The sequence below is a fragment of the Pistacia vera genome, unplaced genomic scaffold, assembly GCF_008641045.1.
Source record: "Pistacia vera cultivar Batoury unplaced genomic scaffold, PisVer_v2 Contig250, whole genome shotgun sequence".
NCBI classification, from domain to species: domain Eukaryota; kingdom Viridiplantae; phylum Streptophyta; class Magnoliopsida; order Sapindales; family Anacardiaceae; genus Pistacia; species Pistacia vera.
Window position 1 is genome coordinate 73,941 of NW_022196058.1, and position 72,089 is coordinate 146,029.

At 36.3% G+C, this 72,089-nt stretch overlaps 3 protein-coding genes and 1 non-coding gene across 5 annotated transcripts; 3 read left to right on the forward strand and 1 right to left on the reverse strand.

The window, feature by feature from the left end:
* Nucleotides 1-21,277: 21,277 nt before the first annotated feature.
* LOC116132368 (peroxisomal acyl-coenzyme A oxidase 1-like) lies at nucleotides 21,278-27,272 on the forward strand. Its single transcript, XM_031418010.1, has 14 exons — nucleotides 21,278-21,537; nucleotides 21,999-22,107; nucleotides 22,239-22,300; nucleotides 22,558-22,767; nucleotides 23,082-23,169; nucleotides 23,252-23,414; nucleotides 23,775-23,973; nucleotides 24,403-24,600; nucleotides 25,056-25,187; nucleotides 25,545-25,665; nucleotides 25,820-25,930; nucleotides 26,258-26,327; nucleotides 26,636-26,819; nucleotides 26,918-27,272. The coding sequence occupies exons 1-14, from the start codon at nucleotides 21,400-21,402 to the stop codon at nucleotides 27,125-27,127; spliced, it is 1,995 nt and encodes a 664-aa protein (XP_031273870.1). The 5' UTR covers nucleotides 21,278-21,399; the 3' UTR covers nucleotides 27,128-27,272.
* A 568-nt stretch (nucleotides 27,273-27,840) lies between these two features.
* On the forward strand, nucleotides 27,841-29,054 carry LOC116132304. 2 transcript variants are annotated; one of them, XM_031417959.1, is made up of 2 exons: nucleotides 27,841-28,694; nucleotides 28,776-29,054. In XM_031417959.1, exons 1-2 carry the CDS (start codon nucleotides 28,069-28,071, stop codon nucleotides 29,002-29,004), a joined length of 855 nt encoding a protein of 284 aa, XP_031273819.1. In that variant the 5' UTR covers nucleotides 27,841-28,068; the 3' UTR covers nucleotides 29,005-29,054. The 2 variants fall into 2 exon arrangements, with proteins under 2 accessions (XP_031273819.1, XP_031273820.1); XM_031417960.1 differs by having other exon boundaries at nucleotides 27,841-28,677.
* Nucleotides 29,055-31,607: 2,553 nt separating this feature from the next.
* LOC116132349 (ethylene-responsive transcription factor ERF039-like) lies at nucleotides 31,608-32,704 on the forward strand. Its single transcript, XM_031417993.1, has 2 exons — nucleotides 31,608-32,258; nucleotides 32,335-32,704. The coding sequence occupies exons 1-2, from the start codon at nucleotides 31,657-31,659 to the stop codon at nucleotides 32,375-32,377; spliced, it is 645 nt and encodes a 214-aa protein (XP_031273853.1). The 5' UTR covers nucleotides 31,608-31,656; the 3' UTR covers nucleotides 32,378-32,704.
* A 33,905-nt stretch (nucleotides 32,705-66,609) lies between these two features.
* On the reverse strand, nucleotides 66,610-66,716 carry LOC116132403. Its single transcript, XR_004128401.1, has one exon. It is a non-coding gene; the product is annotated as a small nucleolar RNA R71 (small nucleolar RNA).
* Nucleotides 66,717-72,089: the final 5,373 nt, after the last annotated feature.

A 72,089-nucleotide genomic window follows, 5' to 3' on the forward strand; every position in this document is an offset into this window, starting at 1 on the left:
AAGTGTTCATTCGCGGTCTCGTCAGGAAAATTCTTGGGGTACATGGTGACTCAGCGTGGGATAGAAGCCAATCTTGACCAAATCCAGATGGTCCTGAACATACCATCACCAACTTGCATCAAAGATGTCCAGCGCCGTGCCGGGCGTGTGGCTGCTTTAAGCCGTTTCATCTCCAGATCTGCTGACAAGTGCCACCTCTTCTTCGCCACACTTAGGAAATCTAAGAAGTTTGAGTGGACCCTATCCTACAAGGAGGCCCTACAGCAGCTAAAAAGGTACCTAACCTCTCCCCCACTTCTTTCCAAGCCCGTGGTTGGGGAAAAACTCTATACCTATCTAGTAGTCTCGGAGACAACCATCTCAGCAGTGTTAATTCAGGAAGACAATGCGAAGCAGCTACTAGTTTACTATATAAGTAAATCACTCCTTGATGCCGAGACATGATATAGCCAGTTGTAGAACTTGGCACTCGCCCTCATCCATGCATCCAGGAAGCTCAAACCATTTTTTCAATGCCACTCTATAGTCGTCCTTAGCTCATTCCCACTTAAAAAGATACTTCACAAGCCAAAGTTATCAGACCGACTTACCCAATGGACAGTAGAGCTTAGTGAGTTTGATATATCCTTCCAATCACGCACCGCCATCAAATCCCAAGTGTTGGCAGACTTCATTGCTGATTTCATTCCTAGCACTGCCGTCCAGGTGAAAAAAGAGCTATTGTGCATGAATAGCGGGTCATCTTCAAAGTGGACTCTTTTAGTGGATGACTCAAGCAATGTGAATGGAAGCGGGCTTGGCATTGTACTTTTTACACCAGAAAGGGATATCATCTAACGGGCCATACGGTGTGGGTTCAAGTGCACAAACAACAAAGCTGAATACGAAGCCCTGATCGTCGGACTCTCTCTGGCCAAGGAGATTGGAGTAAGAAAGCTGGAGGTAAAGTCTAATTCTCAACTCGTAGTCAACCAACTGCAAGACACTTACCATGCCCGAGACTCAAAGATGACAACTTACTTGAACTTAGTCAAAGAAATCCAGTCTGCCTTTAAAGAATTCTCTATCACCCAAGCCCATGAACAGAGAACACCCATGTTGATGCCCTTGCAAACCTTGGCTCAGCCCTTCAAGGCTCATCCCAATTGTCCATCCCACTATTGTTCCTCCAATGGCTAGCCAGCTAGAAAGAACATCCAACGAGCAAGTGGCCCAACCCAAAAGAACCTAAAGAAGTAATGGATGTCGAACCGATCGACTTCTGGATGACCCAAATAATCAGATACTTGTAACATGATGAGCTTCTAGCCGACAAGAATGAAGCACGCCGCCTGAGAGCAAAAGCTACAAGATTTACCATATACGAGGGCCAACTCCTTAGGAAGTCATTCTCTGGCCCCTACCTCAAATGCATAAGCCTAGAGGAAGCCAAATATGTTTTTTCCGAACTCCATGAAGGTGAATGCGGGAACCATGCAGGAGGACGCAGCATTGCCCTCCGGGTGATCACCACTGCTTATTATTGGCCAACTATACGCACTGACTCAGCATCCTAGGTGAAGAAAGCTGTCAAAGGTTCGCCTACGTCTCACACCTCCCACTTGAGTGACTCAACTCCACCCTCACATCTTGGCCATTCATGAAGTGGGGGATGGACATAGTTGGAAAACTCTTGACCACACCCGGGCAACGAGTCATCATGTTGGCGGTCACCGACTATTTTACTAAGTGGATCGAAGCCGAAGCACTCACCTAAGTCAGAGATCGAGAGGTAAAAGCCTCATTTGGAAACATGTCATCTGTAGATTCAAAATACTGAAGGAAATAGTCACCGATAATGGATCCCAATTCATCAGCTTAGGCTTTAGAAACTTCTGTGACATGTGGGGGATCAAGCTCAGCTTCTCTACCTCTCGCAACCCCTAATCGAACAACTAGGCTGAATCATCAAATAAAACAATCATACAAACTTTAAAGAAGCACCTCTAGAAAGCTAAGGGTGCATGGGTAGACAAACTACCAGGGGTCCTTTTGTCCTATCGAACAACAACCTGCTCGTCCACTGGCGAAACCCCTTTCTCCCTTACATATGGATTCAAGGCAGTCATCCGAGTTGAAGAATCGATCCCCTCAACCAAACTCCAATGGTCAGATGAACAAGCCAATAGCCAGAACCTTTGTCACAACTTGGACACAGTCGATGAACTATACGAGCGAGCAAACATCCGCAATGCCATTTACCAGCAGCAGGCTGCTCGACACTACAACCGTAATGTCAGAGTAAGAACTTTCAAAGAAGGCGACTAGGTCCTCCGCAAAGTCTTTCAAAACACTAAAGAGATCAACTCTGGCAAGCTTGGCCCTACTTGGGAGGGACCCTACAAGATTGCCAAGGAAGTAGGAAAGGGCGCCTACAAACTTTAAACCCCCGAAGGCAAGGACATCAGCAATAATTGGAATGCAATCCACTTCAAACGCTACTATTTTTAGTTAGATTTGTCTCAGCATCAATTCTTTATTCTTGTTTTTGTTTTAAAAAGGATGAATAGGCATGTCTACCTCCCTCACCTTCAGTTGGCCTCGTGGCATGAATTCAATAAAAAAACTATTTAGCTATATAGTGGCATTCACCTTCATTTTACAACTTCTCGACCACATCACCGACTAATTCACCTTCACTCAGCCTCACGGCCTGAACCAATAAATTATGATCAGCAACATTACACTGTCAGTCGGCTCAAATCGACATAGCAATTCATCGACTTATACCTTCAGTCGGCGTAGACCGACTTAACAATTCACGCAAACTTATACCTTCAGTCAGCTCAGACCGACTCATCGACTTACACATCCAATCGACCAAGACTGACTTAATAATTCATGCAAATTTACACCTTCGGTCGGCTCAGCCCGACCAAAAACAATTCAATGGCTTACAACTTGATGCGTGTTTCCTACAACATGCAATATGTAGCAAGTATACTAGTCGCACTAAGTAATAAAGTGATGAGTGAGTATCGTTCCCACGAGGATAGTGTTACTAAGTACCGATTTTTCTAGTTAAAGTCCTAATTGAAGCAACAATATATTGGATTGATGGACGATTAACAACTAAAAACAAATGCAAAACCCAACAACTTAATTAATTAAACAATGCAAAAAAATGCTAGGGTGTTGATTTCACCTAAATACGCTAACTCAAATCATAGAATCTTTCCCCAGTTCTAATTCCTCGATTGAAAATCGATTCCCTAAGTTAAAACATACATTCTCATGCTACATTTCCCTACTTACCCTATTAAGCTTCCGCACCCAACAAAAGAAGATTAATAGTTCAAAGGATTTTAAGCTTTGTGGAATTCTATCTAGATTTCATAGATCCTAAACCTATCTCTAGCGTTTGCTAATCTATGGTATTTATCCCAAGAGGCACAATCACAAATCACTTCTCAGTCTCATTGTGAACCACACACATTGAATGGTGATGCATCCAAAGACATTAAGCAAAGAGATAAACACTCAATCATGAAATTAAAACTCAAAGTAATTCAATCCATATAAATTTGAATCATTGTATCAAGATTACATCAACCCTAGCTAAACACTCAGTTCATACTCAAAAATGAAATAAAACAACAAAAACAAACTGAATCAAATTCATCATTGAAAAGCAAGCAAAAGATGGAGAATCTTCTCTAATTTGAAGCCCAATCTCAATAATCTTCTCCTTCCATGGCTGCCTCCCAAATCACGAACCAAGCCCCCTTTTCTCTTCCTTTTCGCTCTAATTTATACCTCTCTCACTTAAGACGAAGCCCTAGCAAGCCAAAACGCGTCGTTTTATTTTTGCATCTGCAGCAGGTTTCGCCGCGGCGAAGCTTTTTCTCGCGCGGCGAAGACTTACAGTCCCAATTTCGCATGATATAGTTAGAATCTGGAAAAGTGTCAAACATATGAATTATAGCCCTTTCAATTATCTTTCTGGTCGTTCAAGAATCACCACAATCCGAGGTATACAGCTCAAGTTATGGCAGAAATACTGAAGTACGTCCAACGACGTTTTTTCTTCATTCCCACGTCCACGTCTTCCGACTTCAAGCCAAGTTTTCACCTTTTTCCAGTCAGAATTAGGAAAAACCCAAAACATGAACGTTGTAGCTCTTCTTCTTAGCTTTCCAAAACTTCTAATTCAGGTTTTCCGAGTTTTCAGCTCAATTACACAATTTACCTCAAAACTGTCATTTATGCTAAAAATCATCGTTTAGGCCTCCAAAGACAAATTAATAGAATTAGATAGCAATTATGACCCAATTGTATGAAAAGTATCCTAAATCCTATCAAAATTCAATGCAAAATCATAGTGTAATACGCTTATCAACTACCCTCAAACTTAAGATTTGCTCGTCCTCGAGCAAAAAGGAATAAAAACTCAAAGGAAGAAAGCAACAACAACCAAAACACAAAACAACAAAACTAAAATGAACAAACAAAAATTAGGCTCAAACTCAACACAAGATTGCCTAGAATTATACAAGCTCTAAGGTTGTTGAAAAATATTAGTAGAAAAATGTTCAACACTCCAAGAAGTTTAATTGTATCGACTATCTTTCTCTATTGATCCCCCGAGTAGGTGATCCCCACTTCAGTTCACATTCCGACTTCCCGGATTATTTTATGCAGAAATGTACAGTTTATCAAATGTGGCAGACTCCAAGCCTAAGTATCAAACTACTCTCCACTAATGTGGACTAGACATCCTAAGGATCAAAGGTCTTTGCAACTTGTAACGTTAGGCAAGGTAGTGGGCTCCAAGGAAGATAGGATAACAAAGTAAGAGAACTCGGTTTTCCTTATGCAAACACTAAGAGCTACACAATCTCCACTTTCTTTCTCAACCACCAATCAAGTGTCAACCATTTTACAACCCTCAAACTTATGCATTTCTTTGTTGATTTTGAATTGAACTAAAGCAAATTTTTATTTTATTTTCTTTCTTTTTCTTCTCTTTCTTTCTTTCTTTTTTTTTTTTTTTTTTTTTAAATTAAATATTTACATAACATTTATTGCAACACCATTGAGGTCTATTGCCCCTTCTTCTGCCCTTTTTTGCAACCCCAAACTTAATTTTGGTCCATCACTTATCACACACCTCTCAAAGCTCTTTTGTGCTATACATTTGGTCCATAATTCTCCTAATGTGTATAAAGTGTTTAGGGTATAGGGATTGGACAATTTTTAGTTTGCAAGAATAAGGCAATGATATCTCATAAGGCTCATGGGTACTAGGGAAGTTCATTTATGGTCGGCTGGAAAGGCTCAAACGTTCCAAAAAAAAAGCCTAAATCATTTCCTCAACAATGTCTAATCCTAGAATTTCGCCTCAAGCACTTCTCTACTAGGTTCTAGAGTCCACCACCATTATCAACTTCACCTAACCACATAAAATGTTTCAAGCATGCCGAAAAAAATGAAAATGGTGGTTGAACCACTCAACAAACCTCAATCAAAATTCAGTCAATAACCTAAACTGAAGCAATGCTTAACATTTCCAAATACTAACCCAACAATTCAAGTTTCATCATAGACTTATGCAATTCATCATCGGCAAAACAATCAAACTAAATAAAATAACTAAAGTTTTTTTTTTTTTTTTTTTTTCCGTTTAAGTGGTACGTGGCGTTGTTATACAGAGGTTGCCAAGTACGTGCTAGTGTTTTAAGGCGGGTTCTGTTTCCAGCCGGTATACCCTTAAACCAAGATTTATGTCTATTTCCTCCCCCAAACTTAAAATACATTCCCCAATGTCACATCATGCAATCCAAGAATAGAAAACAAAAGTAAAGGTTACGAGATACTCCCCTGACTAATCCGTAAAGGCCGATTTTTGTGCAACATCCTGGCATCCATTCCTTGGCTTCCTCATCATCATCATCTGTCAAACAAATAAATTCTATGGTGCCAAATGTGTTAGATACCCTCACCGATTAATATGAAAGAATTACATCCTAATCTCAACCTTATTGAACTAAACCTAAAATCTAAACAAAAACAATAAACCAAAACCAGGAAATCAACATCAATTCCTACTTACAAAACATAAAGAAATAAAACAAAAACTAGAAAGAAAAGGCTTCAGGAAGATTTTCGCAAATGAAAGGTCACGCGACTATTAAAGAAAACAGACTTCGCCGCGGCGAAGTTCTTTATGATAAAACCCTAAATTCAAACCCAGTCGCCGCCGCGGCGACAACAAATTCTTCGCCTCGCGAAAAATTACAGGACTACAACATTCTTCAGGGCACTTCGCCCCGACGAAGAACAATCTCGCCCCGGCGAAGTCTAAGTTTTTCTTTCCTTTTCCTTAGCTTCAAACTTCACCTGAAACACCCAAAAACACACAAATTAAAACTAATTCAAAATCATAAGAAAACTAAAAACAATTCAAACAGCAATGATGAAACACATTGAAAAGACTTGGTTGCCTCCCAGAAGCGCTTGTTTATAGTCTGAAGCTCGACTTTCCCATGGTCCTTCGTCAACGGATCCTTGTGGGGTGCTTCACTTCCCATTGCCTCCTCTTGCTTTCCTTGGATTCTCGACATTCTCATAAGCTTTTCGGACTTCAAATTCGTATATGCGTACTTGAGATGAGATGGTGATTGGTTGAGTCCAATGTTTGGAGCCTCTTCCAACACAATTTTGACTTGTGCGCATTTATACCAAATTCCTCAATTGTTCCTTGTGAGGTAAGTGCTTGGTTGAAATTCCCCTAAGTATTTTGCACACCTTTCCGCTTTGAGATTTTCCTCTTCATTGGTCGTGTCTTCATGTCTTCCAACTCTCTTCCGGGTTGCTCCCCTTCTTTCGTAGGCGGCCTACTTCTTCCAAAACTGTCCCACTTCTCAAAATGATTGCTTTGCTTGTTCACGTGGGTTGGTCACGTGTTTGCTTGGTAGAGAACCCTGGGGTCTATCTCAGCTTCTCGGCCAATTGGCCCATCTGTACCTCAAGATTCCGAATGGACGCCCCTTGGTTTCTAAAGTTTGTCCTCGTCTCATTCATGAACCCTGTAGACTCTTGCATGAATTTACCGACAAATCCTCCAACTTCGACACTCTTGGATCACCCGTGGATTGGTCACCCCTGGTGGGTTATTTGGAACTTGCCTCTGTTCCATTGGTTACCCTGTTGGTTTTGATTTCCCCAAGCCAGATTTGGATGATGTCTCCACCCTGGGTTGTATGTGTTGGAGAACGATTGTTCGGCTGTCTTTGATTTCCTGCCAAGTAATTTGCTTGCTCCGTTGATGAAACACGTGCAAATGTGTTTCCGACTTGGCACTCGCTGCTCACATGGTTTCCTGCACAAAAATCACATGTTAGTTAGGTGCTTGTATAGAATTTTCCTCATAGTTCCCAACTGTTTTGGAGGCAGAGTTAGGCTGAGATGGCTGTGAGCATCTACTTCATGAAGCCCACGATTTCCTCGTTGTACTCTCTCATTCGTCTTTGATAGTTGTTGCTTGCCAACACCTCAAGTAACTCATAAGCTTCTTCAGGTGTCTTATTCTGCAAAGCCCCTCCTGAAGCTGCATCTACCATGGTTTGCACGTTACCCATCAAACCATTATAAATGTTTGGACTTGAAGCCAACCGGCAAACCATGATGTGGCATTTCCTCATCAATTCCTTGTATCTCTCCCAAGCCTCGTACACCGACTCGGCACATCTTGTAAAAATGATGGTATATCATTTCTCACTTCGCTGACTTCGCTGGAGAAGAATTTGGTCAAGAATTTTTGTGCCATCATTCCATGTTGTTATCGTGCCCGGTGGTAATGCCATTAACCACCCTTTTGCTTTCTCCCAATGAGAATGGGAATAAACGCACCTAATAGCATAATCCGACACTCCATTCGACTTGAAGGTGTCGCAAATTTCCAGGAAATTTGCAATGAGCTGATTCGATCCTCCTTCAAATCACCGTTGAATCTTACCGACTGCTGGATCATCTGGATGATTGCCGGCTGATCCCGAAGTTTGTAGCTTGTACTGTAGGTCTCGTAATACTTGACCCACTTCCGTTCACTGTGAACTGAAATTCCCTCAGTGTCCTATTTTCTGGTTCACCATTTCACTACATTTCTTCCGTTCCTGCAGTAGTGGTCTCTTTCTCTTCTCTCTCTGTTTAGTCGTACAGTCCTCTCAAGCTCAGGTCAACAGGAACCACTGGTTGACGTCTTGCTCTTCGCATAAACTGAATGAACACAATTGAAAGAAAAGTAAAATCACACTCAAACAAAATTAAACAAAAATTAAAACTTCAATCTAGTTAACTCAAGGAAAAACCTAATGTTAACTTAAAACATCCCCGGCAACGGCGCCAAAAACTTGATGCGTGTTTCCTACAACATGCAATATGTACAAGTATACTAGTCACACTAGTAATAAAGTGATGAGTGAGTATCGTTCCCACGAGGATAGTGTTACTAGTACCGATTTTTCTAGTTAAAGTCCTAATTGAAGCAACAATATATTGTTGATGGACGATTAACAACTAAATACAAATGCAAACCCAACAACTTAACTAATTAACAATCTAAACAATTGAGGGTGTTGAATTCACCTAAATACGCTAACCCAATCATAGAATCTATTACCCAAGTTCTAATTCCTCGATTGAAAATCGATTCCCTAAGTTGTAAAACATACATTCTCATGCTACATTTCCCTACTTACCCTATTAAGCTTCCGCACCCAACAAATAAGATTAATAGTTCAAAGGATTTTAAGCTTGTGGAATTCTATCTAGATTTCATAGATCGCTAAACCTATCTCTAGCGTTTGCTAATCTATGGTATTTACCCAAGAGGCACAATCACAAATCACTTCTCAGTCTCATTGTAACACCACCACCATTGAATGGTGATCAAGCATCCAAAAGACATTAAGCAAAGAGATAACCACTCAATCATGAAATTAAAACTCAAGATTCAATCCATATAAATTTGAATCATTGTATCAAGATTACATCAACCCTAGCTAAACACTCAGTTCAACTCAAAAATGAAATAAACAACAAAAAAATGAATCAAGATTCATCATTGAAAAGCAAGCAAAGATGGAAATCTTCTCTAATTTGAACCCAAATCTTCAAATCTTCTCCTTCCATGAGCTGCCTCCCAAATCACGAACCAAGCCCCCTTTTCTCTTCCTTTTCGCTCTAATTTATACCTCTCTCACTTAAGGACGAAGCCCTAGCAAGCCAAAACGCGTCGTTTTATTTTTGCATCTGACGCAGGTTTCGCCGCGGCAAGCTTTTTCCTCGCCGCGGCGAAGACTTACAGTCCCAATTTCCATGATATAGTTAGAATCTGAAAAGTGTAAACATATGAATTGTCCCTTTCATTCTTTCTGGTCGTTCAAGAATCAGCACAATCCGAGGTATACAGTTCAAGTTTTCTGGCAGCAATACTGAAGTACGTCCAACGACGTTTTTCTTCAGTTCCCAGCGTCCTTTTCACGACTTCAAGCCAAGTTTTCACCTTTTTCCAGTCAGAATTAGGAAAAACCCAAAACATGAACGTTGTAGATCTTCTTCTTAGCTTTCCAAAGCTTCTAAATTCAGGTTATTCCGAGTTTTCAAGCTCAAGTTACACAATTTACGCTCAAAACTGTCATTTATGCTAAAAATCATCGTTTAGGCCTACAAAGACAAATTAATAGAATTAGATAGCAATTATGGCCCAAATTGTATGAAAAGTATCCTAAATCCTATCAAAATTCAATGCAAAATCATAGTGTAAAATACGCTTATCACAACTCTATCGGCCCATACCAACATGGTCCTATGAATTCACCTTCAAGCGATACTAGCGACTCAGCCACTTGGCTTTGTCCATATCACAAACACAATCAGTCGATTCAAATTGGCTGCATCAGTTCGCACACTCGAACCAGACCATGCTGACTCGACTACAATGTTTCGCCTAGACAAGATACATCTACGAGGCGATTACCTAGGAAATAGGGTTCAACCCCCACACATCAACAAACAATCAATCCATCCATCCATCCACGAAGAAAGCAGTAAAATGGAAACACAAGCTGAATCATAAAAGCCCTAAATAGTTAAGTATCAGATACAAAAAGGCACATACACCATGAAAAGGCAACTCAGGCCCCAAAAATACACAAGGAAAAATAAACACAAACCTAAGAGGCATCATGCCCCACATATCAGTATGAGTCGTCTCACTCATCTCTGACTCAGTCACCTTGTCACCGGCCCTAACAGTCGTTCCTGCAGCCTGGTCACTGGCATCATTTGTAATCGACCATCCTGGCTGACTAACGAGGTCGAATACCTGATCATCGACCGGTTCCTCCGTATAATCCACTCGACCAGCAACCTCCTCCTCCTCTATCTCCCGCAAGAGCTGGATGTCCTTATCCAGGTTGCAGTGGGCAGTGTTCTCGGCCTTGTAATCCAACATTAGCTCTCCTCTAGTCTTGATGATGGCATCGTCAACAATGGTGAGGCACTGCTCCCTTACCGACTCAACCTTTGCGTTCTTCTTGGCTATCTCCTTCTTTAATCACTCCAATTCCACCTCAACCTCCCTCTCGCTATTGGCTTTCTCGCTTGGCCTTCTGGGCAGTCGCCTCTCTATGCCACAGATTGGCGTTGGACTTAAAGATGTCCTGTATTTTCTTCTCCTGCGACACGATGGACTTCCGGAGGTGTAGTGATAAGTGTTTGAAAATACACTTATACTTAGTGGTTTATAGGTATCATTTGTGGGAAATTAGGATTAATTCGCATGAATGAACTTAATGGTTTCATAAAGGCACTTTTCGGGATCACGGGTATTTTTGTTGTGTTTTCAGGAAATAAGGCTCAAAAATAATATTCAGATGAGAGATGATGTTGGCGAGAGAATTTTTGATGACTGGAAATAAACGGATCGAGAATCGGATTTGAATTGAAGAAGTTATGGAAGTTGAAGTAAAGAGAAGATTCTAGATTACGTTCCAGCTTGAGCATACCTTGGTATTTTGAGAATATCTTGAGCTATAGAACTCGTATTAAGACAATTCTTGGACTTTTGGAAATTTGATTCAAAGGGCTACATTTCATATGTTTACCACTTTGCCAAATTTCATCGTTATCGAGTTCAAAAATCACCATCTCTGAAGAATAGTGCAATGATGCGGGAAGAAGACCAGTAGCTACTGTGCCGCGATACAATTTTTCCAGTAGCTACTATGCTGCACCATAGTGCTGTGGCACAGTCACGACAGCTGGGAACTTTTCCTCCGTTTGTGACTAGGAAAATAGGGCTTTAAGAGTCCTAAACTAACTAGAATTAAGGAAAACAAAACCCTAACCCTTGTGGGATATAAATAGAAGTCTTTTAGCATTATTTAAGGGGAATTCTTTGAGAGATAAAAAAGAGAGAACAAAGATATTCAAGAACTGAAGAAAAAGGGAGATTAAAGAAGGCTTGGAGAAGAAGAATTGGAGGAGATCATCATCACTTCATTAATCCAACCAAGTTTCACTAAGTTTTTCTTCTTCTTTGTTATTATTATTTGTTATGAATAATACAATGATGTTCTCATATTTATTCATGAAGAACTAATTCTTTTGTGATTGAGGGTGATTTCAAAACCCTAGACATGTCTTGTGTTCAATAAAATCTGCATCTATTTATCTTTTGATCCCTCTTGGTTATGTGATTATTTCTCTGTGCATAGGGTTTAGATAGATTTTCTTAATTGTTTAAGTGCGCAATTAAATAGTTAGGATTAATTTATTAGTGCCAATTTAGGTTGTTTAGTACGGAATCACTTTATTAACCTAAATAACTAGTGGTAAAGTGTATGCCTGCATACATGGGGGGTAATCACTCAAGATAACTAAACCGACCATATGAGTTTAGCCTTGATTTAGTAGGTCTCTCGCAACTTAATGCTTTTATTACTTTGAATCTAGAGATCGTATCCTAGGTTATCTAATAAATAGGGAATTGGGTTATGACCGTGTCTAATCCAGTGACTCAGTAAGGAGAGATAGAACTTATCAACGTTTGGTATTTTCTGAGCTGATGTGATTAAGAGGGTAGAAAGTTAAAGAGTGCTTTTATTATATGTAATTCATATCTAGTGGTGGCAAATAAACCTTCAATCTAGTTTCTCTTATTTATCTCTTTCGTGATTGTTTCCTTGTTTTATTTTAGTTTGATAGTTTTTGTTGAGTTTTTATAATTTGTGACAAACCCTGTTTGAAGTAGATAATTAATTGAGTTCACAAATCCTTTGCGGGAAAGACCCTTACTTGCTTTTTGCTACTGCACGACTTTGCATTAGAATTTAGTGAGGTGAAATTAGGTATTGCATTTGCATGCATCAATTTTTGGCGCCGTTGCCGGGGATTTTGATTAACTTAATTTGTTATCTACTTTTTGTTATTATTTTTTTACAGTTTTAATTTTTTTTTTTTTTTTTTTTTTAAGAGATGTCCTGTATTTTCTTCTTCTATGACACAATGGACTTCCGGAGGTGTAGGCTACTTGTGAAACCCTGCATAAAATCATTCGGTCAGCGTCAAATCACAACAAGTACCGTAAGATAAGAGCCCATTTCATACCTAGAAAGTGTGAGAAACCCCCCGATCAGCGGTTGTGACAGCGCCTATCTGATTCAGTCGACTCTCGTTTGCCGAAAATAGGAACGAATCGACCAACTTGCTCATGGAAGCGGCACCCGAATAAGTTGACGCAAAGGTCGGGATGCTAAAAGTAAGCATCTCGTTCTCCTCATCCAAGACCACCGTCTTGGACGACCCAGCCCCGGGCGCAAGCGGCTGTCTAGGTAGAGTCGCAACCACATCCTCCACATTCCTCTCTTCTCTAGTCAAAGAATCCCTCTTTCTCTTTTCGTGATGTCTCGCGATGGACTCACTCATGCTCGGAACGGTTAACTTCTTCATAAGTCTCTCTGCAATCGTAAATTTTTCAACGGTTAGTGGGTTTAGCCTCGACTTACCAAACAAAATATAATTGCAGTAGCGAATGGGTAGCACACTCCAAGTCTGCTTCAGTGAAGGGAAGGGGATACCTCGCTGAATCGCACCAACTCCAACCCACAAGTGACTTGTCCTCAAATTCGCCTCCTTCAACACTCTCGCCAATCCCTCTATGCCTTAGGAATGGCAAGAACCTTTCTAGTTTGCACGTCCAAGCCATCCCCACTCTGCCTGACACGATTGAAATCAGGATCTGCAAAGGAAAAACAAAATAAGACTTTAGTAATCAAAGCACGAATAAAGACTAAGTTCCTCACTAGTCGCTTGCCAGGTATACGGGATCTCGCCCTAGCTGCTCTCTCCAAAGGCTGCTTTAGCTCTCATGAACAAGAAGCGTTCCTTCCAGTTTTTGTCACTCGATTGGAGGTCGGTCACGAGATGAGCCTAATAGTACCTGAGCGTGATCATGTACTGACCCTTGTCTTTGTCACTCAGAGACATTATTGGTGGAAGGCAAACTTCTGGAACCATTGACTTCATCGGAGTCTTCCCCACTCGTCCCTTGCCCATTTAAATCATCATCACTCAGAGCAACACCGCTTGGCCTAAGAGCGGCCATACTCACCCCTTTGGGTATGTCAACTAGAACGCCTTCACCCTCTAGCATTACTACCATCGTTGGGGCCCTCTCATACTCATTCCCAACTTCCACCTCTGCCCTGTTTGAGTCGCCAGATTCTGATTGTGACATATATTTGCTTAGCTTACCCGACACAACCAAGGCGATCTACCGTATCTCTAACAAGGTTAAGTGCTCCACCCTTCAGCGAACACAATTCCACCACCTGGCTCGGTCAAGACCATAGATTGGTACCTCCAACCTACTAGTCTAACCTGCAATGTTAAAAACACTCACTCGCCCAAGACAACCAACTGCCTAACACTCCAACCTGCTGGCCTAACCGTAAACTCCCACAAATTCAACTCGGTTAGGACGACCGAGTGACCTCACCCAAAAACTTCGAGTGACAATGCCTCACCTTCTTTGGTCCGGATGACCAAATGTACTAGCCCCCAATTTTCCTTGTCTGCAACCTCCACTCAACCACTGCACGTGACTTGGTCAAGCCGATCGTTGAACTAAAATACCCCATAACTTGACTCTGTCTTCTATCTTTGCCAAAAACCCAAGCACTTCAAAAAATCAATCCAGCATATTTCACGCCTACCAAAAACAAATCAAAACTCGAGCAAATCTCTTTAGAAATTAAACACAAATGCGACTCCTCCAAACCAGACATACAAACCATAACAAAATACTCCAAAATCAGAGAATCCCCTTCACAAGCAAACCTAGGGGACCTAAATCCACTTTTTTTTTTTCCTATATATTCGAAACCTCCTCAAAACAACAAGAATACTACTCTAGAGACCAAACTAAAAGCAATAGTAGACTCAAAAATAAAAAAAGAAGACTTAGAAGAAGCGGTTACCGTGAAGAAACGTCGAAAAATCTCTGAAGCTCTGAAAGTTCTCCCCTATAAAAGACATGCGAAGAAACTCTTCAGTGTTTGAAATGAGAAAGATGAAATACCCAAAGACACTTTTGGATGGCGTTTAATGACTATCCCTTCAAATAGGGCCATGTGGCAAAACCTCGTTTTGCCCTAGGCGACTAAACTTTCCAAATTCTCGCCCAAAACAGGTTGAAATCCTGACCTTACACATATCACCAGTTCAGGCACGCATGTACCCAGAAGTATGACGATTGCGCTTGCCTTAGTATCATCATCTGTTCAACTTGATCAGGCGAGTACACCTCTGATAAGCGTTGATGATTCATCTCATTACTTACCTGATCAAATGCCTTTGACACTTCATATCCATTTGCTCGGTCCGCCCGATCGAATGGGAAGCCCCAAACAACTAGTTCGCAACACATTATTTGGCTCAATGCACCGAGTGATACAAGCTCTCATAACATTTCTCACTTGGTTTGATGCATCGAGTGAGGGTACCTTCAAAGGGTATGCTTCACATTCTCTCACTCGGTTCGATGCACTGAGTGAGGACACCTTCACAGGATGTGCCTCACATCCTCTTACTCGGTTTGATGCATCGAATTAGGGCATCTTCACAGATATTTGCCTCTCCCCCTCACTCGGTTTGATGCACCGAGCGAGTTCTTCAAGGTTAACTCCACTTTCTCACTCGGTTAGATACGCCAAGTGAGGGCATGTTTGTGTTTCACCTCTAAGTTGCATAATTTGAGTGTTTTTAGGGTTGTTTTGATGTTAGTTTAGTTAACTTCTCATTTGTTTCCTTTGTTTTGATGTTTTTTTTTTTTTTTTTGTTAAGTTTGAGATATGAATGGTTTACCTATTGATTTGGATAACTTTTGTGTTTTTTTAAGGCTTTGATGAGTAGATTAGAGTATTGGAATGAAATTGGGACTTAAAGCTTGAAGAAGTTGAGATTACCCTTCAGTCTTGAAGGCCACGACCATGCCTTGGTAGTTCACCATAGCCATGGTGATGAAACAAAGAGAAAACAAAGAGACCAAGAAACACCACAGCGTAGGCTGTGGTGACTTAAATTTGGCCACGACCAGGGTTGTGGCGGAAACTATTAGCGCGTTTTTATCAGTTTTTCTTTCTTTCACTTAGGACTCTTTGGGTATTTAGTTAATTGAGATCAGTTGTCAAGGGACAAATTTTGCATATTTTTGAGAGGAGAGACGCATATGAGGGTTGAAGACTGAAGATAAGATTTAAGAGTTTGATTTTTATTTCTTTTCAAATCTGAATATTTTTTCTTCTTCTCTATTATTTCTTTGTTCTTAGGATGGAGTAAATATCTTTGTTAGAGGAGGATGAAACCCTAATTATGTTTTGAACAATTTTTATTCTTAATACCAGATTTATGTTTATGAATTTGTGCAAGAGTTTAGGTTTAATGCTTTATGAATGTTGGATTGATTCAATTACCTTGATGATGTTTCGAATAGAGAAGTTAGGGTTTATTGCTTAATTCATATTCATAATTGTTCTATGGGAATAACATTACACAAAATATTAAAACTAGAAGTAATCGAATAGAGATTCTAGGATTAATTTGTGGTCCATCTAATTCATAACCGAATAGGACGAATTAGTCGTAAGGGATTGATGAATGTATGCTTCTTAATTTCAGAGTAACCGAATAGGAATCTGTATTAAGTTGAATATTATGCCTGAATAAGGATAATTGGCCTTAGAAGAATCCTACCAATTCATAGCACAAACAGGTATTAAGAGTGGTTGTCAAGCATAATTAGGGGGAAATATGTACCCTAACTTCATTAATATTGCAAAGTTCATCACATTATTTATTTGTTTAATTTAGTTATTTTTAATCCGTTACTTTTACACTCTAAGATTTCATTTTCTCAAATAACGTATATGTAGTTTTAGGTAATTACAAATATTCGCTTTGATCTCTGTGGGACGATACTCAAACTCATCACTTTATTACTTGAACATGACTAGTGCACTTGCTAAGGTTGATTTAGTCGCATCACCCACCCACTCGGCCTGGTATACCGAGTGCATCACCTACAGTAAAAGATATACTACTTGGTTCCGCGAGCAGAGAAACAGCACATTCACATATTCAACCAGTCGCTGACGAAGGACGACTAAGCACACCTTCACGCAACATCTACTCTCTAAGCTAAGCACTCCTTAACTTAGAGAGTGGGGGCAAACTGTTAGGGCCAAAAAATGTCCTCGGCCTCAATAGGCCTAAAGACGAAGACACCTTCAACAAAGCTCAGAGCCATGGCCCAATTCCGATTGGGCTTGCAACAGAGTTTGCATATTAGGTCCGCTCAGTACACCTACCCTGTTGCTCACTGCTTGGGCCCAATCAACAAAGGCCTCGATTTGTTTAGGCCTCATTATTAGCTTGTCTCGGCCCAGGCCTTTTGATCCTAGACCACCTATTAGACTTAGGGTCTACTTGGAGCTTAGGGTTGTCTACTTACTCTGGCACTATCCGAACTCTATCGAAGAGATCCATTACTATCCTAATTCCTTTAAGATCTGTATCTTAGACCCGTTGGGACTCCCTTTCCCACTAAGGTAAGGAAGTCAAAGGCTCTCATTTTTTACTAAACCTTAACTCCCAAGGACTCACAGTCCTACTAGGACTCGAAGATTCTACAACTGCTATTTAGACAAGAGGCCAGTCCTACCACGGGCACAGAACATTACACCTTCTTACCCCATACTTCTTACTCTCGAGAGCTTCACTTCACTACTGTAGCCTTTGTCTCCGACTAAATTTTTGGTAACCTTTTTTTTCCATAACCCTCTCTAAATTAACCTCACCCAACCTTGCTCATGACTTGAGCATCGGAGTGCCTACAACAAACACCACCCGGTGCTTTCCGTAAGCTTCACGCTTGTTTTCTTGTATGCGCAGGTGCAGCGGATTGCTGGTGGCCTCAACCTCACGGGATCAGACCCTATTTTCGTAACGGTAGATTTTTTGCATCTACATACAACATTTCAATTAATAAATAATAAATATAGTATGACAAATTGATGAATATAACATATTGTATAATCAAGTGATATATAGCATAACAAATTTAAAAACATATATATAACAAATTAATAACACATATATTACAAATTTATAATAGACCCTCATTCTATTATATAATACATAATATAATAGAATATAAAATTATATTGCAAATTGTAATATATATTGATCATCTATTACAATATACCCTCATTCCACTAAAAATTTATAGGTATTGATACAAAATATATATGTAGACATTTAAAATATGTATGATAATTTATTTAATGAGAATATATACATGATAATCTATTATTTTGATAATTTAATAACATATTAAACGCATTTAATCTATGATTAATATATGTATGATAATAATATTGTATATACACATTTACACATCATATATGTATAAAAAAAATAAAACCCAATAAACTAACCAACTAACCAGCTAACCCACCCAACCCACATTTTAAAACAAAAATCCAAAACCCTATTCTAATTTCCCTTAAAAGTTATACGAACGATTAATCGAACGCTTAATTGAACAATTTCGAAGAACTCGTTTTGTTAATCGAATGATTTCGAACAGCGATTCTGTGTTCGTTCGAGTTCGAACAACCCATTATGCTTATCAAACGATTTTTGAACAGGGGTGTTCATTTGCAGTCCTACCTAGAACCGAAACTTAAAACACAGGTTCCAATTTCGGTTCTGGGTACCCAAGAAAATTCTATATCCCCTTAATATTCCAAAAAATGATAAATATACCCCTAAAAATTACAAATAAAACCTATATTCTGTTTACAAAAATTACAAATGTTTCAAGTACTGTTCCCAAAATTAAAATTACATATAATTTTAAATAACATAACATGAACATCTCATGCTTCATGCTCTAAATTCCCAATGTACATTCCTTCCTCAAATGGATTATATTGTGCATTGAAGTGATTATGGAAAAAAAAAAAAAAAAAAAGGCTCTGTTTGGTAAGTTTTTTAGAATAGTATTTTTGGAAAATAGGATAGGATTCTGAGAAGTTTTTGGTATATTTCTGAATAGTATTTTATGAAAATATTTAGATTATTTTTAACATCCTAGGTTTGTTAATTTAACTAAACACCCCCCACAATAAAAATTTATAAATTGACAAAAACACCCCCACCCACCCACCCACATATTGCTGGCAACCAGCCACCACCGCCGAAAGGTGGTTAGAATCTGTCGAAGCCTTTTTCTTCTAGATCCAACGTTGATCTGGCCGTTGACGGCCAAATCTAGCCAGTGCCACTACCACCACCACCTTGTTGCGCGATTTTTGCCATTTTCTGATTGCTCTCGGCGTTAGAAATCCCTCCCACAACCACCAATCATCTCATTAGCTTCCCACCTCCAAAACCTCTATCCTCTCTAACACCAATTGCCAGCTAGCTGCACCCCCCACCATTCGATTTTTGCCTTTTTCTGATTGCTCCTGGCATCAAAAATCCCTCCCGCGACCACCCATCATCTCACTAGCCTCCCACCTCCAAAACCCCTATCCTCCCTGACACTAATTGCCTGCTGGCCGCTGCCCCCCACCATTTAGGGTTTCGCCATTTTGAAGACTTGGGGTTGAGATTTTTGAGTTTTTGATGGCTTTTTGGATTGGATTTTGATTGTGGAAATAGTTTTGTTGTGTGTGTATCTGCGTGATTGATTTCCGGTCGCTAGTGCTCCTATGGTAGTGGCAATAGCGGTGGTGGCTGTTGGCGAGTGATAGTGGCTTGGGTGGGTGGGGGTGTTTTTGTTAATTTTAAAACTTTTATTGAGAAAGGTAATTGTTAATGTTTTGAGTTGAGTATAATAGGATTGAATTTTGAAGAGAATTGAGAATATTAAAACAAATGTGTATTCGGAAAGGATTGAATAGGATAATAGGATAGGATAGTGAAAAAATGGGGAAACAAACGGAGGGTTTAGATATTTTGAGGAATGAATAAAGATCCGGTTGTAGAAATGCCACAAGTATCACTTTCAAGAGGGATTCTAAAAAATATTTAGTAGGAATAATTCAAAGAGAAAAAGAGGATTTTTAGATAGATGTGAGAAATAAAAATAAATAAACAACTTGGATTAGTCCCAAGTCCCAACCACTCATCTTTCACCCACCTCTATTAGTTCCCTTATGAGAATAGCTGTTACTTTAATTCCATGTTATGTTGTTTCTTCCAATCCATTTGCCTTATGCTGCTACTTTCACCAGCATTTGGTGTGCCATGAGTCGGGTGACTGACGACGCCAGAATTAGGTTGGATTGGCCTGAGACGGTAGTCATTGCAGGGTGTATTTGTACTTTCTAAAAATAGTTGGAAGTGTATTTGTATTTTCACAGGGTATATTTGTCATTTTTGTGAATAGTAGGGGGTATTAAAAATTTTACCAAGTACCTGGAACCGAAACTGAAATTGAAACATGTATTTCAGGTTTTGGTTCCAAACACTTAGGAATTGGAACCAATCGGTTCCGGTTCCTATTCCAAATCCTAGGAACCGACTGATTCTAGTTCCGATTTTAAATCCCAAGAATCAGTCAGTTTCGGTTCCAATTCTCTAGGATTTGGGCGGGTACTCAGACTTGCCCACCCCTAAGCATTATTGTTTGAAACCAATAGAAGCTCATTGTTGTTCATTAAATTGTGCAAATTTCCTAAAATGCCTTTTAAAAATTATTTAAGTTCTCTCTCTCTCTCTCTCTCTCTCTCTCTCTCTCTCTCTCTATATATATTTAAATATAATAATAATTATATATATCTATATCTATATAATATATATAATTATATATATATATATAGATATATATATATATATATATATATATATATATAGTTAAACAGCCTTTTTAAGGAAAGAGAAAAAGTATCAGGAATAATATCTCAATCTCTTAAAAAAAAAAAAGAAGGATGACCTTTTTAAAAAGAGAAACTAGTCGAGGAATAATATCTGAATCTCTTTTGAAATGAATTGAAAACATTTTCTATCTCAATCTCTTCCTGAAAAAAGAAAGAAAAATTTGAAAACAATAATTTTAAGATGTGACGGTGGAGCTGTGAATATGAATAAAACAATAAAACTAAAAATAAAAAATAAAAAGAAACATGACCTATATATATATATATATTATATATATATATATATATATATATATGCTAAACAACCTTTTTAAGAAAAGAGAAAAATAGTTGAGGAATAATATCTAATCTCTTCAAAAAAAAAAAAAAAAAAAAAAAAAAAGGAATTACCTTTTTAGAAAAGAGAAAAACTAGTCGGGAATAATATCTGAATCTCTTCTGAAATAAGAATTGAAAACAATTTCTTTCTCAATCTCTCCTGAAAAAAAAGAAAAAGAATTTGAGAACAATAATTTCAAGATGTGACGGTGGAGCTGTGAATATGAATAAAAACAATAAAACTAAAAATAAAAAATAAAAAAGGACATGACCACAAACAAGTAATCAGTGCCCCGAGTCTCCTTCTCCGACAAACAACAGCACAATGCAATAGCCAATATTTGCAAAAATAAATAAAAGATAAAAACACGTGTTAATCATTTAAACAATATACAAGGCAATGACGAACTCGATGACGAACTCGATATAAAACACGTAGAAACTTCGTCCTTCATCAGTTAAACTCTCAACCTTTCTTCATCATGCTCCAATAAATCATCACCACCTGACTACTACCTGCATCGCCTTATTTAACAAAACAAATTCGCAAAATTAAGTTTTGAGCTTTGCTTTTCATCACATCTTTTCGAGAATGGGCGGCGTTGATTTTCTAGCTGACGAGAGGAACAAGGCGGAGTTCGATGTTAACGAGATGAAGATCGTCTGGGCCGGCTCTCGCCACGTCTTTGAACTCTCAGATCGGATTTCTCGCCTCGTCGCCAGTGATCCGGTGAATTATTACATTATTCTTTTAACGTTTTATTGTGTAATTTTAGTCATGATTTTGTTTTGGTTTTTGATTATCGGATCTGATGATCATATAAATTTAAGTTTCCTTGCACAATGTAATATTTGTAATCAATCAGCTTTGTCTTCTTGAAATTGTATGTTGATTATCTGAAGGTTCCTTGCACAATGTAATATTTGTAATCAATCAACTTTGTCTTCTTGAAATTGTATGTTGATTATCTAAAGGAATAAAATTGGTCAATAAAGGCTGCTCTATTTTTCAATTTTTATGCTGTTCATGCTGCTTTGAAAAATATATGCACAAAAGCGTTGATTATAAATCTCCTTTCTTTAGTTTGTGATTCTATGATTAGGCTTCTGTTGCTTATTATTATTATTATTATTATTGTTGTTATTATTTTTGGGTTTGTAATGTTTGGTTTTATCCTTTCTTGTTTTTAGGCCTTTGGAAAGGATAACAGACCTATGCTAAGCAGGAAGGAATTGTTTAAAAACACTTTGAGAAAGACGGCTCATGCTTGGAAACGGATCAATGAGCTCCGTCTAAGTGGTGGGTCTTTTATTGAAACTCTAATGTAACTGCTACATTTTTTATTAAGCTCTTTGGTGGGCAGCAACGGGTGATTTCTTTTGTGTTTTTATTAGAGTATATGATTAACTATAGAAGTTTTGTTGTTACAGAAGAAGAGGCATCTAAGCTAAGGTTTTATGTGGATGAACCTGCTTTTACGGATCTTCATTGGGTATGTCCCAATTCTTGTCTTAATGGCATTATAATTTTGCTATTTCAAGTATGTTTGCTGAGGGACATTGACATATTTGTGGATGAAACTGAGTTTCTATTGCCTTCATTATAATTCTAGTTCTTACAAGTTATATTACAAGATACTATCCTTCATTTCCCATTTAGGCTTAGTCTTCAACTCTTCATATAATTTAGAGGCTAGGTCCATTTCTACGTGTGTATGCATGTATCTCTAATGTTTTAATTTCTTGGTAGGGAATGTTTGTACCGGCTATTAAAGGACAAGGGACAGATGAGCAGCACCAGAAGTGGTTGCCATTGGCATATAAGATGCAAATTATTGGCTGCTATGCGCAAACTGAGCTTGGTCATGGCTCCAATGTTCAAGGGCTTGAAACCACTGCAACATTTGATCCTCAGACTGATGAGTTTGTCGTTCACAGTCCTACACTTACTTCAAGCAAAGTGAGTAAAATATAGAGCTTTTAAATGACTTTTGAAGAGTGACTAATTTTCATTTTATCTATAGTTTTATTGAATATCAGAGACATGCTCAATAGCCTTAATCGAAAAATAACAAGAGGTTCTTTGCTAGTCATTAGGATTAAATCTAGCAAAGCCTTTTTCTCCTTGTACAAGTATGTGCTATATTTGCTATGAAGTGTGCATTTACTTAAACAAGTGTATCTACTCTATGTTGTTATGCTCTTGTGTAGAATTGATTGAACATTCTCAAATCAGATTCTTATCATTTTTATTTTACTTTCTGTTATTATTAGTGGTGGCCTGGTGGATTGGGTAAAGTTTCCACGCATGCTGTTGTTTATGCACGACTAATAACAGATGGCAAGGACCATGGAGTGCATGGTAATTATATCATCAATTGCTTGGAGTTACGTGTATGATGGATGGACTATTTGTATTGATTGTGAAAAGTTGCCATTTTCAGGTTTTATTGTACAGCTACGGAGCCTGGATGATCACTCACCACTTCCTGGCATAATTGTTGGTGATATCGGAATGAAGTTTGGAAATGGGGGATATAACACCATGGATAATGGTGTTCTGAGATTTGATCATGTGCGTATCCCTAGAAATCAAATGTTGATGCGGTTGGTGCTTTCTCTACTACTATCCTCTGTATAATTTGAACCTATGAATTTTATGAACTGCACAATGAGAAAATTGCTTCTAAAAATTAGTAATTTTCTGGGTCGATCACTCTAATGAGAAGTTTTTGTTTGATAAAGAGTCTAGAGATTTACTCTATCATCACTGCTATCATTATTAAAAAGTGAGACTGCCGGAGGAGTAAAAGTTGTATTAGTACCCTACTTCTACATATATACATGCAAGATGTATAAATATCCTTGAGTTAATAATGTGATTTTCCCATGGTTTAGTCAAGCTGAATTTATCATCATCATAGCTATTTGTATACTGTAAGTTGAAGTTCATTTCAAATGTCTCAGGGTTTCACAAGTTACAAGGGAAGGGAAATATATGCAATCCAATGTTCCACGACAGTTAGTTTATGGCACTATGGTGTATGTTCGTCAAGTAATTGTATCTGATGCTTCTAATGCTCTATCACGAGCAGTTTGTATTGCCACGAGGTACAGTTGTGTTCGTAGACAATTTGGTTCACAGAATGGTGGTGCTGAGACCCAGGTATGCTAGAAAAACCCTTTTCCTTTTTTTTTTTTTTTTTTTTTTTAAGTTAATATTATTAGGGATTTGCTACTGTTTGAGCATATGCCTTTTTATATTATTCACCAAACTTTGATTAGCTGAAGTTTGTGATGGTTTGGCATGCTTGATTTAGTTCATACCTTATTGCCTACTATTGTAGATATACTGAGCTTGAAGATCAATGTTGTGATGATCCTCATAATTCTGTGGGGTCTCAGATACAGTCCTTGTCTTTCAAATAGTTGGACAAGGCATGAATTAGCGATTTCTTGTTTACAATTCTAACATATAGAGCAGAGAAATTTGCTTTGTTAAGTTCTAATCTTGCTGCTGAGGCTTTGGTCACTGTTTTCCTATTTTGTTACAAAATAGTTTGTAGCTTATGTTCATGGTACCTTCTTGCTTTAGGTGATTGATTACAAAACTCAGCAAAATAGACTCTTCCCATTGCTCGCTTCTGCCTATGCTTTCAGATTTGTTGGTGAGTGGTTGAAATGGCTGTATACCGATGTGACACAAAGATTGCAAGCTAATGATTTCTCGACATTGCCTGAGGCTCATGCATGTACTGCGGGTTTGAAGTCTCTGACTACTTCTGCCACAGCTGTATGTTACTTTAACTGATCTTTGGCCCTTTTTTTGGTTAATTTTACTGGTTTTATTTCCTTTTCTTCAGAAGTTGATTCACTTTCCTGTACTCATCATTGTTCTCTCATGATAACCTAGCTAATGAGAGAACAATGATGGTTAATTTTATGTTAGCTTAATTAGTTTCATTGCCCTGTAGGATCAGATGAGAGGTGTCGTTTTTTTTTTTTTTTTTCATGTTTTTAATGCTCAAATTTTTATTTTATGCTTTTATTTTTTTTTGGTGGTTGGTCATTACTGCTATTTTGTGGTTCATTTATATGGCCATTTTACTTTATGTTGACTCTACCACTTCATGATTGCACTTTGTTTTGCTAGTGTTTGCTTTCCATTTTGATAATCTGTGTCTATAAAAGCTGATTTGCAGTTTTATTTATTGGGAATACTCCAAATGATAATTTCTTTGATGGCAGGATGGGATTGAGGAATGTCGAAAATTATGTGGTGGCCATGGATACTTGTGTAGCAGTGGACTTCCAGAACTATTTGCAGTATATGTCCCTGCTTGTACATATGAAGGAGACAACACTGTGCTACTTTTACAGGTATTTTGAAAAATAAAATAATCTGATTTCAGCAACTTTTATTTGCAGTTTATTGCATTCATTCTTCTTGGTTCTTATTGTACATGGGTTCTGTATATGTACAAAGTTTTTGAACTGATGAAGGAGGTTTTTAAAATGTCCAAACTTACCTTGTTTAATTTGGGTTCACTTTTAAGATTATATGTTTATACAGTTTTCTGTTGGAGCACCCTGTTGTCAATGTGTTTGCAGTTTATAAAGGACCAAAATTTGTATGCAGTTCTTTTCTTGCTGATTTTGGGTTGTCCCTCTTACATACCTGACCCCAAGTGATGGTTTGGACTGTGAATGACATTCTATAGAAAATTCTTTTTCTAGGTTGCAAGGTTTCTCATGAAAACTGTCTCTCAACTGGGGTCTGGAAAGAAGCCAGTTGGGACAATATCTTACATGGAACAAGTGGAACATCTGATGAAGTGTCGTTGTGAGGTTCAAATAGGTAATACTTTTATCTTTTAATGTTGATAGCAATATTGTTTCATATTTAACAGACTTTGTAGATCACTCCTGTCACAATAGAACACTTGCAGGTTCTTCTAAATGTGCTCATGTATATTCATAATATTTTTTTTTTTTTTTTCAATGTCTTGCAGCTGAAGATTGGTTAAAGCCTGCAGTAATACTGGAGGCTTTTGAAGCAAGGGCCACTAGGATGTCTGTTGCCTGTGCTCAAAACCTGAGCAAGTTCACAAATACAGAAGAGGGTATGTTTTCTTTCCCTTTATTCATAAATTTGGTATGTATCTCACATATATCTATTGTCTTCTTAACTTTCTGTTTGACCAAATTTGTAAACAAGACGCTTGCATGGACTGCTATTTAGAGGCCTTGAACCTTAATTTTTTCCTTAATTGACATGTCTCTTGCTAACATGATTGAATTTATATGAGATGCAGAAGGTTGAGCTTTTCATTTTCATAGTATTGTAAACATCTTAAATCCTGCCAGGCCTGGGAATTTGGCTTCCTTGTGATCTTTTAAGTTGAGCTCAAAACATAGATGTGTTTCACTTATTCTTCCTTTCTCTTCAGGCTTTTCAGAACTCTCAGCTGATTTAGCTGAGGCAGCGGTTGCTCATTGCCAGTTAATTGTTGTTTCAAAGTAAGTTCCTCCCTCTTGATCCAATCAATGGTCTCAAATTTAAAAGTTGATGGGCCTTATTTCTGTACATGAATGACATCTGCTGGTAAAGGGATCTGTTGATGAATTGACACTGAAGGAGTCAAACCCAAACATCAAATTTATGCTAAATTTCTTAGAAATTTTAAAGTGAATTGGAAACAGAAAAAGATTCTGTTGTATGCTGAGAATCCAAAAATTAAGTTAAATTCTGGGTCAAATTTTTTTCGACGCATTTGTATATCCTCTCAATTTGTTAAGGTTTTTTGAGAAACTTCTTTCTATTTCAGGTTCATTGAGAAATTGCGACAAGAAATACCTGGAAAGGGGGTGAAACAAGTGTTAGGAATGCTCTGCAACATTTATGCTTTGCATATTCTTCACAAAAATCTGGGTGATTTTGTATCCACTGGCTGCATAACTCCCAAGCAAGCTTCACTTGCTAATGAGCAGCTAAGATCTTTGTATTCCCAGGTATGGGCTTCTTAAAAATAATTTACCTAACTTGCCCTCTTGCTGAATGATTAATTTTACATCCATCTAATTACAATTTTGAATTCGTGGATTGTTAGGTCCGTCCTAATGCGGTTGCCCTTGTTGATTCATTCAATTATACTGACCATTTTCTGGGATCGGTCCTAGGCCGGTATGATGGAAATGTGTATCCAAACCTCTACGAGGAAGCTTGGAAGGACCCTCTAAATGACTCAGTTGTACCTGATGGCTACCATGAATATATTCGCCCCATTCTGAAACAACAGCTCCGAACTGCAAGACTCTGAGGACATAAGCACTGGAACAACGGCTCCTATTACAAATTAAAATAGTATAATCAGTATCATAAAATAGTTAACTTAAAGCCAATAAAATTACCTAGATTGTGATCAGAAGAATGGGCTCTGGTCCCTGTATTGGATGCCTTAAATGGAAAATATTGGTGAATAAGTGTACTTAAATTATGGCAGAGAAAATTTAAATGTGTGGAAGGATAAAATAATTGCTCTTATTACAGATTAAGGGCCTTTTAAATTGATGTTTGCATTTTAGCCATTATCAGTGTGTACTATATCTATTTCAAATTGATGTAGCATGTCTATCCATTTAGAAATTGATGTAGAATTTACTTCCTAATGAACATGGGACTAACCTCTATGGTTCGATCTCACTTTCATGAGTTCTGTAAGCTTTATAGACAACAAAGTATAAATTGATTAAATTCCATGGATTGTTGCGTATGCTTGCCGCGCTTGTTTTATCATAATAATGTCAAAAAATGTTTGATTCTCTTCATTCTCGTTCTAGAAAATAAAGCGAACAAAAACTTGTATCACTAACTCTTGTCAAATCCATAAATTTATTCCAACTATAATCTATTCTCATTCCCGGCATATAGACACATAAAAAGATGAACATTACTCCATGATTTTTTGGGTCTTACAAAGGGTGATGTATATATAACTATTCCAAGAAATTTTTTATTTAGGGATACGAGGAAATTAATTAAAGATCTCAATCCAGGGTCAACAAATACTTTTAATCAAATAAATGCATTTTTCTTTCCCAAAGAGGCACGAATACTATGCCCAAAGCGTCAATTTATTTTTACTCTCATGTTTCTTCTTATGCGACTCTTCGTTTGCTATGTACACACAAATTAAATACCTTAATTTATTCTGAGACAGCTTGTTAATTCATGAACTGATGCTCTTCACACAGTTCAACAATGGCTAGAGTTGGAGCCCTTGTTGATCTTTTACTCTTCTACACACTTGAGAGATCACTCTTCAACAGAATGGTTCGCATTATCGGCAAAACTTCGCTAGAAGTTAAAAGAACAATAGCACTTTGGCTTGTACTAGAGGAGATTGGTTATCATGACTTAATTCGAACGATATATTCCTACGACAACAAAACCATTGAAGCGCTCTCCAACGAAGCATTGCAATGCCTGGAATGCATGAAACCTGATGCTCTTGAACCAACTGTATTACACGATAATCCTGTTTTTCAAGGCCTCTTGGATGAACCTATGAATTTCAGATTCTTTTACTACAACCGGGAGTTCATATACAAGCGCTACATGCACATAATGGAGACTGTTTGTAACAAAATATTTGGTGACACAGCCGCTATAGAAGTCGACGAGTCCGGTTTGAGGCCTGTGGTTAGACCCTTTATCGAGAGTTCCAGTGCTGCAGCCATTAATGTAACTCCAAGAGAATCAAATTTGAATGCTGAAGCTTCAGAGTTTCATCCTACACAATCTCCGGAAGATGCCAAGACAATGTTTCTAACATTTTCCAAAGGCCACCCTCTAACACGTGAAGAAATTGTAAACTTCTTTACCTCGTAAGTAATTACATAAGCTTTTTCATAATTTAAGTAGTGAAATTGGTAATTAAATCAATGGTTTAATTTATTGTTGTGCAGGAAGTGGGGTGAAGTAGTGGAAGATGTTATCATTGAACAAAGTCGTCTGGGACAGGATCCACAGTTTGGACGTATATTATTTACAACATCAACAGTGATACCTAGGGTTCTAAATGGTGAATCCAAAGCTAAGTTTTTGGTTAATCGTAAGCATTTGTGGGCTCGTATTTATGTGCATCGTCATGGAGGCAGGGCAGGAGGACTACTTAATCGTGCAAAACAAGTTTAAAATTGTTAAGAGCGTGAGACAGCACATAGACAGTAAAACCTTTCTATAAGTAATGTACTTGTAAGTTAAGAGATGTAATAACAATTCTAAAATATAAATTATTGTCTCAATCAACTTCAGATAAATATTTTATTTCATTTTAAACCTTTAATGTAATATACCATATTTTTTTTTAATATACATATAATTATTACTATATAGAGTCAATTTTTCTTGAGACAGGAATTAAAAAAATTATAACTTATTACAATATAGAGTTTATTCTTATTTATAATTATCCTCAATTAGGAATATAATTTTTTATGATTATATAGAGTTTATTCTTATATATAGAGAATCATTATAAAGGGGTTTTATCCATTATGATAACTGCCCACTAAATTAATTATACAGTGATTTTTAAAGCCTGAATTAGTTATTGATTGGCAACAAATTAGTCTCACAATTTGTAAGTTGTTGTTTTGTGGAAGTAATGGATTAGAGTGGGCTGTGGAATTACAATTAAATATGGAATAGTTTGTGGGCTCCTATTTATGCGCATGACTTTGATGAACTCCGATAATTGAATAATAAGGAAGTGATATATGAATATGATAGTATTGTATCTGCCAAACCAATTGACTTTTGGAACAAATTTACTTGTAAATATATACAACAATCAGAAGATATGGTATGATTCATAACCTTAAGTTTCAACAAATTTTTATCTGATATTTCCTAGACTTTCTTTAAAGGATTGACACGTGTTTTACTGAACTCCAGCGCAACCTCACTTTTCAACAGATATTTCAGATGTACTCTAGATATTTGTTTAAAGGATTGACATAACTGTAAAGTTGTTTTGTTGGCACGTGAATTTGGCAGGACTTGAGACTGACCGGACAAGATGTGATTTTATCACTAGAGATGGGTGTTTAACTCTTAGCTGACTTTTGGGACATGTTGAGGTTTATTGTTTCTTTGGGCTTCGACAAAATCTGTCTGCTCCGTAGCTTCAGGTAAATACGACAAAATATACAAATTTAAGAGCGCTTACATGAAAATAAACCACCATTTTATACAAATACTATCTGATAACATATAATATTGTTTAAGGCAATAGAGTATATTGTAAATTGGATGAATCCATAGTTGCTTCGATTGAGATTGAATTTGGAGCGGCCATGACAGGAAGATAAATTTGAAATTGAATATCTTACACATTTACAGTTGAAGCTTCTCTGATACGTATACATGCCAATCCAAAGGAACATTTTGGTGCAATTCACCTTTATGGTTTTATCTGAGATTATTGAGGGTGATTTTGTAATAAAACAAAACATTTTGTTGATGGGATTATAGACTAATTAATCTTTTATAATAAAACAAATCACTTTGTTGGTGGGATTATGGACTAATCAATCTTTCATGTATGGAATGTGAATATACAAATAATAACAATGAGTTAATAATTATGTGGTCAAGAATGTGTAAACTATCCCTGTCTTTTGAGTCAATTTTAGACGATCAAATTTTCCAAATACGTTAATTTTCTTTTGAAAGCAGAACAAAAACATCCAAAGTGTGCATGAACACTTTTTTTTTAAAAAAAAATAAAAGAATATGATTCACAAGCTGCAGTACTTTATTAAAAGAAACAAAAAAGAAAAAAAAAAAGGGACGTTCTTTTGGTTGAGAGTTGGACTATGACTTAATGCAAAAATATACTAAATGGTGGTTGATAATTTAATTAAATGAAGCAATTCGATTTTTCTTTTTTAATAAAAAGAGTGGTTTTTGAATAAGAGCAGAGCATGTGTGGAATTGGGAGGGAATAATGCAAATTATATTAATAGGGTAGGTGATTAAAGTACAAAAGAAATCAATTATAATTTGAATAAGTTGTCTTATTGTTTGGACAAATTGAGCAAATTATTAAAAACTCTATCCCCATTACATACATGTTTGTCCCTGAAAAAACACAAAACAAAAAGAATATTTAATATATACCGGTATGGTGAATATGTGGTCTATATCGAAGTGTACCGATCTTTTAAAAGCAATGCTGTAAAACTTAAATTCGATAATAAAAAGAAAATAGTGAATGTTTTGGAAGCATTTGGGATTGAAATAATAATAGCATTTGAATATGTTGTCATTTAACTACGATTAACGCTGTTTAAACACGCAATAAAAATATGCTTTGACCATATCATTTGTCGTGATGCTAAATAAAGTAGCCCTATAATATTCCAGCCCTTGAATTCTCAATTAATGGACGATCGGAAGAGCTAGATCCAACGCACCCCAATTCCTGTACCAACCTATAAAAATTTGCAAGTTGTCATATCACTGGCCACATGAGGAAATTTGAAATTGGTTTAATCATTAATAATATTATATATAAAAGAAGAGGCCAAGAATGAAGAAAGAAAAACAACAAGACTACTGTGCAGGATATTTTTCCAATCCATGTATTGTTTCAAAATCCACAACAACAATAACGACAAAAATAATAATAGTATAAGTTAAAATTCCCCCATTTGTATCCAGCTAGGCCCACCTTCTTTATTTAATAAATTTATTTAATTAAACGTTTTTCAGTGTGTGATAAAAGGATCATTTTGTGATCGTTTTAACAACAACATTTTCACAAAAACAGAGCAAACCTCAATGGAAGCTGCAATCAAGGTTGAATGTGAAGCTCAACCCTCAAGCTCTTCTCATTCTCATTCACCTTCTTCCAGAGCTAATGAAAGCAAAAGAAAGGTGGTTAATGATGAGAAGCATCTAACTTATAGAGGAGTAAGAATGCGTCAATGGGGGAAATGGGTTTCGGAAATAAGAGAGCCCAGGAAGAAATCGAGAATTTGGTTAGGGACTTATGCAACTCCTGAAATGGCTGCTCGAGCTCATGATGTTGCCGCTCTTGCAATTAAAGGCCACTCGGCTCACCTAAATTTCCCGGAATTAGTTCACCAGCTTCCCCGTCCGGCCAGTTCATCGCCCAAGGACATACAAATTGCTGCTGCAAAAGCAGCTGCTTTAACCTACCCCATACCCCATGCCCATCAACTTGAACATCCACTCTCCCCAGAGAGTACTGTGGCTTCTCAAGAATCCTCAACCTCATTATTATATAATAATAATTATGAAGATGATGCATTCTTTGGCCTTCCCGATCTCTCACTTGATGGAATTCATCAAATTGATGAGGTTTGGGACTCTTTTGCATGGCAGCTAACCCAAGCCGAACCTGTTGATTATGGATTCTGGTATGAACAGGAGCCTTTCTTGTGGAATTAATTTGTTCATCTTTTTGTTTTTTTTAATAACTGAGGTGTTCCTCAGGAGGAGTTATCCCAGCACAATCTACCGCTGCAGTCACAGGTAAATCATGGCAACGGTAATGAGATGAGAAATTAAGTTCAAGTTTGAATGTTCGATTACTGTTTAGACTCTGTATTAAGTAATTTTGCTTCTTGTTCAAATATTTGATATGACCGTACAATATTGTACATATATGTAAAAGATATATATGACAAATTTAATACGTTTTAGGTTTATGTTTCTATTTGTCGCAATTATCCAGATGGGTTAGGTTTCTTATCTTTTATGGATTTCAAACTCTTTTAATTTAATTTTCCAAGACCTAGTAGTAATACTGTACTGATGACAATTACTGCAAGGAAATATATCAGCAATCAGCATGAGTTTGACATCATCACTCTTTTTAATTTCGTCTTTTGTTTTTCTATTAAATAAGGTTATGTGATAGTTATACAATCTCACGTTGATGACGTAGTAAGATCGATTCAATATATAATATTAGTAATGTTGTACTGTATAACAATTATTGTGAGAAAGTACATCAGCATGAGTATGACATCAATATTCTTTTTAAGTTGTATTTTGTTCTCATTAAAAAAGGTTACGTAACAGTTTTACAATCTCACGTTGTTTACATGTAAGATCTTTTAATAAAAAAATGATATACAATATTAGTAATGTTGTAATATATGACAATTACGATAAGAAAATACATCAGCAATTAGCATGAGTATGACAAACATCATTCTTTTTAATTTGTCTTTTGTTCTCCCATTAAATAAGACTACGTGATAGTTTTACAATTTTACGTTGATGACGTGGTAAGATCGTTCAATAAATAATGATATATAATAAAATGATATATAATATTAGTATTGTTGTACTGTATGACAATTATTGCAAGGAAATACATCAGCATGAGTATGACATCATCACTCTTTTTAATTTGTCTTTTGTTCTCCCATTAAATAAGGTTATGTGACAGTTTTACAATCTCAAGTTGTTGATGTGATAAAATCGTCCAATAAAATAATAGTATATAATATTAGTAATGTTGTACTATGACAAATATTGTGAGGAAATACATCAGCAATGAGCATGAGTATGACATAATCACTCTTTTTAATTTGTCTTTTGTTCTTCCATTAAATAAGGTTATAAAAGATCGTTCAGTAAAATAATGATATATAATATTAGTAATGTTGTAATTAATGACAATTACTGTGAGAAAATACATCAGCAATTAGCATGAGTATGATGTCATCACTTTTTTTTAATTTGTCTTTTGTTCTCCCATTAAATAAGGTTATATGACAGTTTTACAATCTCATGTTGTTGACGTGGTGAGATCGTCCAATAAAATAATGGTATACAATATTAGTAATATTGTACTGTATGACAATTACGGTGAGGAAATACATCAGCATGAGTATGACAACCTCACTCATTTTAATTTGTCTTTTGTTCTCTCATTAAATAAGGTTACGTGACAGTTTTACAATCTCACGTTGTTGACGTGATAAGATCGTTCAATAAAATTATGGTATACAATATTAGTAATGTTGTATTGTATGACAATTATTGTGAGGAAATACATTAGTAATCAGCATGACTATGACATCATCACTCTTTTTAATTTGTCTTTTGTTCTCTCATTAAATAAGGTTAAGTGACAGTTTTACAATCTCACGCTGTTAACGTGGTAAGATCGTCTAATAAAATAATGGTATACAATATTAGTAATGTTGTACTGTATGACAATTATTGCGAGGAAATACATTAGCAATCAACATGAGTACGACATCATCACTTTTTTTAATTTGTCTTTTGTTCTTCCATTAAATAAGATTACGTGACAGTTTTACAATCTCGTTTTGTTGATGTGGTGAAATCATCCAATAGCATAGAGGTATACAATATCATATATTTGTCAAAGTTTCTCTTTAATCTACTCATTTTCATGATTTATTAATAACTATCTATTACTATAAGGTGGTTTTGAAAATTAATTATACGTATTTTTATTTAATTGGACGATCTCACCTCATCAGTAAAGTGAAATGATAAAAATGTCCCAAAATTTGAGTGGAAATTAGAACAAAGTTAAAAATACAGCAAGCATGAATCATAAATTGGTCCATTGGCATGAAGCTTCCTGAAATGGAAGGCTGTATAGCTAATCGCTGTCCATGTTATTTAAAGTGTGGTAGCTATATTAACTTTAGTGACCATAGATTTGAATAAATGTGATGATTTTATCTAGTTAAGGCCAGTAGTTATATACCAACTGGCTTCTGGTGGCCGGTGGGAACTTAAAGATAATTCAGTGGTGGGGTTCTATTTCTAAACTAAAAAAAGGTATATATGGTATATATTATATTATTTTATTATACATAAAACGCAGCCAAATATTCATCTTATTACACGATTAATAAAGTTGAACAGAGAAAATGACCTGCCTGACTGTGACAGAGCATCCAATGCAAAGTTATTATAAGTTGTCTCCAATTCAAGAATTTATAGGTTGATCACCATTTAATCTCAACTTTAACCATATCTTTCAAGGCTGATGAAGATTGAATTTTTACCTTGTAAAAATTAATCATCGTTCTGTTAGGATTCACGTCTACTAAGTATGGGTAAGTAGGTGGTCTATTAACCCTTAAGGTCCCTCCCCTAATAAGTTGGTTTTACAGGTGAGTTTTATTTCATTGGGTTCGTAACAATTGTTATTAGAGTCAACTATCATGCATAATGAGCACTTGTACTGGACATAATAACTTGGAGAGGGATAATGTTAGAACTCAAGTCTAAGAAAGAACTCAAGTACAAGGAAGAGCTCAACCCAAAAAATCGGTCTAAAAGTTGGGAGAGTGTTAGGATCCCACATCGGGATCTCACACTCATTAAGTGTGATATTTAAGTCTAGAGGCTCTCTTACCTATTAGGTCGGTCTTTTGGATTGGACTTTTCCTTAGGCTTGAGCTCTAATATTGATGTTTTTTGTTGAGAGTTGGGCTGCGGAAAGGATTATATATATGTTAGATTAAGGTGCAATGTGCTTTTCTTGGGAGGGGGTGTTACATCGAATAATTAATAGGTGAGTGAAGCCGTCCAAAGGAGGAATAGGCTACCGTCAGGTTAGTGTCGATAGAGTGAAAACCGTCATAAACATCGGCTCTTAAAGGGGCGGTTATAATGTTAGGATCCTACATCGGGATCTCACACTCATCAAGTATGGTACTTAAGTCTAGAGACTCTCCCACCTATTGGACTAGTATTTTAGATTAAACTCTTCCTTAGGTTTAAGTTCTAACAGATAATACCCTTAGGCGGGTGGGTGGTTTATTAACCTTTAAACTCTTCATTTATAAGTTGGTTTTAAGGGTGAATTTACTAAAATGGATTCGTGTAACACATTCATATAATATAAAATACTCGTGTATATATATATAGTTTGGTAAATGTCAGGGAGACATAATGGCCCGCATAAATGTTGAAAAGAGTTATGGAATGGAAGAGAAGAGAAATATCAATGGAAGACATGTTTTCCTTTCTTTTGAGTTGTAAAATGCTTTTCACCCAAATTATTGATATAATATACTAATTTGTGTGCTTTTTATGCATATAATTCCTCTTTTATGTAACCAATTTCTTCTCACTCACTCACACCCACAGAAAGATTCTTTGACAAAGATGTACCTTGCATAAATAACTATGCCTATACTTATCCCAACATTTTGACTATTTGGCTTCAAATAATTAAAGTGAAAAGAAAATATGAGTCAATTCCCTCTTCTTCATGTCTGAGTATTCTCGTTGTATACCCAAATATGATTATGACAAAGTGTCACCTCGCATAAATTGGGGCCCCTTATATATATATGCTCACAAGAAAGCGAGGCATATCTATTAGCTATCTTTTGATGAAGCTCATTTACTTTAGAAGATTTGCTTTATATATATATATATATATATACACACACACACACTAGAGAAATATCCATTTTTTTATAGTAGGGATAGGGAAAGCTCTTCACGTGATTTGATTATTTCTCCTTCATATGTTCTTAAGTTTTTATAGCTATTGATCCTATTCACCTAACCCAATTTTTTCACTCAATATATATATATATATATATATATATATAACCACAACAAAATTCATTATGAAAAAATAAAAGACATTGACCCACAAAGAAATGTTGCATCAACATGTGCAAGTATATATATAACAATGAGTATACATATCGTTGATGCGTGATTTTGACACCAATCACTCGCACGTGCAAAATGTTAAGCTGTTTTTAGAAATTACAGGCAACCTGTTATGCCTGGGAAATCAAGGGCTGACGTGGGAAATCACTTGATGGGGGTGACCTGCTCCCGTCAGAACGGTAAGCACACGTCAGGCATGCAAGGCGCCGTGGAGCTCCCACGTGTCCATTTCCCTGCTCCAAATCGCGTAAAATCAGCTTGGAAGGTGGGCAATGTGACGTAAAGCCAGATTTAGTTATGACATTCGCACCAACCTACGGATTTAATGATGGTTATCTGCACTCATCTCACTATAAAAAGGAAGGATATTTTCATTAAAAGGATTCAACCTTCTTGCACTCTGAACTAGCTTTCTCTCTCTCTTATCATTATACTTTTGTATTTACTTTTCCCCAATTATTTGTAAGTCCGTCCGTTGTTGTGACCTGACCCACAATTCTAATACAAACTATCAGTAGACGTAGGATTTGCTACCTTAGCATCCGAACCACTTTAAAAAGCTCTTATTGTTGCATTTACTCTACATTTCATCTATAATCACGTGTGTCTCTTAACCAATCAACGTTACGCACGTGTCAATTAGTTAGTGCCAAAATCACGCATCAACACAACCAAAATACGGAAGGCTAAATAATAAATGAGATATATGATTTTTAAAGTGATTCGGATGCCTAAAGCGAATTCTACGTCCACTGTTTCTTTTATATATGAGAGATTATAAGAGGTCGCGTACAGCAAACAGTGTGCAGAGGTATAATAATTGAGTATTCAGATAGAATATTAAGTCAGTCTTTTTCTCGCGGATTATCTTTGCTTTGAAAATAAAGATTACAATTAGAATGAGGGTTCAAGATCAGAATCCCGAAAATGAGAGGGGGAGTCCTCTATTTATAGTTGAGGAATTCAAGGTGATGATTATTAATTTGCAAGTGGGTAGGTACCGTGCAAGTCCTTCATTGCCTCCCATTGACTGGTAACTTAGAAAATATCTTCAAATTATCTAAGGCTTGGACATGTGTGTTGCCCTCAATATTCTTTCTGTAATGTAACGACGTGATAGCTCCTAGACGGTGTAAAACCTTCCTAAACTCTGAGTGGTGCCTATTAGCATAGGCTAACGTCATCTTTGATTTTGTAGGTATAACACATATAAATTATTAAATAATTAAGACCTAAAGGTACAGATCCCTTTAAATCCATGAAATAATAATAAATTATTAAAGAGTTATTAAAATTTATATTGCTATGAACTAACAAATTTTACTAAATTACTCACTAACCAATTATTTCAGATAGGTGGAATTCCATTATAATTAATAGATATTTTGAGATATACCGGAAATGAGAGAGAAAATATGTAGTTTAGTTTGATACGGACAAGTTGGGTTGATGACAAGGGTGACAGACAGACAATTAATAAAAGTTTCGTTGGAAACTGGGAATAAAGCTGCATTTGGCACACAAAAGACAACTCTCATAAATAAATAATTATATAACCCAAGGTTTGCCTAAATATTGGTTGGTACCTAAAAAATTTTGAAATGACAAATACATACCTTCTATCATGTTCTATTAGTGATTTTCGTTTGATAATAGTAAAAAGACTAAAATACCCTTGAAAGTTTAATATTTTAACTTTTTATAAATTTAAAAATTTCTAAAAAGCCCCCTAAATTTGCTAATTTAACTAAATACTCAAATATATAAATTTTTTATAAAATAACAAAAACATCGCCTCCACCCACAGTGTCAAATTCCGGCCACCACCGTAGGAATCTGGCTAGAAAATTGTGTTATGACACAGACCCGTCGGATCTGTGTCGTAACACGTCGATCTGGCCTTTTTCGACCTCAATGGCCAGATTGGCCTAAATTTGGCCTTTTCCGGCCAGATCCTCCACCGATCTGGCCTGAAAATGCTAGATCGTCATGATACGACATAGATTCGACGGGTCTGTGTCGTAACACAATTTTTCGGCCAGATTCCGACCTCGATGACCATATCTAGCCGTAGATCTGGCCTTTTCCGGCCAGATCAGCCACAGATATTACCGGAAAATGCCAAATCTACGCGTTACGACACAGATCCAACGGGTCTATGTCGTAACGCAATTTTAACGGGTCTATGTCGTAACGCAATTTTTCGGCCAGATTCTGACAGTGGTGGTCGGAATCTGACACTGCAGGTGGCAGGGGTGTTTTTGTTATTTTATAAAAATTTTATATATTGGGGTATTTAGTAGCAAACCTAGGGGGTTTTTTAGAAATTTTTAAATTTATAAAAAACTAAAATATTAAACTTTCAGGGGCATTTTAGTCTTTTCACTATTATCAAACGAAAATGACTAACAGAATATGACAAAAAATATTTATTTGTCGTTTCAAAACCTTTTAAGTATCAATTTGTTATTTACGCAAACCTTAGGTATCCTCGAGTCGTTTGGCCTTATATAATTTAACAAAAGGATTCGAGTTCGATGCCATAAATCTTGAATCTTGGTAACATCAGCTACAGTCGCATGCGCATACTTTATAAATTTAAATTTCGGAAATATATATAATAATAAATCTTTTATGGCAGTACGAGTTACACATACCTAAGTTTACCTAAATGACAGGTTGGTATTCAAAAGATTTTAAAACAATAAATAGGTATCTTTCATCATGTTCTGTTAGTGATTTTCGTTTGATAATAGTAAAAAGACTAAAATGCCCTCGAATGTTTAATATTTTAGCTTTTTATAAATTTAAAAATTTCTAAAAAGCCCCCGATTTACTAATTTGACTAAATACCCCAATATATAAAATTTTTATAAAATAACAAAAACACCCCCGTCACCCGCAGTGCCAGATTCCGGCCACCACCACCGGAATCTAGCCAGAAAATTGTGTTACGACATAGACCCGTCAGATCTGTGTCATAACGCATCGATCTGGCCTTTTCCGGCCAGATCTACGTTTGGCCTTTTTCGGCCTTGACGGTTAGATCTGGCCTTTTTTGGCCAGATCCTCCACCACTCTAGCCTGAAAATGCCAGATCGTCGTGTTACGACACAGATCCGACGGGTCTGTGTCATAACACAATTTTCTGGCCAGATTCTGGCCTCGACAGCCAGATTTGGTCGTAGATTTGGCATTTTCTGGCTAGATTAGCCATAAATATTGCCAGAAAATGCCAGATCTACGCGTTACGACACAGATCCGACGGGTCTGTGTCATAATGCAATTTTCCGGCCAAATTCCAATGGTGGTGGTCAGAATCTGGCACTACGGGTGATGGGGGTGTTTTTGTTATTTTATAAAAATTTTATATATTGGGGTATTTAGCAAATTAGCAAACCTAGGGGTTTTTTAAAAATGTTTAAATTTATAAACAACTAAAATATTAAACTTTTAAAAGTATTTTAGTCTTTTTACTATTATCAAACGAAAATCACTAGCAGAATATGATGAAAGGTATCTATTTATTGTTTTAAAACTTTTTAAATACTAATTTGTCGTTTAGATAAACCTTAGGTATGCTTAAGTCGTTCGGCCATCTTTTGTAAAGAAAAAGTGAAAAGGAAAAAATAATTGGGAGTGCATGTATAGGTTGATTAAGGATTAATTAAAGACGTAAAAGGTAAAAGAAAGGGGAGAGAATATGTATAAATCTAAATTATATATATGGTGCCCCAACAATAAACAGACTAAACTTGCAAGACAAGTAACCTTTTCAATTTTTTGTTTTTTTTAAGGAGGATGTCTGGATTAGTCGGTATGTATCTCAATTAATATTGAATTTTTTACAATCATGGAGTGATGATCAATAATTTTTTTTGTTCATGGTAAAATCTAGAAAAGGCCAGTTTTTAATTATAATCATCAAATGCGGTCATAGATAAATAGTAATGAGTGATAGATGTTGACTTTTTAAATTATTTTGGTTTGATTTTTTTACTTATCACTCTATATTTGTATTAATATTTCCATATTTGATTCCACTTATTTACCTTTGTCCTAATTGACATTATATTATTTTGAATTTATCACCTCTAAAATTAATTCTTGATCCGTCACTTAATGCGAATAAAACTATAACTTGAAAAGAAGATTGCGATGGACGCTACTTTAATTTGTGGCCATAAAATATCCATAGAGTTAAAATGAGAGGGGTGGACATGGGACCCCTAAACTAATAATGAATGTACCATCTCTTTCTGTTATGAAAAGAAGTGATAAATGATAATCACATCAGCTTCACCCGGACCATTCATTTATTATGTACATGCACTTCAAGAGATTATTTAAGCGTGCCTTCTGCCCAATCTTTAATTTTATTACAAATAAGGCGAGCTCGTTTCCTACGCATCTTCATATGACTTCCGAATTAAGATACTCTACGCTATTTACATTTTTTGTTTTTTTTTTTTTAATAATCTCTTTATTATCTGCTTTGCCTTTGCCAATTATATAGAAAGTTTATTAAACAATAATACTTTAATGAAACATTCAATTTGTTATATAAAACATATTTGATTGTCTTACTCAAAATATTCAAGTTTAAGTGCTTTTTTTAGTTCAATAATTAATTAATTTGTTTTTATTTTAGTCACATTTTTGTTTCCATGGATAATGCAGTGGTCACACTTTGGATCTTAATCACCAGCTTCAGCTTTCCCAAGAACTTAGACGAACTTCATGGGCCTTCAAAACCTTCTAGGCCCAATTGCAGTTTGCGCAGCTGATGTTTTTGGGAGCTGGGTTTATGGAACTCAGCCTCTTTGGTATAGTTTCATTTGTTTAAGGGAAAATGGTAAGAGCCAATTTAGGATTGTTATAGATTCAAACATAATTACTTTTCACCCAAATTTTGAAGTAATCAATTTTAATTATAAATTTGAATTCCAATCTCATTTGCTACCGAGGTAAGATGTGTTAAATATTGGGTGCAACTAAGTAGACTTATTGACCTTGTGTCCTCTTTAAGATCCAACCAAATAGATGTTGGACCTCATGGATCCTCGATAGGGTCAAACCATGTAGACATATGGACCTCTCAGGTTTAAGGGCTGCAATCAAGCCGAGGAAACTTGAGTACTGAGAAGCTCAACCTTGGGTTGACTAGAAAAGTTAAAGCTTGAGCTCTACTCGAGTTTTGCTCGATTACAACCAAGTTAAAATCAAGCTCAAGCTTGAACACGAACCCAAGCTCCACTCGGTTGTAATCGAGTCAAAATCGAATTCAAACTCGAGCTCAAGCTCGAATCACCTGGATCAATGCCTCAATCTTCCATCGAATCACCTATAGTGCACGAAATTGGATTACTTTTAACGGTATGAACTAAAGTAATTGTGCCCACGGTAAAAAAGAAAAAGAAAATAGCAAACAAAAACAAAGCAAAAGAGAAATCAGAATTATAAAGCCAAATATTGGGCATATTAGTCTAATTATTCAATCAAACTTTAACCAAATACTGGGAATATTAGGCTTATTATCAATAGCAACCAACTGCATATTGAGAGAAGACCAGAAAATTGTAGAGATCACATCAAATTGAACCAAAGGCTCTGAAATACAGAGAAAATCAGGTTTATGAGAACAACAAATATTGGACAATTCTAAGTTAGAATCAAGGTTAATACCCTTGATGTTCCAGTATAAGATCTTCATAGACAATAATAAAAATAATAATAGCAAAACAACCTCATAAACTTGACCATATTGCATTTCTCAGCACCAAGCAGTAAAATTGCTTCTGCACCATCAAATCAATATTGGCAATGGGATACTAATCAATACTGGCCATGTACCTATGAATTAGTTGTATGGGCAAACAATCACATTGGACCCCTGACGACCTAGTAGCATTATAATCACTATACGGCCAAATGCCTTGACCCAACTCCGGTTGGCCCAAATCACAATTATGGCCTAGAGCCTTGGTTCAACCTCGGTTGTTCTTGCAAAATAGTCGAGACCTGAATACAGTTGGTCTTGCATTGAAGTCTTTTCCTAAGAAGGTTAAATCCAAGAGTTGATCAAATCTCCAAGTCGGTCCATTTTACGAGCCTATCCACACTCCACGAGTTGGGTTACACTATGAAGCCATATCACGATCTGGGTCACTCAGCAAGCTAGATCTCTCTGATGAGCTTGGCTCAAATGCAAGGTGAGTTATCCAAAGGTCCCGAGCTCATCTAACTTTGAACTCCATAAAGGTCCTAACGCCTTAAGATTTCTAAGCTTCATGCGAATACTGGCTCACTGTAGATTCATAATTCTGCAAAGAGTCTAGCGACCTAAGACTATTAGTCTTTGGCAATCTCGAATATTCAATGAGTCCTAAAGTCCCATACAAACTCTAACATTCACGAACTCTAAGTCCTATCAGGATTCTCGTTTTGACGGGTTTAAGTCTTTCAATGACTTTCTTCCTCAAGTATTCTGGTTTCATATAAACTACTACTCCTAAATAGATAAGCCATAGAACTTCTAGTTCTACTAAGACTAAAACCTTCATAGCTTACTACAAAAGCAGAGGCTTGCCTTCTCGAATAGAGAGGGATAGATTCATTCAAGATCGATTGATTCATAATTGATAATTCTTTTACGCTCTTATTCAACTAGTAAGTCTAGAATCCAAGTATTCTAATGCAAGCCTCACATAATTCCCCTGACTTTAGCCATTTTTTCCTGTAGAGCCGAGTTCCGACCCTTCTATGATGAAATCAATTTGCCTAGCCCTGAAACACAGTAACCTTCCGTACCTTTACTTTCGCTCAGTTTTTTTGTCACAACCTTGCTAACTTGAGAGCCAAAGTGCCTACAGCAGACACCATACCAGTGTCCCTAAGTGCTTCACGTTCGGTTTTTTGTGTCTCTCTACAAGAGTTCGAGATTGTTAGTTAGGGGTGTTAAAAAAAATGCAAAAACCAAATTGAACCGGTAACCAAACGGAATTTTTGGTTAACCAAAAAACCAGTTCGATTTCGGTTCATAGAAATTGAAAAACCGCATTTTCGATTTAGTTACCAGTTTGAGAGAAAATGCAAACTGGTTAACTGAAACTGGTTTACAATATTATATATATATATATTAAAATATAAAAAAAAAATCCCTAAACCTAAATCCCTTTTACATATGTATGAATGTTTAATTTTTATTTGGATATGTATTCTTAATGTTTACAATTTAAATCAGGAAAAAAAAAAAAAATTAGTTTAAGCCTTAAGGGGAAAACCGGTTAACTGGTTTTTTCTAAGAGAAAAATCGGTTTTCCCCTAAACCAGTTCGGTTTTGGTTTAGGAAAATTCTTAAACCAAAAACCGTTTTGGTTCAAGAAAACGGTTAGCCGGTTTTGAACACCCCTATTGTTAGTGGCTCAACACCCCAGTGATAATTCCGAGTAGATTTTATCGTCTACAGTTTGCGTCCACCGTGGGGCCTTGACAATCAAAAGCTTAAAATTCCTTCATTGAGAGACAATTTCCATCATGGAATGGCTTGACTGAGAGTTATTTTCTAGAAATAACTTATTGGAATAGCTGTTCCATCTATGTGAGCGCTCGTTCCAGTTAGAAAACTGTGTTTTTCATTTTGGTTATGACTTATGTCATGCCTTTTCACATTTGTTAGTTCTTTAAACATTCTTTTGATTAGTTTTGGCACATAAAGTCACATTAGGGTTCAACACTCTACCCCTTTTTTATTGATGAAAAAACTAAGCAAAATTGAGTTTAATAAAGATTAAGAAAATGCAATAACTCTCCCCCTTTCAATGAGCATAACCTTTCAACAAATTTAAACCAAAATTATTTACATTTTTTAGCAAAAGCTCCCCCTCACAACAAGCTTTCCATACACAAAATGTAATAAGCGTAAAAATGCTTTAACAAAGACAAATATTTTCAAACAATCATTCATCAACACAAACACTTCAATGAATGTTTTTCATCCACAAACTTCCTCAATAACTTCTCAAAAACATAATCAGTAAACGCAAACACTTTTATAATTTCATTACATCAACATTTCAAAATTATTCGATCAAACGCAGCGGAAAAACAATTTTAAATTAAATAATTCCTTCTCCCATGAATTTGGGTAATTAATTATTTTTTCTACATGTTGAATTAATGAAAAAATCCATACAAAGATTAGATTATCATACCAACGTTTGAAGGCTCCACCAAATTGAAATTCTTCGCAATCCAACTCAAGAAGAGAGTTGCACGAATGATATCCACACGAAGAAATCTGAAACTTGATCAAGAACAATCAAATGCTAGTTTGGTTTAGTGAATTGCATGATTTACAAAAAGGGTGGCTATGGTTTTTCTTGCACAATCTCTCTCTCTAAAAATAACGCCCATTATTTTTGTGTGGAAGAAGTTCTTAAAATCTAACTCAAGTTCACTTATATAGTGACACTTAAACCCTATTCCAATTTGGAATGGGATGCTTAAACCCTAAGCCCTAAACCCTTAAAATCTAATTCAAGTTCACTTATATAGTGACACTTAAACCTTATTCCAATTTGGAATAGGATGCTATTCTATTCCTAGAAAGGATTCTATTCTATTCCTATTTGGAATAGATATTATCCTAAAATAGTTTAGCAAAGAATTATTAGATTTCAATTATATTCCAAATTGGAATATGTTTTACCCCAAACCAATTTAGGAAAGAATTATTAGACTTCAATTAATATTAATATAATAAATATATTTAATATTAATTAGGTAATTTTAATTTATTCAATTGATATTAATATAATAAATATATTTAATATTAAATAGATAATTTTTATTTATTCTATTACACTAAGAAATATACATAGGCAACAACCTATACAAAATTACCAAATTACCCTTTCTTTGTGAAAAGACCAAACTACCCTTTCTTCTTAAATCACCTTTATCCAAATAAGTGTTCCGGTATTTAGCCTTCTTATGTGTGTGACCCGTAGGCTCTCTATCATGTTGGCAGTGAATAGTATCATGATTAGCCACCAATTAATCGTCTCACTAGACATAGACCAAGATTGACCTCTAGCAAGACATCATGACCACTAACAAGTAGAGATCAATGAAGAACTAATACATATCAACGGTACAGTTACTGTGCAATCTAATCCTTTTATCACTCATTATCTCATCAAGGCTGAGGTATAGAAATAGTGTCATCCTTAGAAAAAAAATCCTTGATATTTTGGTGTTTGGTTATTAAACTGACGACCTAGATAAAATTGGATTTGAGTGATAACTCAATTCCATTGTGGCCATAGATTTGATGTTGTTGCCAACTAACCAAACTACGCAGTGAGATAACTACTCTCGTAACCAAGAGTGATGAATCCTTTATCAATCCACCATAACCATGATGTATTTCATAATGTAGCCAATCACCACTATATTGATAACCCTAAAAAGGGTTACGTTAGACTAGTGTCAAACTATACCACTGCATACACATGACATTCCGGTGATCTCAAGTCTTAGGATTACATGCACCACCATCCGTAAGAGGATTTGTTCCATAGACACTAGGTTTACCATCTGCATGGAATCCTTGGAATCCTCCAGTGAGTCAATCCAGTGAACTTGTAGTTAACAAGCACTCATCCGTTGCACCAGATTGTCATCTAACAACCTTAACATGCCAGACCTGTCACTACCTTTTGGTAGAGTCATTCAATGCTATGATAGCCTTATCGTATTATCTGTACCCTAGGTTAGAATAATACTAAGGCTACATACGTTTCTAGAATGGCTACCATAAGTGCTCATAGGGTCCTCACAATCAAGATTTAAAACACTTGATAGCCTTGTCACGGTTCTACCATTCTAAGGACATATATCACTGCATATAATTAAATACAATTTACAAGATATAATGAATATTATCGCCTTTTATATTAATAGATAAACATTATACATAAGAGTCAATTTACAACTAATTGATTGGCTCTAGGGCACCTACTCTAACAATCTTCCACTTGCACTATAGCTAATCATTCATGTATTTTATACCAAATAAAGATTGTGAAAAGCCTTCGTGAGTGGGTCTACATCGTTGTTGTCCATAGGTACTTTGCTAATATGTACATCTCCTCTCTGAACGATTTTTTCTAATAAGATGGAATCATCTAAGTATATGTTTGGATTGTTGATGAGACCATAGTTCTCTAGCCTGTAAAACAGCTCCATTGTTGTTATAGAACATCTCTATTGGCTCAACAATGTTTGGAACCACACCAAGTTTAGTAATGAACTTCTTGATCCAAACTGCCTCTTTGGTAGCATTTGACAATGCAATGTACTTAGCCTCTGTTCTAGAGTCCACTACAATGCTTTGCATTGAGCTTTTCCAGCTCCTTACAACTCATTGAGACAGAATACAAACATCGGTTGAGATTGATAATCATCCTTGTTAATTTGAAAACTAGAATCACTATATCCTCTTACAGCACTTATACTTAGTGATTTATAGGTATTGTTTATGGGGAATTAGGGTTAATTTGCATCAGCTAACTTAGTTGTATCATAAATGCACTTTCTTGGATCATAGTATTTTTGTTGTGTTTTTAGGGCATAAAAGCTTAGGAATAATATTCAGATGAAACACAATGTTGGCAAGAGAATGTGTGACAACTAGAAACAAACGGTTTGAGAATCGGAGTTGAAACGAGGAAGTTATGACATATTTACCATGACATGCAAAACCTAGAAAATGCTTCAATTTTGCATCTTCTTTAGTATTTCGACTATAACTTGAGCTGTAGACCTTGGATTGGGGTGATTATTAGACCATTGGGAATATGACTCAAATGGCTACAATTATTATGTTAATTACTTCTTCATATTTTGATGTTTACATGTTCTAAATTAAGGATATTTTGGTGCTGCGGTAGATACTTTTTCATGCCACAGCAGGCGTGCATAGGTTATGATTCTATGCCGCAACATAAAATTTTTGGCACCATGGCATAGCGTAGGAATCCTAGATACTTAAGTATCATTGTATAGCTTAATCCAAGTTTTATTCTCCTATTATGTATAGGATTTTTCCCATCACTTTCCCACATCCCTAGCACTATAAAAGGTTGTCTTTAGGTATTTTAAGATGGGGAGAATGTAGAGAAAAATAAAAAAATTAATAATATAGAGATTAAGAGAGATTGAAAGAGGCTTGGAGAGAAGAATTTGAGAAGATCATCATCAACTCCATTAATCTACTCAAGCCTTCCTAAGTTTTTCTTTTCCCTTGTTATTATTTGTTATCATGAATGCAATGATGTTTTTATCTTTATTCATGGGTAAATAATTCCTTTGTGATTGAGGATGATTTCAAAACCCTAGACATGTCTTGTGATTAATAAAATCTTCATCTTCTTATCTTTTGATGCCTCTTTGATTATGTGACTTATTCTTTGTGAATAGGGTTTAAATAGATTGTTTTAATTGTTTAAGTAGCCAATTAAATCATTAGGATTAATCTATTATTGCCAATTTAGGTTGTTTAGTATCGAATCGTTTTATTAACCTAAATAACTAATGGTAAAGTGTATGCCTGCATGCATTGGGGGTAATCACTCAAGATAACTAAACTGACTATATAAGTTTAGCATTGATTCAATATGTCTCTCGCAACTTAATGCTTTTATTACTTTGAATCTAGAGATCGTATCCTAGGTTATTTAATAAATAGGGAATTAGGTTACGACTGTGTCTAATCCAACAACTCAATAAGGAAAGATAGAGCTTATCAACGTTTGGTATTTTTTGAGCTGATGTGATTAAGAGGATAGAAAGTTAAAATGCTTTTATTACATGCAATTCATGCCTAGTGGTGGCGAATAAACCTTCAATCTCATTTCTTTCATATTTTTCTCTTTCATGAATATTTGCTGCCTTTACGTTGTTTGATGTTAGTTTATTAGTCTTTGTTTAGTTTTTATAATTCGTTACAAAACTCTTTTTAAATGTAGATAGTAAGTTAAGTTTACAAATTTTTTGCGGGAAAGACCTTTACTTACACTATACTATACATGACATTGTTACAAGTTTCAAGTGAAGTAAAATTAGGTGTTGCATTTGCTTGTATTAGTGAGCTCATTTTCTCCTTCATAAACTAGGAACATGTTCTTAGTCCTTCTTAGGTACTTAAGGATGTTCTTCATAGCTATCCAGTGATGCTCACCTAGATCCAATTGATATCTACTGCAAATGCTTAGTGTACATGAGACATCAATCCGAGTACATAACATGGTGTACATGATGGATCTAATTGCAGACGCATATGGTATCTTGCTCATCTTATCTCTCTCTTCTGGTGTTTTTGGACACATGTCCTTAAAAGGATAAACGCCATTTGACATTAGAAGGAATCCTTTCTTGGATTCTTCCATGCTGAATCTTTTCAGCAACTTGTCGATATATGTACTCAGACTTAGGTCAAGCAACCTACGCGATCTATCTCGATAGATTTTTATATTGAGGATTTAGGCTGCTTCTTTTAAGTCTTTCATGGAGAAACACTTGGATAACCAAGTATTTACTGATTGCAAGTTTGGTATATCATTCCTGATTAGAAGTATGTCATCAACATATAACACTATGAATACTACTGCACTCCCACTAGTCTTTCTATAAACATGGAGCTCATCTTCATTTTTGAGGAAAGCAAACTCTTTGATGGCTTTGTCAAAACAAATATTCTAGCTCCTTGAAGCTTGCTTAAGTCCATATATGGACCTTTGTAACTTACATACCTTTTTTACCTCTCCCTCAAGAACGAAACCATTGGGTTGTGTTGTATAGACATCATCCACAAGGTTTCATATTCATGGTATGCAGCAATTGCAAGAAAAATCCAAATGGACTTCAGCATCGCTACTGGTGAAAATGTTTCATCATAGTCAATGCCATGTTTTTGTTTGAAACATTTGGCAACTAGCTGTGCTCTATAGGCATGCACATTACTGTCCATGTTAGTCTTCTTCTTGAAGAACCATTTACACCTTGCAGGTTTTACCCCTTCAAGTGGATCCACTAGAGTCCATATTTGGTTCTAGGCTTCAAGCCATTTAGTGGAATATGGTTCTTCATAGGTTATGGGTTCATTGTCTTCATAGACTAGTACGTCATCGTGTTGAGTCACGAGAAAACCATATCTCTCAGTCTTGTGACGTACTCTCCTAGACCTACACAGCTCCTGTGTCACCATAGGTGGTTCACTTGGTGCCACATTTCATGGAGTGACCTCTTTATGATGTTTAACCGTCTTAGGTGGCACATTATCCTATCCTTTGTATGGTGTATTTTATGGAATTGGAACTTCATTAAGTCTTATCTTCCTCTCACTAGTTCTTCTTTGAAAAAATTCCTTCTCCAAGAAGACCCCAGTTCGAGCAACAAATAGGTTGTGCTCTTCTGGATGGCAGAAGTAGTATCCTTTTGTTTCTTTAGGATATCTCATAAAAATACATTTCTCAGATTTTGAGGCAAGCTTATTTGATTTCAATCTCTTGACATAAGCTTCACAACCCCAAATTCTCAAATAAAACAATACGAGCTTACGTCCATGCCAAAGTTCATATGGTGTCTTATTTATAGATTTTGAGCACACGGTTTAGAGTGTGAGCTGCAGCCTCTAGGGCATAGTCCTAGAATTAGGTATGTTTGGCTCAATTTGTCATACTTGGCAAAGTTGTTACCTTGAGAGTTTTTTTATTGTCTAATTCAAGAACATACAAACTATTATGAAACAGTTCCACAAAGAATATTATTTATACTAAAAGATAACAAACCATTAGTAATAAAATCTAATATTCTAATTTGTCCAAAGTGGACACATAATTAAAATTCTTTGAAATTGAGTGAACATAATTGTCATCTTTAAGTCATGATATCAAGCCCATAGGCAAAGACAAAAAAAAAGTCTCTATAGCCAATGCAGCAACATACACTCCGTTTCCAACTTGTAGGACCACGTCTCTTTTGGCGAGCGATCTACTCTACCATAGCCCCTGCATATTGGTAAAATATGAGAACCACATCTAGTGTCAATGACACAAGATGTAAGAGGAGATTGGTTAAACTCAATAATTAACATACCTGATGTAGAAGCTGTAAGTAAATGATCAGATTCGCGTAGTGGAAAAATGACGAATTAAAATGAATCGATCAATTACACTAAACCAAAATCCAGGCAAAGATTATATTGTTTACATATTATGATAAAAAATTAATTAAACAGTAAATCATATAGGTATTAGGATTTACTTACGAACGTAGGAGGCTCCTTCAATGTCTCTTATTTTTTACCTCGCTTTCCGATTCAAAGTAGAATCATACTCATGTCATCCACACGAAAACAATACATAGAACCCGCTATTGTTTTGCTAGAACAACAAAAGGCTTCTAGAATCAAAAAAGAGAAAAAGAAATTTTCTTCTTCTACCAATGTGAAAAACGTGAAAGGGAGAGAATGGGTGGCTAGGGTTTTTAATTTTAATAAATGTGTTATTGTGTTTTAATTTAAGTTGCACTTATATAGTGCAACTAATTAAAACCCTATTCCACTTAGGAATAGCCATGGGCTTCAACCCTAATCCATCCTTGCAACCAAACAACCCTTAATGGTATTTTAATTTTAGTTAATTATTATTAAAATATAGTAATATTAATATATTAAAATATATTAATATTAAATAATAATAATTCATTTAAATATATGAACATATATATTTAAATATAATCTCACCGATTTTAATTTCAATATTAAATTGAATACAGACAACAACTTTAGCAAACTTAATTACACTGTGAGATTACCAAAATACCCTTTCGTCCTAAAAGATGAAAATACCATTTCACAAACTGATTTTTAAATTATCTTCTAAGTATGTGACCCATAGGCTCCTCATTATATTGACAGTGAGTAGTCTCGCAATTGCCACCAATCGATTGTCTCACTACACACAAACTAAGATTGACGCCTACAAGGCATCATGGCCATCTAATATATTCAGATTTAGGGAAATAGCTACCTATCAACAATATGGTTACTGTGCACTCAAATCCTTTCATCATTCATTATCTCATCAAGGCTGAGGTACAAAAATAGTGTCAACCTTAGATATCCTTGATATCGTTGTATTCAGTTATTGGACCAATGAGTAGGATAATGAATTAGATTGAGCAACAACTTAATCCCACTGTGGTCACAGGTTTAATGTCATTGCCATTTACTGAATTACACAGTGAGATAACTTCTTCCGTACCGGGGGTGATGAATCCTTTGTCGATCCACCATAGTCTTGATACACATCTCGATGTAGCCAATCACTATTGTTCTGGTAGTCTTGAATGAAACCACGTTGGACTAGTATCAAACTATACCAATTGGTGTACAAGACGCTCCGGTGATCTCAAGTCTAAGGATCACATACACCACCATCCGTTAGAAGACTTATTCCATAGACAGTGGGGTTACTATCCATATGGAATCCTCTGGTGGGTCTGTCCAGTGAACTTGCCTACAACAAGCACCCATGTGTTGCAACAAGTTGTCAGCAAACAACCTTGACAAGTGAGATTAGTCACTGCCTTACGACATGGTGGTTCAACACTATGATAGCCTTACCGTATTATTTGTGTCCTTGGTAAGAATAATACTGGGGCTACGAACATTTCTGGAATGGCCACCATATGTGATCATAGGGTTCTCATTATCAAGATTCGTATTATTTGTGTCCTTGGTAAGAATAATACTGGGGCTACGAACATTTCTGGAATGGCCACCATATGTGATCATAGGGTTCTCATTATCAAGATTTGGAACACTTGATACCCTCGTTAGGGTTCTACCATCCTAAGGACATATATCAATATATGTAATTATGATTTACACGATATAGAAGAAAATACCTTTTATTGATAAATAAACATTATTAAAAAGAGTCAATACTACAAAATTGATTGGCTTTAGGGAAACTACTCTAACAATCTCCCACTTACACTATAGTCAATCATTCATGTATTTAATACCGAATGACGTAAGTGCTTTTCATGCTTTTGCTGCGATAAAGGCTTTGTCAGTGGATCGACAAGATTGTCATCAATATTTACTTTGCTAATCTGCACATCTTTCCTGTCAACCATTTCTCTGATGAGATGAAAACATCTAAGTATGTGTTTGGATTGCTAGTGAGACCATGGTTCCTTCGCTTGAGCTATTACTCCATTGTTTTCTGATAAATTTACAAGTTCTAAAACACTTGTAAACATGAGTGGACAAGGAATTTCAAGTCCTAAAACACTTGCTAATTCGGTTGAATTGAAGAATTTCACTCCAAGTCCTAAAACACTTGGTTTGTGGAATGTAGAAAGCAATGGAAGCTATTCGGCCCAAGCAAGTTCCAAGGAGGGAAAGAGTCCAAACATTTCGGCTCAAGCCACTCCAAGCCCAAGCACAACAATGGAAGCTCAAGTCCACCAAGAAAGAAGTCCAAGTGTTGAAAAAGCTCAATCCAGCCCAAGTTGCATTCCAAAGGGGAAGATCCACATGACCCCTTATTGGATCCATTTACATGATTCTCAAGGCCCAAATTCTTACACCCTTATTAATAGACTTAATTAAGATCATTGATTGGTTTTGATCTAATGGAAGTAAGCTTAGACAACTAATGGGGTGGTTAAACACATAGATCCTAGAATTAGGAAATTGTGTCTCTTTTGCATTAAATAGGCATGGCCTTGATTTTTGAATGAATAGCCTGTAATATTTAGCTAATTTTATTTCATTTTCTTGTATTTGTAATTTACTTGTTTATCCTTGTATTTGCCTATATAAGGGCAATTATTTCCATTGTAACATTTAGTTTTTGAAATCTATGAAATTGGTTTATCCATTTGAGAGAACTTTGTGTTCTTTGTTTGTGCATTCTTTATCCAAGTCTTGGCAAGGGGATTTGGTGGTGAATCAATTCAAGTTGGTAGAATAATCCTTTATGCTTGAAGTGTTTCTAATTGTCTTGGTCTGGATTTGCAAGTAAGTGTGAGTTTGTTCATGTTTTATGTTTGGCCGAATTTCTACCTGGTTTTAGGGCATGTTTTGTTGTTGAATTGGTTGGATATGGATCATTTTCATAATAGACATCTATTGGATCAACAATAGTGGAGACCATACCAAGTTTAGTAACGAACTTCTTGATACAAACCGCTTTTTTAGCCGCATCGAATAATGTGATATACTCAGCTTCCGTTGTAGAATCTACTATAATGCTTTGCTTGGAGCTCTTCCAGCTCATTGCACCCATATTGAGACAAAATACAAACCTAGATTGCGAGCGATAATCATCCTTATCTATTTGGAAACTAGCATCACTATATCCTCTTACAGTGAGCTCATCTCTCCTCTATAAACTGAAAACATGTTCTTAGTCCTTTTCAGGTACTTAAGGATGTTCTTGACAACCATTTAGTGATGCTTACCTGGATCCAATTGATATCTACTGCTAGTGCTTAGTGCACATGAGACATCAATCTAAGTACACAACATGACATACATGATGGATCCAATTGCTGATGCATATGGGATCCTCTTCATTCTATCTCTCTCATCATGTTTTTTAGGATGCTTATCCTTAGAGAGATAGACACCATGTGACATAGGAAGAAATCCTGTCTTGGATTCTTCCATGCTAAATCTCTTCAGTACCTTGTTTATATATGTACTCTGACTTAGGCCAAGCAACCCACGTGATTTATCATGGTAGATCTTTATTCCAAGGATGCAAGCTGCTTCTCCTAAGTCCTTCATGTAGAAGCATTTGGATAGCCAAGTCTTTGTCGACTGAAAGTTCAGTATATCAATCCTGATGAGAAGAATGTCATTGACATACAGCACCAAGAATGCCATTACGCTCCCACTTGCTTTCTTGTAAACATAGGGCTTATCTTCATTCTTACTGAAACCGAATTCTTTTACAGCTTCATCAAAACGAATGTTCCAACTCCTTGAAGCTTACTAGAGTCCATAAATGGACCTCTGTAACTTGCATATTTTATTAGCTTGTCCATCAAGAACAAAACCATTGGGTTGTGTCATATACACATCCTCTTTAAGATTTTTGATCAGGAAGCTGATTTGACATCCATCTGCCAAATTTCATAGTCGTGATATGCATCAATCACAAGCATAATCTGGATGGACTTAATCATGGCAACCGGCGAAAAGGTTTCTTCATAGTCAATACCATGAATTTGTTTGAAATCTTTGGCAACCAGTTGTGCCTTATAGGTATGCACATTGCCATCCATGTTAGTCTTCTTCTTGAAGACCCATTTACACCTTATGAGTTTTATTCCTTTAGGTGGATCTACTAGAGACCATATCTGGTTCCGGGACATGGAATCCATCTCAGATTTCATATCTTCAAGTCATTTAATAAAATCTGGATTCGATATAGTGTCTTCGTATGTTCTGGGTTAATTGTCTTGGTAGACTAGTACGTCGCCATATTGAGTCACAAGAAAACCATGGCTTCGTTTGGTTGGTTTTTGGGAATACTACTTTTAGTATTCCCAAAAAAGTTAAACAGTAAAATACCCAAAAACTCACAATATTATTCAACTTTATTCAACTTTTTTTAAACCCCCTAAATTTGTTAATTTAATTAAATACCCCTAAATATTTTTTTTTAAAATTGCAAAAACACCCCAATAATCCACATTTACCAGATTCCGGCCACCACTGTCGAAAAATGGCCGAAATCTGGTAGGATGGCGCACTACCGGCTGAATTTGGCCAGTAGTGCGCTGATCTAGCCTTTTCCAGCCAGATCCATGGTGGATCTGGCCAGAAAAGGCCAGATTTAAGGCCGAAGATGTGGCCGTTGATGGCCAGATCTTTGGCCGTAACCAGTCGGTAACGACGGCCAAAAAATGGTTGTCATTGACCATCAACGATGACCGTTTGTTGGTCGTCATTGACAAGCAAATACGGCCAGATCTAGCCGTAGATCTAGCCGTAGATCTAGCTGTAGATCTAGCCTTTGCTAGCCAGATCCACCGTGAATCTGGCCGGAAAAGGCAATATCGATGCACGACCGGCAAGATCCAGCCGGTCATGCGCCAATATGGTGACTCCGGCCACCCTCCGGCGGTGGTGGCCGGCTGTCCGTATTTGAGGGTGGGTTGGGGGTGTTTTTGTTAACTTTTAATGTTTTATTATAGGGGGTGTTTTGTAAAAAAACAAACATAGGGGGTATTTTATAATTTGTAAATCCTACGTCGTAATACCCGCCCAATTCAACTTTTTTTAAAAAACTTTTCCCAAAAACACAAAATTGTGAACCAAACGGAGCCCATATCTCTCGGGCTCGTGACATACTCTTCTAGACGTACGTAGCTCCTATGCTACTTGAGGTGGTTCACTCTGATCCACAAATAGTGAAGTAACCTCCTCACGATGTTCAACCATTTCTTGTGGCACATCTTCCCATCCTTTATCTAATGTATCTTTTGGTTCTAGAATTTCATCGAGTTCTACTTTTCTCCCACTAGTACCTCTTAGAAAAAACTCTCTCTACGAAGACACCAGTAAAAGCAACAAAAATTTTGTGCTCTTTTAGATGGTAGAAATAGTATCCTTTGGTCTCCTTAGGATACCCCACAAAAATATATTTATTAGATTTCGGCTCAGCTTGTTCGAAGTCAATTTCTTGACATAAGCTTCGCAACCCCATATCTTTAGATAAGACAAGTTGGGCTTTCACCTACTCTATAGTTCATATGGAGTCTTTTCTATAGACTTTGATAGTACACGGTTAAGTACGTGAGTCGCAGTCTTTAGGACATAACCCCAGAATGATGCGGGTAGATCACTAAAACTCATCATGGACTGAACCATATCAAGTAAGGTCCTATTCCTCATTTTAGATACACCATTATGTTAGGGTGTATATGGAGGTCTAAGTTGTGAAACTATCCCTCACTCCTTTAGGTATTCAGAAACTCTGAGCTCAAGTATTCACCTCCTCGATCTGACCAAAGAGCTTTAATACTTTTGCCAACATATTTTGTACTTCATTCTTGAATTCTTTGAATTTATCAAAGGCTTCAGATTTATGTCTCATAAGGTAGACTTAACCAAATCTACTGAAGTCATCAGTAAATGTGATGAAGTATGAATATCCACCTCTGGCTTCAACTGTTAGTGGACTGCATACATCACTATAGATGATGCCTAACAATTCAGTAGCCCTTTGACTTCATCCTGTGAAAGGCGACTTGGTCATCTTGCCTAAAAGGCATGACTCGCATACCTCAAATGCCTGAAAGTCTAAAGGGTCCAAAACTCAATCCCTTTAAAGTTTTGCAATGCGTGTTTGATTAACATGACCCAATCTATAATGCCAAAGGTATGTTTGGCTTTGATTGCTATGTTTAGCTTTTTTAGTTTCAACATTGAGAATATCCTTATTGTTTAAGTCTAGAACATACAATTTGTTATATAACCTTGTAATTCCAAATAGAATACCATTGAAACTAAAGGACAACATTCCATTAGAAATTTCAAAATGATATCCTATATTATCCAAAGCGGATACTGAAATAATGTTTCTAGAAATTGAAGGTACGAAATAACATTAAGCTAATTCCAACAATAAGCCCGTAGGCAAAGTCAAACAATAAGTCCCTACAGTTAATGCAACCACATGTGTTCCATTTCCAACTCGTAGGTTCACTTCTCCCTTGGCGAGCAGTCTACTCTGCCTTAGTCCCTGCACATCAGTACAAATGTGAGTACCACACCCTGTGTCAATGACCCAAGATGTTGAAGAGGAGAAATTAATCTCAATCATGTACATACCTGAAGTCGAAGCATCTGACTTCTTCTTGTTTGTGAGAAAAGCCTTGCAGTGTTTCCTTAAGTGGTCAGGCTTGCCACAATAGAAGCAGACTATCTTCCCACCATTCCTAGCGCCACCCTTAGGCTTGAGAACATCCTGTCCTTTGGCCTTGGGCTTGGGATAGGCCTTGGCCATTCCCTTGTCCTCACCTTTTCCTTTACTAGTAGCTGATGAACAATTTTACTTTCTCACAAGTGCACGAATCGCTATCGCAATATAGTGTGCAAAAGCAAGGGTCGATCCCATAGAGATTTGTAAGTTATCAAGTAATCCTAATAGCTATGCCTTAATTAAACAAATAAATTCAAGCTAATTAAAGAACTACTGATTAAAACTAAATGTAAAAAGAAAATAAAAATTAACTACTACTAATTGAGCCAAAAAATCACCAATAAAAACTAATTTAATAACCAATTAACTATAACCTAGGTATCTAATTCCACCATAATAATCCAGTTTTATGCCAACTATCAAACTATTGCTATCACAATCCAATTTCCAATTTCTAGGGTTCGCACTCACATAATTAAGGTATTACCGTAAGGCGTTCAAGATTAGCCTGGTTTCTTTAACATGAGACTAGCTAGGGCGTATAGTCTAGCCTAATGATTAAAAAACCCATAAAACACAAGAGCACTCAAAATCATGAATAAAGGCGCATCTGTCTGAGCGTATGCACAAATACTAATCATTTAAGAAATCATGAGCCAATTAGCATTCTATCGGGGCGTATGCACAAAATACTAATCATTCATTCACATGATCTATTCAAGATTAGCTAGGGTGTGTAGTCTAACCTTGTCGCACACAATCAATTAATTAACATTAAAGGTGATCAAGCAATAACATCAATTAAAGATTCAATAAAGGATAATGAATAAAACTAGAATTGCAATGGATTGATAAGACAAATAGAATTAATAAAGACATAAAACCTTCTTATTAGGCTACACTGGATCCCTAGAAAAGTATTTAGTTACACATGATCATAAGGAAATCAATCCTCAAATCTTGAAAACCAAGAAGTACAAGAAGAAGAAGATGAAACCCTAGGTAAGATCTCCTCCCCTTGCCTCTTCCTAATTATATTGGATATTATAAACCCTGGCTCTCTAAAATATTTCTAAGGACATCTATTTATAATATTAAAGTCGTGAGGGTATTATGGTAAAAAGTTATATTTCAATTAAAATCTCATAATAACAAATCTGTACATCTCCAAGCACTAATGTAACTTTTGTCTCCATTTTTAACCATCTTGCAGGTCGAAATGGGCCATGATCAAAACACAAAAGTTGTAGCTCTGTCTCTTAGCTTTAAAACTCCACTAGAACCAGGTCACTATGAGTTGTGTAGCTCAAGTTATGATCATTTTTGTACAGCATGTTTTGACAGAAAAATTTTCGAACAGAAATTTCTCGCATTGCGCTGCGGCATGATTTTGTTGCACCACGGCATGAAGTTTCTGTCCATTTTACAAATTTTTTATGCTGCGGCATGGGAATAGTTTTTCTGCAGTGAACAATCTTCAAAAATCCATAACTTCTTCGTTTGAGCTCCGATTCTTGAACCATTTGTTCCCACACGATTTTGATTCTTTACTCTTCAACGTGCATACTTGAAATCCTCATTTTTCAGCGCGTAAATACCTAAAAATTCAAAAAACATATCCGTGGTTCTAGAAAGTAAAAGAGATATAAAAATTAAGTAAAATTAACCAATTAAACCAAATTCCCAAACAAAATACCCTTAAAACCACTAAGTATGAGTGCACTTCCAAGCACTCATCAGCAGCAACCAGTAAAACAGACTTGAACTTTTTCAAGTCCTACTCCGCAACATGTTTATAAGCTTTGACAGGGACTTTACTATCGTGTTCATATTGAAGTTCATTATGAATGGTGAATAAGAGTCAGGTAATGGCTGCAAAATTAAATCCACTTATAAGTTTGCATCCATACCAAAGCCCAAAGTCTCAAGCCTCTCTATGTACCCAATCATCTTGAGCACATGAGGACTAACTTGGGTTCTCTCAGTCATTCAACTCCTAAACAGTGCCTTTGACACCTCATACCTCTCATGATGAGCATTACTTTGAAAAAGCTCATTGAGGTGCAGAATTATGGCATTTGCATCCATATTCCTATTCTGCTTTTGCGTCTCAGATGTCATTGACGCTAGCATAATGCATTGAACATTATTAGCATCATCAAGGAACTTTTGGTGGGTATCCTTTGTTTCTTGAGTGGCATCAGATTTAGGCTTAGTCGGATAAGGCTTACAAGGATATACAATTTCTTTTAGGACTTTAGTACAATCCGAAGATTTTGATACCAGTCCGAGAAATTGGATCCATCCAGCCTGTTTTCTTTCTCAATTATTGATCGTAGGCTGGTATTGCTCATTTTAATGGATCTACAAATGCAAAAAAATAAAATTTATTACAATGTTTATTATTATTTAACAAGGTCTTTTAGTAAATAATCGCTCCTAGTATTTTCCTCAAGCCAATAGCCCTTACTATTAACTCAGGAAAGCCCGCTGGCTTTCATAATGGATTGAGATTCCATCTAGCCCATTTCGAACCTTTGCTTTGGCGAACAAGCCAAAATGGGTTGATTAGGTAGGCCAATAAACTTAATTCACACTAGTTGATAGCTCTAACTACCAACCTCAAATGCGAAGTAAGCCAATAAACCAATCACACAATACGATGATCGAAGTCATTGTCCTCAAGTGTGATTCTCAATATCAGTAAAGTGGACACTAAATGTTGCTACGTACACACAACAAGTGTACTTCTCTACTATGCCTATGATGTGTTTATCAACCTTCGCTTTGGCAAACAAGCAAAACACAAAATTTAAGTGGACCCATCACCATTAAGGGAAACTCCAATGATCTTTAACCTCCTACTGGTAGAAGTGTATCATTAGATTTGACGAACAAGGTTCTAACGAACAGTGGTTTGATTAGAGTTATGGTGATGGAAGGCATTTTAATTACTAACTTAATATCCTTTGTTGAAGGGTTCTATTTTGTGGTCTCACCAATTTATTATCTTTGTTAGAATGTCATTGATGGGCATGTTATTAAACAACCTTAGCATGTATTCTAAGCATAAACTTAAACGTGCCGATACATGGTCTAACTAAAACCGATTTCCTTGAGCCTAGAGGAATCGGTAGGTCAACCTAGGGTCAAAACAAAACTTGGGTCTTCAAGTTTTTTTCTTCATTGGTCCTTCATTTCTTCACACAATCATTACAAAAAGGAATTTATAACAAATAAAATCCTATTTTAATTTATATCAATAAAATAGAAACCTCACGTTACATTCGAGCGGAGAGAGATGAGAAGAAGAAATACATAGTAAATTTAGAGGGATGTAGGACATGTAGGTCTTATTTATTTAGAAACTTAAAAACAAACCCAAAATTAAAAACAGACCCAAAATTAAAAACAAACCATAGGTCTAAGGCTCATGTACTGGGCACCATGCAATTATCAAATAAGAACATTGCATACATTAAAAAACAAACAATTTTTGAATTGGGTGGGTGAAATTACAAAATTACCCTCTTAGATATGCAGAATAATTATTGGCTTAAAGGTTTTGAAAACTGCAGTTTGGTCCCATCGCATAACAAACGTGATCTGCCCTAGCTCGTCGCAACGAGCGTGAACTTCAGCGAACTACAAAAATTCCAAAGACATTTTCGGTGCGACGAGATTCACTTTCTCACAGTTCAACATGGCGAAGTTTTATTTCGCCACAGTAGAGTCCACGATCTCGCAGTCACCGCCACTAATGCCATAGATTTGTGAACATACAGTTCACGTTTTTGTAGTTTGTTCGCGTAACATCATGAATCCAAATTGAATCAAACACACCAACATTTGACTAGGACATCAACCAACCAAATAAATATTCATCAACACATCGATTAGTCAATTGATTATACAAATCATGCAAATTGCAGAATTTTACATATTTAAAAATAATCAATATATGCAACAACATGTTATCAAACAAATACACATGTTATCAATGATCGATTAAATATTATAATCAAATACCCGAGGCTCTAATGCCACTGTAAGTAAATAATCAAATTTATGCAGTGGAAAAACGATGAATTAAAATGAATCGATCAATTACTCGAAACCAAAATCCGGGCAAAGATTATATTGTTTACATATTATGATAAAAAATTAATTAAATAGTAAATCATATAGGGATTCAGATTTACTTACGAACGTAGGAGGCTCCTTCAATATCTCTAATTTTTTATCTCGCTTCTCAATTCAAAGTAGAATCACACTAACGTCATCCACACGAAGACAATGGTTTTTAATTTTAATAAATGTGTTATTGTGTTTTAATTTAAGTTGCACTTATATAGTGCAACTAATTAAAACCCTATTCCACTTAGGAATAGCCATGGGCTTCAACCATAATCCACCCTTGCAACCAAACAACCTTTAATGGTATTTTAATTTTAATTAATTATTATTATTATTAAAATCTAGTAATATTAATATACTAAAATATATTAATATTAGATAATAATAATTCATTTAAATATATGAACATATATATATATATATTTAAATATAATCTCACCGATTTTAATTTCAATATTAAATTGAATACAGACAACAACCTTAACAAACTTAATTGCACTGTGAGATTACCAAAATACCCTTTCGTCCTAAAAGATGAAAATACCCTTTCACAAACTAATTCTTAAATTATCTTCTAAGTGTATGACCTATAGGCTTTTTATCATATCGGTAGTGAGTAGTCTTGCGAATGACAACAATCAATCATCTCACTACACACAGACCAAGATTGGTCCATAGCAAGGCATCATGACCACTCGATAGATTTAAATTCAACGAAATATCTACCTATCAATGATATGGTTACCATACAAATCCTTTCATCATTCATTATCTTATCAAGGTCGAGTTACAAAAATAGTGCCAGCTTCAGATATCCTTGATATCTTTGTATTCAGTTACTAGACCAATGACCGAGATAATAAATTGGATTGAGCAAAAACTCAATCCCACTGTGGCCATGAATTTAGTGTTATTTTCATTTACTAAATTGCGTAGTGAGATAACTTCTCTCGTACCAGGAATTATGAATCTTTTGTCAATCCACCATATTCTTGATACACTTTTCGATGTAGCCAATCACTACCGTTCTGATAGTTCTGAATAGATTTATGTTGGGCTAGTGTCAAATTACACAAATTGGTGCACAAGGTGCTCCAGTGATCTCAAGTCTAAGGATCACATGCACCACCATCCGTTAGAGGATTTATTCCATGGACACTGGGGTTACCATCCATATGGGATCTTTTGGTGGGTCTGTCAAGTAAACTTGCCTACAGCAAGTACCCATGCATTACACCAGGTTGTCGGCAAACAATCTTGACAAGTGAGATCAGTCACTACCTTACGACAGGGTCATTCAACACTATGATAGCCTTATCGTATTATCTGTGTCCTTGGTCAAAATAATACTAGGGCTACGGACATTTCTAGAGTGGCCACCATATGTGATCATAGGGCTCTCACTATCAAGATTTGAAACACTTGATCCCCTTGTCACAATTCTACCATCCTAAGGACATATATCAATACATGAAATTATGATTTACACGATATAGAAGAAAATGCCTTTTATTGATAAATAAACATTATTACAAAGAGTTAACATAAAAAATAGATTGGCTCTAGGGCACCTACTCTGACATAAGCTTTTGACTTCTTCTCAAAGAAGGCCTTGTAATGTTTCCTCTAAGGACTAGGCTTGCTATAGTAGAAGAAACAACCTTCCCGTCTAGACTTTAGAGCATCTTGGGTTTTGGGGTTAGGCTTGCGCTTGGCCTTAGCTTTACTCTTGCCTTTACCTTTGCCTTTACTAGTGGCAGTAGCAACTAACATCCCTGGTTTGGACTTCTTAATGTCCTACTCTACAATCCTTAAAATGGTTAAAAGCTCATGGAGCGTTTTCTTATTCGTGCTCATGTTATCTATGAAGTGGGAATAAGAACCAGGTAAGGGTTGTAAAACTAAGTTGATTACTACGTCACTGTCCAAACCAAAACCCAAAATCTCAAGCCTCTTGATGTACTTTATCATCTTGAGTACATGAGGGTCAACTTTGGTACCTTTATTCACTTTGCACTTGAATAGTTGTTCAGCACCTCATATCTTTCATTGTGTTGAAGGTATAAGATCATGATAGAATAATCCATGTTTTCGTATTGCTTTTGCAGTTCAGGTGTCATTGATGCTAACCTGATATACTTAATAAGTTATATGTTAGCATCATCCAAATGCTTTTGATAAACATCTCGCTGTTCTCGGATGATGTCATCATCAAGTTTTTGAGACAGAACCTAGTTTATGGTATATAATTTATTTTCAGACTTAAGTACAATATGAAGATTTCTATACTAGACTATAAAATTACTACCATCTAGCCTATTCTTTTTTTTTTTTTTATTATCAACCATAGTGAAAGGGTAGTATTGCTCATTTTAAATGTGATTCTACAAGTGCAAATTAAACAAAATTAATATCATGTTTATTTTAATTTATTTAATTAGGTCTTTAATTAAACAAATAGTCCCACTATTTTTCTTCAAATTAATAGCCCTCGTTATTAATTTGGGGAAGCCTGTTGGCTTTCCTAGTGGACTGAGATCCCATCTAGCTCATTTCAAACCTTCACTTTGATGAACAAGCCAAAATGGTAAGTCATCAGACTTAAAGTACACTACTCGATAGCACCCACCAATGACCTCAAGTGTAAATTAAGCCAACAAACCAATTACACAATTTAATGGCTTCAACCATTGTTGCAAATGTAATTCTTGTATTAGTATAGTGGACATTACATGTCGCCACCTACACAAAACAAGTGTACATCTCTACTATGCCTCTAATATGTTTATCAACTTTCGCTTTGGCAAAGAAGTAAAACATATAAGTTAAGTTAGACCTATCATTATTAAGGAAAACTCCAATGGAATTTAACCTCTCACTAGTAGAAGTATACCCTTCGCTTTGGTGAACAAGTGATAATCCTAGGATTATACTATTTTATCTATGCTTTTTGGCAAGATTTTGGATACTTCTACTTAAGTTTGTGCCTGAATTGCAACTTAATTTCATATATTTTACGTTTCATGCCAAAACATGTAGTTAGAGCAAAACTGAGTGGAATTGAGTTTCTAGACCCAGAATCAAGTGAATTTCAGGATTCGGGAAGATTTTGATTTGAATTGGAAGCAATATGAAGCTTGTTCCTATTGGGGATCACTAAGATTGAAGATTCAAGCAAAAAAGCAAGCGGAGGGCAGTTTCATAATTTCAGAAGAGCTCAGAAAAGTTTGCCGCAGTGAAGTATATTCTTCACTACGGCGAGAAAGTCTCGGGTTAGATAGTTCAATAAAATCCAACTTGATGTCGCGGTGAAGTTTATTCTTCGCCGCGGCGAAAACTGCAATTTTTTAGTTGTTAAAACTATACGTTTTAATTGTATTGGATGAGTGGTTTTAGGGTCGACTATTTAAGAGCGACTTGTTCATTTTAAAAGGGGGTTCGACACTGTTTTGGAGGAAATGAGAGAAATTGAAGATTGGAAGCCTTTGGGTTCATCAAATAGGGAAGATTTTATTCTTTTTCTGTTTTTCCAGCATGCTGAACTCTGTTTTTACAGTTTTTCTTAGGATTTTCTTTATTTTTAGTATGAACTAACTCACTTTTCGGTTAGGGTTTTGATGTAATTGGGATTTTAATGTCTAATCTATAAATTGATGTTGCTTTCACATTCTATTGCTCGGATTATGTATTTATTCTTGTTTTAATTGCAATTAATTGTTGAGCATGATGAGACCGAGAAATGATTCATGTATTAGCTTCTTAGAGTAAATACCATTGATTAATTGAACTCTAGAGATAGGTTTGAGATCCATGAAATCAATTTAGGATTCCACTTAGCTTAATGCACTTGTAACTAATAACATTCAAATTGTAGGGTGCGAAAGCTTAGTAGGGATAAGTAGCAGAATATAGCCTAAGAAGGTATATTCTGCAGATTAGGGTGTCTGATTTATAATCTTTGCATGTGAACTTAGAAGCAACATAAATTGTGGACTTAACCAGAAAATCCTAGTGAAGTCAAAACCCTAACCGCTTTGTCTTGAATTGATATTGACTTCATTAGTTGGATTTTAAATTACGTTGTTGATGTTGTTTTAACTTCAACTTAATTGTCTCCGGCAAATCCAACCATTTTTCGTTTACTCCAACTTGATACAAATTAGGAAAATTAGTACTTGACACGCAATCCTCGTGGGAACGATACTTTACTCATCATTCTATTACTTGTTGTGACTAGAGCACTTGCTACACATTGCATGTTGTAAAAACACGCATCAAGTTTTTGGCGCTGTTGCTGGGGATTGATTTTGTGTTAATATTGAATTTTTCTGGTTTTAGCTAGATTGGAGTTTAATTTTAGTTTTAATTGTCTTCTAGTTTAATTTTGCTGTTTATTTTCTGTTCGCTTGTGATCTCACGCTCTCTTTCTGTCTGTGTAGTTTATGCGAAGAGCTAGATGTCATCCAGTGGTTCCTATTGATCTAGAGATTGAAAGAACTGCAAGAAGACTTAACAGAGAGAGAAGAGAACGAGAGGTGATAGTCATTGAGATGGTTGAAAACAGAACATTGAGGAAATTCTCAGTGCCCTCGGTTGATGGTAGTGGTCCAAGTATAACTAGGCCACCGGTGCAAGCCAACAAGTTTGAAATAAAGCCGGCAATCATCCAAATGATCCAACAGTCGGTACAATTTGGGGGAGATCTAAAGGAAGACCCAAATTCACACATTGCAAACTTCTTAGAGATTTGTGACATATTCAAGGCAAATGGAGTGTCAGATGATGCCATCAGGTTAAGACTGTTTCTATTCTCATTAAAGATAAAGCAAAGGGATGGTTAATGGCATTACTAGCAGGAACAATCACCACCTGGAATGAATTGGCACGAAGGTTCCTGACAAAATATTTCCCACTAGCGAAATCTGCGAGGATGAGAAATGACATCACATCATTTCTGCAAGAAGAGAATGAGTCACTTTATGAAGCTTGGGAAGGATATAAGGAACTCCTGAGTAAGTGTCCACACCATGGTTTGCTGGTTTTGTGCAAACAATGGTGGATGTAGCATCTGGAGGAGCATTGCAAAACAAGACACCTGAAAAAGCTTATGAGTTACTTGAAGTCCTAGCAAATAACAACTTGTTAGGAAACGATCTAGTTACGCAGCGGAAAACAAAAATATTTAACAACATGGATCGTTCCATATAACAAAGACCAGTGTACAAATTTACAGTTTATATACAATATCAGAATCTGCAGAAAATCAGTTTAGAGTTTAAGAAATCATACGCACATTTGGGGGCTCCTCCAACTTTGTCTTTGAACGTATTTTGCTACCGACCCAAGTGTAGGATCGAACCAATATAGTCCACACGAAGATAATCACAAGGAACTAAAGAGGGATTTGCTAGATCTTCTTTAGCCTTAAGAACAAAGAAGAAAATGAAGTGTATTTGATTTAAAACCAAAACCCAAATCTGGCGTGAGAGAGTTTTCAAGGGGCTATAGCTTTTTCTTTTCAATGAAATGAAATAATGAAAAATCATCTCTTATTCTCAATTAAACTTATTCTTTTATAGTGCAAGTTTAATTGCCCTATTCCCCTATGGAATAGGCTTGGGCTCCAACCCAAACACCCCTTGTATCCAAACACTCCCATTTAGATATTTTAATTTTAGTTCATCATTATCTTAATTAAATCAATTAATATATATTAACATTTAATAATAATGATAACTTATTTAAATGTATGCGAACACATATTTAGACGTAATCTCACTTATTTAATTTTTCTAATATATATATATATATATTTAATATATTAAAATTTAACAATAATGATAACTTATTTAAATGTATGCGAACACATATTTAAACGTAATCTCACTTATTTAATTTTTCTAACAAATTAAATAAAAGGCTACGACCTCAGCAAATTTAATTGCACTGTGAAATTAGCAAAATACCTTTTCACCTAAAAAGACGAAAACACCCTTCTAACTTCCTAGCTCTTAAATTATCTTCTATGTGTGTGACCCATAGGCTCCTCATCATACTGGCAGTGTATAGTATCGCGATCAACACCAATTAATCGTCTCACTATATACAGACCAAGATTGGCCCCTAGCAAGGCATCATGGCCACCCGATAGATTCGGATTCAGTAAAGTAGCTACCTGTCAACGATAATTTGATCCTTTCATCATCTGTTATCTCGACGAGACCGAGGCATAGAAATAGTGTCAACCTTCGGTTACTCTCGATATTGTGTATTCAGTTACTGGACCAATGACCTGTATTATAAACTGGATAGAGTAACAACTCAATCCCACTGTAGCCATAGTTTTAGTGTCATTGCCATTTACTGAATTGCGCCATGAGATAACTTCTCTCGTACCTGGGAGTGATGAATCCTCTTTTTATCCACCATAGTCTTGAAACACTCCTTGATGTAGCCAATCACTACTGTATTGATAGCTCTGAATAGAACTGCGTTAGGCTAGTGTCAAACTACACCAATCGGTGCACAAGACACTCCGGTAATCTCAAGTCTAACGATCACATGCACCACCATTCGTTAGAGGATTTGTTCCATAAACATTGGGGTTACCATCCATATGGAATCCTCTGGTGGTCAGTCCAGTGAACTTGCCTACAACAAGCACCCATGTGTTGCACCAGGTTGTCATCAAACAACCTTGACAAGTGAGATCAGTCACTGCCTTTCAACAGGGTTATTCAACACTATGATAGCCTTACCATATCATTTGTGCCCTTACTTCAGAATAATACTGGGGTTACGGATGTTTCTAGAATGGCCACCATATGTGCTCATAGGGTTCTCACTATCAAGATTTGAAACACTTGTTACCCTCGTCACAGTTCTACCATTCTAAGGACATATATCAATATATACAATGATGATTTACGCGATATAGTATAAAATGCCTTTTAGTGATCAATGAACATTATTACAAAGAGTCAATTCTACAATAATTGATTGGCTCTAGGGCATCTACTCTAACACAACCATCAGAGACCCAATGAGAGAATACATCCGAAGAAGTCTATGGGTATTCATGAAGTTGATGCTTACATGGCCATTTCAGCCCAACTTACAGCACTTCAAAAGCAATTAGGAGGTATGTAGGTAAATTCTATTCAAACAACTCAAATGGCATGTGATTTTTGTGTAGGTAACCATGCGAGCAATGAACGCCAAATGGGGAACACCTTTGCTTCAACTTCATCATCATCAAAACAAGTCAACTATTTGGCAGGGAATCAGAGACAACAGAACAATCCTTTCTCCAACACGTATAATCCTGGTTGGAGAAATCATCCAAATCTATCTTGGGGCAATCAGAATAATCAATGGAACCAATGAAATGCACCAAACAATCAAGTTGGGGTGAATCATCAACCAGGGGATCAAAGATTGTCGAAATTGGAGGATATATTTGGGAAGTTCATGCAAGAGACCACATGTTTCATGAGTGAGACGAGGGCAAATTTCAGAAACCAAGGGGCTTCCATTTGAAACTTGGAGGTACAAATGGGACAAATAGCCGAAAAGCTAAACGAGAGACCACAAGGTTCCCTACCAAGTAACACAGTGACAAATCCATGTGAATAAGCAAATGCAATAACTTTACGAAGTGGAACAGTTTTGGAAGGGGTTGAACAAAAAGGGAAGGATGAGAATCCACCAAGTAAAGAAAAGGAAGAATCCGATGAAGAATTTGAGGAAGAAGTCATGGTTGAAGAGAAGCCAGTGAGTCCCAGTTAAGAAGAACCGAAGAGGGAAGAGAGGCCAAAACAAAAGAAAGAAAAATTGCCATTTCCTAAGATACCACCGGAGTTGGCACATCATACCCCTCTTGTTCCTTTTCCTCAGAGGCTCAGAAAGAAAAATCAGGAAAAGCAATTCATGAAATTCCTTGAGGCATTTTAAAAACTGCATATTAACATTCCTTTTGCAGATGCCTTGCAGCAGATGCCGAGCTACGCAAACTTCCTTAAGGAAATTCTGTCAAACAAAAGGAAGTTGGAAGAGGAGGAAACAGTGATGCTTACAAAGGAGTGCAGTGCCATTCTACAGAATAAGTTGCCACCAAAACTCGAGGATCCAGGGAGTTTCACTATCCCTTATGCTATAGGAGATATTACATTTGATAGAGTTTTATGTGATCTAGGTGTAAGCATTAATCTAATGTCTTTTTCTATTTTCAAAAGACTAGGGATTGGTGAAGTGAAGCCTACAACCAAATCTTTGGAGCTTGCAGATAGATCCATCAAGCATCCGAGTGGCATAGTTGAAGACATACTAGTTAAGGTGGACAAAGTCATCTTTCCTACAAACTTTGTCGTGTTGGATATGGAAAAGGACAAGGAAATGCCTCTCATCTTGGGACGACCATTTCTTGCCACTGGAAGACCCTTAATTGATGTACAAGAAGGAAAATTTCTCTTAAGGGTCCAAGATGAAACAGTGACATTCAATGTCTTGGAGGCGATGAAATTTCCATCAGAGTTAGATACATGCTTTAGTGTAGTCTTAATGGATAGACTTGTAATAGATGCTATCGAAGAGAACACCCCTCAACTACCTTTTGAAGCCTACATTGACCAATAAAAAAACCGAGGTAGATGAGCCGATGAAGAATGAATGTGCTAGGCTTTTGGAAGCTCTTCAACCGATAACCGCAAGCCAAGATCCAAAATTTGAAGATTTTGAAATAGAAAAAGAGAAGGAAAAGGCAAGAATGGAAGAACCTCCAAAACATGAACTGAAGCCTTTACCATCTCACTTAAATATGTATATCTTGGTGAATCAGAATCATTTCTAGTGATCATCAATGCAAAGCTGAGTAAATTGGAGGAAGAGAGGTTGACTCGGGTGTTAAGAGAGCATAGATAAGCATTGGATGGTCCATATCAGACATTAAAGGCATCTCTCCATCTTTTTGTATGCACAAGATACTTATGGAAGATGATGTCAAGCCTAGGGTGTAACTGCAATATAGATTGAATCCTTCTATGAAGGAAGTGGTGAAACTCTTAGATGCGAGCATCATCTACCCATTTCAGATATTCCTTCGGTGAGCTCAGTGCAAGTGGTTCCAAAGAAAGGAGGTATCACGGTAATAAAGAATGCATCAATGAATTGATGCCGACTAAGACAATCATGGCTTGGAGGGTGTGCATCGATACAGGAAGCTGAATGAAGCAACAAGGAGGGATCATTTTCCACTTCCTTTTGTGGATCAAATGTTGGAAAGACATGTGGGGCATGCTTATTATTGTTTCTTGGATGGCTTTTTACGCTATAATTAGGTTGCCATTGCTCCTGAAGATCAAGAGAAAACGACATTCACTTGTCCCTATGGTACCTTTGCTTATAGAAGGATGCCTTTTGGGTTGTGCAATGCACCGACCATATTCCAGTGATGCATGATGTCAATTTTCGGTGACATGGTGGAGCAATTCATAGAAGTCTTCATGGATGACTTCTCTGTTTTTGGTTCTTCTTTTGATAATTGCCTATCTAACATTTCCTTTGTTTTGCAGCGATGTCAAGATACAAATTTGGTGCTCAACTGGGAGAAGTGTCATTTCATGGTTCAAGAAGGAATAATACTTGGTCACCGAATTTCAAAGTATGGCACTGAAGTGGATCGAGCCAAAACAGAAGTGATTGAAGAGTTGCCACCACCTGCAAATGTCTAAGAAGTCTAGAGTTTCCTGGGGCATGCGGGGTTCTATAGACGGTTTATAAAGGATTTCTCCATAAATTTTAAACCCCTTTGCAATTTATTGATTAAGGATGCCTCTTTTGATTTTGATGATGAATGCATTCATGCTTTTCAAACTCTTAAGAAATTATTAGTGTCTACACCCATTATTGCAGTTCCCAATTGGGAACTCCCCTTTTAATTGATGTGTGATGCTAGTGATTTTGCATTAGGAGTAGTTTTAGGACAAAGGAAGAACAAAGTTTTGCATGTAATTCAGTATGCTAGCAAGACACTAACCGATGCACAGTTGAATTACACCACTACTAAAAAGGAGCTGTTAGCCGTTGTTTTTGCATTTGACAAATTTCGATCTTATTTGTTAGGTGCTAAGGTGATTGTCTACACGGACCACTCAACGCTCAAGCATCTGTTGGCAAAGCAAGAGGCAAAACCAAGGCTAATAAGATGGATCCTACTACTACATTTGAATTAGAGATCCGAGACAAAAAAAAAAAAAAAGGTCAAAAAATGTGGTGGTAGATCATCTATCAAGGATTGAACAACCAGCACAAGGATGTGATGAGAAAACTCAAATCAAGGAGACATTTTCGGATGAGTAATTGATGAGAGTTGAAGAAGAACCTTGGTATGCAGATATTGCAAATTACTTA

Bases quoted from the DNA above. Each gene is read 5' to 3' on its own strand.
- LOC116132349 (XM_031417993.1), top strand. From the start codon at position 31,657: ATGGAAGCTGCAATCAAGGTTGAATGTGAAGCTCAACCCTCAAGCTCT. The intron at 32,259-32,334 runs GTATGAACAGGA...GGTGTTCCTCAG, and splicing joins CCTGTTGATTATGGATTCTG to GAGGAGTTATCCCAGCACAA.
- LOC116132368 (XM_031418010.1), top strand. From the start codon at position 21,400: ATGGGCGGCGTTGATTTTCTAGCTGACGAGAGGAACAAGGCGGAGTTC. The intron at 23,415-23,774 runs GTTGGTGCTTTC...CAAATGTCTCAG, and splicing joins AGAAATCAAATGTTGATGCG to GGTTTCACAAGTTACAAGGG. The intron at 25,931-26,257 runs GTATGTTTTCTT...CTTTCTCTTCAG, and splicing joins GTTCACAAATACAGAAGAGG to GCTTTTCAGAACTCTCAGCT.
- LOC116132304 (XM_031417959.1), top strand. From the start codon at position 28,069: ATGGCTAGAGTTGGAGCCCTTGTTGATCTTTTACTCTTCTACACACTT. The intron at 28,695-28,775 runs GTAAGTAATTAC...ATTGTTGTGCAG, and splicing joins ATTGTAAACTTCTTTACCTC to GAAGTGGGGTGAAGTAGTGG.